General features: G+C 43.6%; 2 protein-coding genes across 6 annotated transcripts in view; one reads left to right on the forward strand and one right to left on the reverse strand.

The window, feature by feature from the left end:
• Positions 1–4378: 4378 nt before the first annotated feature.
• TMEM17 (transmembrane protein 17) lies at positions 4379–11644 on the reverse strand. The gene is made up of 4 exons (XM_035110443.2): positions 11449–11644; positions 10181–10284; positions 8018–8131; positions 4379–5785 (listed from the first exon to the last, which is right to left on the reverse strand). Exons 1-4 carry the CDS (start codon positions 11555–11557, stop codon positions 5432–5434), a joined length of 681 nt encoding a protein of 226 aa, XP_034966334.1. The 5' UTR covers positions 11558–11644; the 3' UTR covers positions 4379–5431.
• Positions 11645–62477: 50833 nt separating this feature from the next.
• The window catches only part of EHBP1 (EH domain binding protein 1), a 281357-nt gene continuing 271745 nt past the window's right edge, over positions 62478–72089 (forward strand). For 3 of the 5 annotated variants that reach the window (XM_035110447.2, XM_060272318.1, XM_060272319.1), the window contains exons 1-2: positions 62478–62817; positions 63925–64351. In XM_035110447.2, coding sequence (XP_034966338.2) covers positions 64248–64351 — 104 coding nt within the window. In that variant the 5' untranslated portion in view covers positions 62478–62817; positions 63925–64247. The remainder of the gene's footprint in view (positions 62818–63924; positions 64352–72089) is intronic. The other 2 variants (XM_035110449.2, XM_035110450.2) reach the window with 1 other exon arrangement.

The raw sequence follows: 72089 nt of genomic DNA on the forward strand, positions 1-72089 counted from the left end.
GAGCTGCATAGTTAGAGCCAGTGGTGGGGAAGGAAAGCCATAAAATACACATTTTACAGGCTTGTAACAGCATTTCTTAAACTGTGTTGCATTGTTGGATCACTATTCCATCATGATTTGTTGCCTTTACAGTCATATCTATCACGAAATAATATTGGGGAACACTGGGTATTAAGAGTGCTAACATAAATCATATACCCCAGTTTCCCAGTGGCCCTTCAAAGTACGCTTCACGCAGAGTTTATAGGAAAACAAAATACGCAAACAAACAAAAATACACCACCAAGAGTTTAAAGATTTTTCCCAACCTAGCATGAAACCCCTGACTAGCAGTATACCGTTTAAAGTATACAGAAGAAAAACAAACTGACTCGGAAGAGACTTTAAGCTAAGATAAAGATAAACGCTCTCTCTCCCAGCAACTTTACATACCCACATTCCAACCCTTCAAACCTCCCACCATACTCCCACACAACTACCACACAAAATGCTTTCCAACAGAGCCTTATATACATGGAGTAGAGCCCATGCCTGTGAGCAATTAAACAGAAATTACCGGCACCTGTTTTTCTTAAACAGACAGTATTGACATTAGACCAGCTCAAAAGCAACTTTGATTATTCAAGAAACCCAACAATATCACTGTAGAGCGGGTGTAAGGTTTTCAGAATCAAAACCTATCCTCAACTGTGTCCTTTATTCAACTATCCTTAAAGGTAAAGATGAAGGGATCCCTGACCATTAGGACCAGTCGTGACCGACTCTGGGGTTGCGCGCTCATCTTGCATTATTGGCTGAGGGAGCTGGTGTACAGCTTCCAGGTCATGTGGCCAGCATGACAAAGAAATTAGTTTGAGAACCCAAATTGTGTTACATCCAATTCTGAAAAGCTGAGAGTGGGACTTCCGGTTGATCCGCGCCATCTTCTCGGTTGGAGATCTGTTCAGCGGAGCGGACCTCGGCGCTGCAGAGGTGGGGGAAACCGCTCCAGCATAGCAGACCCCCTTAAAAAGCCCCAAATCAAGCATTTTGGGGACCTGACGTCCGGCAGGCGCCATTTGCGAGCTCCCCCCTCCCCAGATTGGCTCTGTTTTGAGCCCCTGAGAGCAAGGGGTGGAGCTGCGACGCATGGACAAACATCGCTAACTCTGACAGCGTGAGGCTGCATGAGTGGGAGACAGCAGCGGTCAATTTTCCCAAAGGAAAAAATCTTCAAAAGAATAAGCCATGAGTAATTTGATCTATTGGACTTTAATTTGCAAAACTTGGCCATGGGAAGAGATCTAAAAACGGGAGTCGATCTCTACCCACTGAGAGACCAGGAAGCAGTAACGTGCCCCGGAGCTGGAAAGAAAGTTGGAGAGGTTTTAAACCTCCAAGGAATGAACTTATACACACACCCCCAAGGCAGGGGGAAGGGGGGAAGATTCCTTCTTAATAATAAAAATCCCTGCAAAAGACGGAAATTGATGGGGGGAAACCCCTTCTTAACCCTGGAATTGGCACCCCAGGAGAATCAGCGAGGTGGTATTGTGATATCATAAAGGAATTGAATGTGTTTACAGTGGTACCTCGGTTTATGAACACAATTGGTTCTGGAAGTCTGTTCATAAACTGAAGCGTTCATAAACTGAAGCGAACTTTCCCATTGAAAGTAATGGAAAGTGAATTAATCCATTCCAGACGGTCCGCGGAGTAAGTGTTCATAAACTGAAGCAAACTTTCCCATTGAAAGTAATGGAAAGTGGATTAATCCGTTCCAGACGGGTCCGCGGAGTACTTAAACTGAAGCATTCATAAACTGAAGCATGGGTGTAATTGGTTCCGGAAGTCTGTTCATAAACTGAAGCGTTCAGAAACTGAAGCAAACTTTCCCATTGAAAGTAATGGAAAATGAATTAATCCGTTCCAGATGGGTCCGCGGCGTTCATAAACCGAAAATTCATAAACCGAGGTGTTCATAAACCGAGGTTCCACTGTATTGCTAAGAGGATGTGAACCGTTGCATTAAAGAGGAAAGTTTGACAGCTGACAATAAAAACTGCAACTGTTCTCTGATTGAATGGAAAGAGTCTTAAGTTGTGGAACATAAGGGCTATGGATTTTTTTTTAGCCAAGTTGGATATAATTTTGCCTTATAAGACTGACATTCCATTGTTCTTTGTCCTCTAATCTCTACTCTGCCCTTGAGGTGGAAAGAATGTCAACATCCGGAACATCTGTTTTCCAGCGGACAGTACTAAAATTACTGGGGGAACTTATAACTGGGCAGCAACAGATCAGCTTACATTTAGAAAGACACAATAAATCACTGGATGAGGTGGAACAGGAATTGGAAATAAAAGAAAGTACAGTGAATAAGAGAGAAAATGAACAACCAGTTCCTGATGACAAAGAGCAAGAATTTAAAGAAGAGGAAGAAGAAAGAGCCCAACAAGGAGAGAAGAATTATCAAGATGTATTTTGGAACTTTGATTTTTTGGAGATGGATGAACAAGAACGGGAAGTGATCTTATGGGAAACTAGGGAAAATATGATTTGGCAAGGGAGTGAGTTTTTGGGGATGGGGGAGCAGAAGGAGGGGAGGACAAAAATTTGGGCTGCAAAATTGGAGAGAGTGGGAGTGGGATGAAAAAGGAAATTGTAAATTTTTATAGGGCTGGATAAAAAAGGGTTTGAAATTTGGGCTACACTATGGAATTGCTGTATCGATTGGGGGAAAGAATCAGGGGGAGAGGAGGAGGTATAGGGAAAATAATAAGGTAGAAGTTATATGTGAAATTAAAGGAATGAGTAATTGTATGAAGTTTTTCTTGGGAAGATGAGGCGAGGGAAGGAAAAAATATAATTATGTGAAAAATAGTTAGAAATATGAGGATTGAGAAATATGTATAGGTTAGTGCAGCTGGCTGGTGCGGCGATTTGCAGCGACGAGAAGGGCGATTTGCATTGTCACGTGCCTGGCGGCTGCCAATAACCAACGCTAACCCGCCGGAAAGCAATATTTCTCCTCCTCTTTCCCAAAGCTCAGTGCAAACGAGCCTGGCGGCCGCCAATACACATCACTGACCCGCCGGAAAGCAATATTTGGCAAGTGTTTCTTCAGTCATAATTATAATATAGGGCGGCACAGAGTTAAATTTTTTAACTTTTTTAATGGTGGTGTGCCTCGTGATTTTTTTCATGGAACAAGTGTGCCGTGGCCCAAAAAAGGTTGAGAAACACTGGGTTAGTGTCAGGGGGACTCCCTACAGGGACCCTCCCCCAGTCATCCTGACCAGCACTTCACCCAGTGACAGCACGAGCAGCGGGTCAGGAGAAGGGAATGAGGAAGGGAGCGGCATGGAGAGGGAGCTCCAAGACGCATCAGAGCCCCTGCACTGACCCAGCTGGCCAGAGGAGGAAGGACAGCGCACCAAGGTGTCGAAGCCTCTGCCACGCTCCAGCCAAAGGACGGGAGAAGGAATGCAGCCTCTTCCAGCGCCCACGTTGGGTCACACACCCAGATGTAGGGCAAGGGGGTGGCATTTGGGGGTTCCCAGACTATTATGCTGGCGCAAAAACAGACAAGTGCCACTTACGAATGTTACTTACAAACGGAGCTCCGTCCGCCATCTTGGATGTGGTTTAGATAGGATTTTTTCTACTTATGAATTTTTAGATAGGGTTGCTTCAACTTACGAATTTTTTCTCCCAATGCATTCCTATGGGATTCAACTTACAATTTTTTTTCAACTTACGAGTGTGCATTCGGAACGCATTAAATTCTTAAGTAGAGGTACCACTGTAGTATTAAGTCTGAAAGTGTATACTTGATTCTGACAAAACTAAGCCTCTTAGAGCAAAAGCTTTCAAGGGGGCTGAGTTTGGTGAGAATCAAGTATTCTCTTCCAGACTTAATGCTAAATATGTTACTTGTGATAAATGAACCACCATTAGGCCTGGGCGATGCCTTCACCTTGTGGTATATCATGGGTGGGACTTGCCTTTGCCTGACTCTGCTGCCAGTGCCTGGCGTGCCAAGGGACCTACAAGCTACATTGGCCCCGGCCCTGCAAGGCACTGGGGTGAAATTGACTCAGCTCCCTGGCTTTTTAGAGTCTTCTACCCATGTACTATCTGAAAACAAAGGGGTGCATTAGTTGTAAGATGAGTTTTTTGTGTGTGCTTTCCTACCCTGCTCACCTAGCAGTTCAAAAGCACGCCAAAAAGTGCAAGTAGATAAATAGGTACCGCTCCAGCGGGAAAGTAAATGCATGTGCTGCTCTGGTTTGCCAGAAGCGGCTTAGTCATGCTGGCAACATGACCCGGAAAAACTGTCTGCAGACAAACGTTGGCTCCCTTGGCCACTAAAGCGAGATGAGCGCCGCTACCTCAGAGTCGTTCGCGACTGGACTTAACTGTTAAGGGTCCTTTACCTTTACGGTTTACCCATATACTATCTGAAACCAAAGGGGCACATTGGTTGCCAGGCGTGAAATATATTGGCATTATTTTCAGCTCTCCTACCCCACTAATATATTTATGGGTAAATTCTGAACAGAAGCTGGATCCAGTAGAATTGATGCAAGCCTTAAAATTCAAATAAAGTTGAGAGCGGAAGTGGGGAACAGCTTCAGTCTTCCTTCTGCAGTTTCAAGGGCTTGGCCACTACTGTTGTAGATTGTAAGGTAGTATCTGTGGATCTTGCACACTTTCATAGCTCTATCTTCCTATGTAATCATGGAACTATCTCAAAATGAAACTCTCCTTCAGATAAGTCCATCAGGCAATTCTGTTTTGGGTTATAGAAAGAAGGTCACAGAGAAGCAATACACATTGGAAGAGCTGTGGCTATCACTTGCAAAGTATCATTCAATGGGGAATGCTAGCTTGCCATAGCCAATTGCAGTAAAATATTTCAATAGAATATATTAACACCAATTTATTTTTACAAAATATTCCTTTGCAACAGTTATTGAAATATGTTATTGAAATATTAAGAACTCACATTTAAAAATTAAGCAAAGTATAAAAACACAAAGACCTTCAGAGGTCCAAAAGAACTGTGAATCTGAGGGCTACTGCTGATGTAACATTTTTCCTCCACTGAAAAATGTCTAAAGAGGAATGCATGCTAAAGTGTTACAGGGGAAGGAACATCCATGTGGATTACACAAGATAACATGGGCGAGATTGTGAGATTCTGCTCATGAATCATGTCTGCAAAATACATGCAGGTTTTACATTCCAGTGTCACATTTTTTCATGTGTTAGTATTTTTTATCACAACAGAATTGGCTCACAGTGAAGACACTGGTGGTAATGCTTTTCTTACAGGTTTCTTGTAGAAGAGTAGCTTTTTTGTTATCTGGAACAAGTTCAGATTCTCAGAAACCCAAATAATTAAGGCAACAGGAACCAAGGAAGATGGACAGGTGGCTGTTCTGCATCAAGACCTCACCGCAGATGTCCAACTAGAACTTGTTGAGCGAATTTCCTCCACACGTGGCCTCATATCCCATGGAGCATCCACTCTCATTTTATGCCAGCTTAGGTTATCAGAGCGGAAATGATTATCTAGCTGGTCAAACTCATGAAGACGGAAGCGAGTTGCCAGTTGGTTCACCATTCTTCTGAGGGCAATGAATGCAATAACAACCTGGAAGACAAGGAAGACTACAAAGATGATATTCACTGCTCGCTCCAAGGGTTGGATTTTCAGACCTCCATTTAAAAGCAGGAAGAGAATTAAGGGCAGTTGTAAAAGGAGACTCAGGAGCCAAAAGCCGGCTAGTTCAGGAACCTATTAAAGGCAAAGAAATAAGGGGGGGGGGTTTGTATCAATATACTAACCTCATGGCAGCATCACGACTCAGTAGTAGAAAATTTATTGGTCAGACTTTCTAACACCTGTGTCCAAAGTGTGAAGACAGAGAAACTACCGTAAGAGCCAGAGATTTCATTAAGCAGCTTTTCAACTTCTGCAGAATTTCTACTTCTATTGTTGTTGCTGCAGCTTTCAAGAGAACCCTGCCAACGAAGTGACTTTTCACTCAGACCCAACCCCACCAGACTTTTTACTCAGACATCTCAGCCAGATGTCCTTTCGCTGAGAGGGGGAACAGACTACAAACAGGACTGGGGACAGTTGGGGGAAGCGAGGGAGTGGATGTAAATTTCTAGCTTGTGTCTCTTCAACAGGAAACATTGCCCTTTAGCTACCCTGAACAGCAACAGAGGACAAATTGTATTGCTCACATTCTCATCTGTCTCACCCTAGGGAACAGGGTCACAATTGCAGCAGCAGGTTCTGACCTTACAAACCCACTAGCACCCCAATCCTAAACATGTAGGGCATAATCCAATCAGAGGTGTACATAGGCTTCCTTGAGTCCTTGGCAAGGAGCTGTATTGCCCTCATCTCCGCCATCGCTATGTGCCTCGCCCAGCTGCCCAGAGCAGCGGAAGAGCAGCTTGGAGAGCGTGCAGAAGGACAGACAGGCTCCTAGCCAGTCAGAATAGAGAGCTGTGGCTTTTGTGCCCCCCTGGGCCAGAGCCCTTGGCGGGGCCCAACCTAACCAACCCCTAGGTACGCCCCTTAATCCAATACAGATTTAAACACAGAAGCAAATAGCATGGTGGGGCAGAGCTGCTTACCTGAGCTCCTGGTAGGGTGGGGAGGGTGTTGTGGTGGAAACACACTGGATTGAATTGGTCACTGCATTTGCAGTGTTCTGACCTTGCCACTGTCTTGCTGCTCTCAATAAGCAGCAGTACCTCACCTGCATGGAGGTCAAGTAAGTGCCTCTGACCCACTATGCCAGGCATCCCCAAACTGCGGCCCTCCAGATGTTTTGGCCTACAACTCCCATGATCCCTAGCTAACAGGACCAGTGGTCGGGGAAGATGGGAATTTGTTTTCCAAAACATCTGGAGGGCCGAAGTTTGGGGATGCCTGCACTATGCTATCTGCTATTGCTTAAACACCTGAAATCAACATACTTAAGTATCTTGTATGTAACATTTCCCCCCCCCAGTGGCTAGGAAAACACACTCTGCACATACCCAGGAGCATTTCTTTCCTTTCTTACTAATCCATGCAACTGCAAGGCTAAAACCTTAATCAGATTGAGCATTGGATAGAATTTTAGAATGTTGGAATTGCAGACAGCATGTTAGACTGATCCACCATGTGCTTCTGTGCTTGTTTATTCATAAGAAAATCTCACTGTATTTAATGGGATTATTCCTAGGTAAATGTGCATAGGAAAAGTGCAGCTCCAAAGTATTAACCTTATTATTTGTTAGACAGATACATGTCAGTTCCATTTCCTTCCAGATCCACATTATGTCCCATGTAGTTTTCTTTACATTTCATTCCAGAATGGCATTTACTAGTACTAGCACTATGTGTTTTTTTAATACCACATTTCTGTAGTGTATTTCAAGTATTCAAAGTGCTTCACATAGCTTTTTTTCAACTCTTACAACAGCCCTGTGTGGTCAATAGCATTACTCTATGTTGCTTTCCCTGATCCATTAAGACTAGACCTGTTTTATGTGATTGAATACATCAATACCAATTTTATTTTTTAATGTGCTTTTATATTATTGCTTATTGGTTTTACAGTATGTTGCATTTTTGTTTTAACATTGTTCACCACTTAAGAGACTTTTAAAATATTCTGTTTATTAACACTTTAAAAATATTTCAGAAGAGGGTAGAAACTTAGGCTAGAGAGCAGTGGTTTGTTGAGACTATCTAATGAGCACCTAACTATTAACCAGGGGCTTCATGGCTTTCACACTTTGTCTTGGCCACTGTGCTACAGAAGCTCTTCCATACAAGTGTCTACAAAAAAACCATGTATGAGTTTAACCAGCATGTCTGTGTGGTATCTTATCTCCAGGACTGAGTCCAGCTACTAAATTTGTTGGGGGGAGGCTGTAACCTAAGAAAGGTTATTCAATATTAATAATCTATTAGTCTGAGATAACTGCTACTGAATTCCTCATGGGTGTGAGGCAAACTTACCTTCTCCTGCAAATTCCCCATGTATCCTAGGTACAAGCGGATCATTTCAATCAGAGAGGTTAATATTATGACTGTCACCAAGATGAACTTGTAGTAGTCTGGTAAGACTGGATACTAGAATTGAGAAATGATGAAAAATTAAATACAGACATACCTCGTTTTGTTGCGCTTCACATTACTGCACTTCACACATATTGTGTTTTATACAAATTGAAGGTTTGTGGCAACCCTTAATCAAACAAGTCTACTGGTGCTATTTTTCCAACAGCATGTGCTCACTTTGTGTCTCTGTGTCACATTAATTAAGGTATGTTTATTGCTTTTTTAGATATACTACTATCGCACACTTACCAAACTCCAGTATAGTGTGAATGTAATTTTTACACTGGGAAACCAAAAACTTTGTGTGACTCACTTTATTGCAATATTTGCTTTATGGCAGTAGTCTGGAACTGAACCCACAATATCTCTGAGGTATGCCTGTACTACCATTGGCCAATTGACTGTCATATTCTCGGAATCCATACTGTACTGAGAATCTATGTCAGGCGTCCCCAAACTGCGGCCCTCCAGATGTTTTTTTTAAAAAAAATATTTTATTAATTTTCCAATTAAAACCAATTATATCACATTCAATATTTCAAATTATACACATATATATATCAATCAAACCGAATGTTATGCCAAATCATCTAAAGAATTTTTTATTTGGGTTCCCATGCTTCAAGAAATTGGGAATTCCTCGCCACTGTCCACTGCCGTCTTTTTTCTAAAGTTCAAATCGTCCTCCAAGTTCATAATAATCCAGATCTTCCCCTTACAGTCACATAGATGTTTTCCACTTTCATCCGATTGTTTCCCAGCTGCTGAGATAAATATCAAACAAAGTTTCACAGATGTTCTTTCTCCTGTGTGAGTTAATCAGTCCAGCCTCCCCATAAATCTTCTTAATGGAGCTCCCTGTTGCGTCGAAGCAGCACGAAGCAGCGCCATCTTAAAAAGCTCAAATCACTTTCGTTTCCTCTCATAGCCATGAAGATTTACGATCATTATAGAATTTACAGCTTTTCCAGGCAGGAGACCCAAACATCAAACCATAAACTCTTGGTAAATTAATGGATCTCCTTGCCCTATAGCTGAACTTAGCTTCAGGTCGCTGCTCCAATTTAAAGTGCGTCACAGCTCATAAATCCTCCGAACGCGTCCAGAACTCCTTCCGTCCGACTAGGGGGGGGCTTTTCTCATCGGCAACTCCACATCTTTAAAAAATATGCTCAGTAACAACAGTTATAAAGTTCAACTCACACAGTCTTTTGCTTCTCTTTCACTCCAAACAAGCCAGGACATCGCGTCCGGGAAGGTACGAGGCAACGGCCCTCCAGATGTTTTGGCCTACAACTCCCATGACCCCTAGCTAAGAGGACCAGTGGTCAGGGATGATGGGAACTGTAGTCCAAAACATCTGGAGGGCCGAAGTTTGGGGACGCCTGATCTATGTTTTTCCCAAGAAACTTGCCTGCTTATGTTATAAACCTGCCTGCAAGTGTCGCTTGACCACAGCCATCTCATTAGGTTACAGCAGGGGAGGGAGAGAAGGAATGGAGAGCCATCTCTGCTGAGAAGTCAGGCCCTTCCCTCTCATCAACTGCCAGCTGACTGGCAGCAGTCATTACACTTCAGACTTTTCCCTTCTATATGTTGAAGGCTACAACACCAGGCTGCAGCAGAGGTGGAGAGGAAAGGGGTGGAGGGTCACTCCATCAAGGCAGCTGAGACCATTAACTGTTTTCTCCTCATCTCCTTGAACTTTTCCACTCTGGCTGGTCATTAGAAGAACTTATAACTAGGAACCTATAACAGAGTTTGCTTATTTCATTCTCCTTATCTATGTTTCCTTTGTGTGATTGTTCTTTGGATTGTAAACATTAAGACTGCCTTGTTTGCACTGATATGCAAGCTGTTTTGGGAGCTTTTTTGGCTGAAGAGGGGGATACAAAATTCTTTAAATAAATACCACTCATAACATTCTCAATCTTATTACAGAAGTACAGCTATTACAAGGTATGTAGATGCACAATTACTATTCTCTCTCTTGCAGAGTGTGTACAGAACAATAGCAAATGCAATAGGATTATAAGAGTACCAATTGTCTTCTGAACTCACCTTCAGCTGCAGCATCACTATACTGCTGACCCACCAAAATGGGAAAAAGCAGAGGTTGAAATAGAGGGACATCTGCAAGGGCAAACTGGAGACGATTTCATTATCTGGAGAGACAGAGAGGAAAGAACCCACCAGCCACTTCAGACTTTTCCCTTCTATATGTTGAAGGCTACAACTTTATGCACAGTTGGTAAAGTGGTAAAGTGTGTGTGTTTTATTTTCAGTTGCAAATGAATTAGATATAATTCATATATCTAATATATATATTAGATATAAAGGGACACGGGTGGTGCTGTGGTCTAAACCACTGAGCCTCTTGGGCTTGCCGATCGGATCCCCGCGATGGGGTGAGCTCCTGTTGCTCAGTCCCAGCTCCTAGCAGTTCAAAAGCACACCAAAAAGTGCAAGTAGATAAATAGGTACCGCTCGGGCAGGAAGGTAAACGGCGTTTTCATGCGCTACTCTGGTTCGTCAGAAGCGGTTTAGTCATGCTGGCCACATGACCCAGAAGCTGTCTGCGGACAGACGCCAGCTCCCTCGGCCATCAAAGCGAGATGAGCACCACAACCCCAGAGTTGTTCACAACTGGACCTAACGGTCAGGGGTCCCTTTACCTTTTTAGAGAAAAAATAATAGCAGCAACAATAACAGCTGCAGGTTGGAGTACAGTGCCATCACAACAAGTGAAAATGTAACAAAAGCAATCCCAGTTAAGGTTCATTGGATGAATAGTCAGATCAAAGTGTCATTCCACAACGTCCCCCGTGTTGCTGGTGGATGGAAGCCATGCATATCCAATAAAAGGAGGCCATGTATAAAAGCTTGTTTATCTTTCTTGTTGTAGTAAGGCCATTAGTTTATCCATAAGTATAGAGTTCCATATCTACGACAGGCAAGCTTCAAAGAGATTTATATTGAGTCCTCCAATACCTGGCAATTATTAATGTGGCAGCAGTTAAATGAATAATAAGGTACCGGTATTTATTAGGCATTCTTTGGGCTTCTTAAGGAAAATAAGACAATAGTGCTTCTTTATAGAAACACGGCCATCACCCACCCACCCAAACGGTCTGGGGGGAGCCCCTGATCTTGCATTCACTGCAATCATCACTGCAATCATCACTGCAACTGCAACAGCCCAGGATACTGCACTGAATCCCCGCCATCCAGCACCTTTCCATCTCAACTCCTGGCAGCCGTCCACGTGACGGCGGCGGCGGCGCCATCTTTGTAGCTGGCCCATTGCGGCGCCCTCGCCCGTCACTCACCCGGAACGTTCTCGGCGGCGCTGTTCCCGGGTCCGGTCCGGTTGTTGTCCGTGAAGACGGTCCGGCTGAAGGAGCCCAGCCCCCTCCTTACGGGCTCCGGCAGCGACATAAGTGCACGCCGGCGGCCTCTGCTCGTTGCTACGGCAACTAGACGCCGCCCGGCGCTCCGTGCGCAGCTGCGCCGCCTCCTCTTAAGAGGCACCCAAAGAGGTGCGCGGTAAACGGAGATCCGCGCAACTCGGCACTTCAGGTTCATCCACGCATTGGCCCAACCAGGTTGTGAGGTACGGAGGAATCGTGGAGTAAAATAAAAGGCACGCTTGTAACGATGCGCACCTCCCCCTAAAAAAAGCATTTGTTTTGACAGGGGAGTGGGGAAAAGGTTTGGGGCTACTTGGTGGAGGGGAAGAAGGTACGTAACATGAGAAGGCTGTTTTGCTTTCATTTAGTCTCCCGTAGCAAGAATGTGCATTTTGCAAACGCGGTGCTCCTCCTCCAGCCTCTTCATTCCGAGCAATGCTGTGCAGCTGGCAGAATCTGAACCCACATCTCCCTCCCTCCACATGTGATTTTGCAAACGATTTTGGGTTGCAGCTCTGGGAAAGCCAACTCGGGCATCTGAAGGAAACAACAAACTATACCTGGGTTATTCTTCATTTCGCGGAAAACCCGAAACTGGATGTTGAAAACATGAATGGGACGTTTACTTGAATTCAGCGGTAAAGAGCGGGTTTTCCTGGGGGAAAGCGCGGGGGGGGGGGGCAAACGGAAGTGCCGAACAGCAGGGATATCTAATCAGTACTTCGAGAGAGAAGATCCGGAATTAAACTGCGACAAGTGGTATTGAAAAACAGTATGGTGCTGGGCTGGTGCTCTCCGTACACTGTTCTAGCCAGTGCTTTTTGTCTAAAAAATGTTTAGGAGTAGTACTGTACTCTCATTTTGACTCAAGAAAACCACCATTTTATAGTTGAAATCGGGGGGGGGGGATACAGTAAATGGACAAAAGTACAAAGCTTCACAATATGTTTAGGGGTCTGCATCCCCCCAGTTCCAGCCAGACATCCTGACTGTAATGAGGTCCGCAGTACATGCCACTCAGGGGCTCACCCAAGACAATTTGGCCTTAAGGCGGTGGCGGGGGGGGGGGTCGCTTGTGTTATAAAAAACCTTCCAGTGGAGGCAACCCCAGAAAATATCCAGGCCTGCCTGCTCCGCACCCACCCTGTGAGGAGGAAAAAGTGTGAGGGAATCAGGCACAGATAACACGAGGGATTGTTGCAGTCTCCCAGGTCTTAGTTCAACACTTTTACCACTACACCCTGCAGTCTTTGTGATTTTGACATGAGCTTTTAAGAGTGTGTGGGACAATAATCTTAACACTAATCCTGTACACACTTTACAGGGAGTAAGTCCCACTGCACACTGGTGTTTACCTTTGAGTAGAGATGTATGAGACTGCACCATTCATTACTCAATAAAGTCAACTGTTTTTATTTCTCTTCATGCGTACACTTTGTAAGTACTGTAAAACAAAAGCCACTGAAAGGCTACCATGGTTTTAAATCAGAGGTACTGTAATCTTTATGTATCTGCAATGGTTCAGCTAAGCTGCCTGGTAGGTGCTGGCCAAACTCCTGTGGATTTTTTTGGCAACAACACAGAGCCATAAACTATATGCAGTATGCACTATAGTCAAGATCAAGTGTCAGCAGGTCTTAAGTGAACAAAGGTTCACTTAAGCTAAGCATAGCCAAGCCTGCGGTTTAGTGTCCTACCAGAATCACTGTTATGAGGCTACTTGATTTGCCTTTCTGGAGATGGCCAGCCCTATTACTGGACAAATCACAATTTTTTTCATAGTGTTCTGAACTTCCCTTACAATAAAAAGAACAGAAGGTGAGAGCTGAAGTTGGAGAGAGGAGCTGAAAAGCTTGTCCAGACCTACAGGTACTTGTCATAGAATGATAGAACTGTACAGTTGGAAGGGACCCTGAGAGTCATCTAGTGCAATGCAGGGATCTCAACTAAAGCATCCATGACAGATGGCCATCCAACCTCTGCTTAAAAACCTCTAAGCAAAGAAAGTCCACAACCTCCTGAGGGCGACTGTTGAACAGCTGTTACCGTCTTACTGTCCTAGCCTCTGGAGCAGGAGAAAACAAACTTGCTCCCTCTTCCATGTGACACCCCTTGGGATAGTTGAAGATGGCTCTCGTATCTCCTCTCCGTATCCTCTTTTGTAGGCAAAATGTACTAAACTCCCTCAACCTCATATGGCTTGGTATCCAGATCATCTCTTCTGCATACGTTCCAGCTTGTCAATATTCTTCTTAAATTGTGACACCTAGAACTGACCACAGTTGTCTGACCAAGGCAGAATACAGTGATACTATGACTTCTGTGTGTAGAAGGCTCTTTATTTGTATGTCATCAAGATATACAGCCCAGTCTAGTGTGAGAATCTGATCAGATATTGTATTGAATATACATTGTAAGCAACGTAAAACATTAGCAGGATTGTTATAAACTTGTGCAGTAAAGATAATTACAGTAAATGGGAATATAATGGGAAGTTAATAATTAGATACAAATTGGTTACGCCAGGCATCCCCAAAGTTTGGCCCTCCAGATGTTTTGGACTACAATTCCCATCTTCCCCAAACCAGTGGTCCTGTTAGCTAGGGATCATGGGAGTTGTAGGCCAAAACATCTGGAGGGCCACATTTTGGGGATGCCTGGGTTACGCAGTAGGAAAAAGATACAAAATAAGGAACTGCAGAAAGGAGGGGAGGGAAGTTGAAGAAAATGTGGATTGATTATGTAAAGATTGGTTTTTCTCTCTGTCAAAATACATGTATGGGGAAATGGGGGGGGATTAAGGCAGAATACAGCAGTACTATTAATTCCATGTGTAGCTGGCTCAGGATTTGTGTATCATGAAGATATACTGCCCAGTCCAGTGTGAGAATCTGATCAGAGAGACAGTAAATTGTGATATGTCTCAAATTTCATATCTTAAAAGAATGGATAAATGAATGTATTAGAAGAGGCTTCTACAATGTGGCATAAAAATAATGGTTCATTTTGTTAAGCAGAATGCTAACTATGGAGGAACACTGGAAAGCAAAAATCTTAGATGTTAAAAAGATGTGGGGGGAGAAATCTCCGCACCTGTTGAAATCCCCTCTTCTACCAAAATGTTCAGGTAGGGAAGCCATATCTTCCCAAACCTCTTGCCTCCATAGTTACCAAAGTCTGACAGACATAGCCAACCAACAATTATCATTGTTGTTCTAATGCTTGTAGTTAAAAATAAAAATAAGATGGCGCAATTAGCTTAACATCATACTCCCAGAATAATGTTAGGGAAGTTTTGCTAGGGAAGAATAATGTTAGGGAATGTTGGCTTACCGGACCCCTTGATAGCATAATCCTTAAAGCACTTTGCCCATGCTAAGAACTTGTGAAGAGAATGGGCGTAATGCCAGCACCGTGTTTTGAAGATCAGTTTGTTAGACAATCTTCTATTTATGTCACTAACACTTTAACACCCACTGAATGTTTTGTCTGGCTCAGAAGAATTAGTACTACTGATTTAGAGCCCCTGTGTGTGCTCTGATTTGTTACACATAATAGCTAAGTGTCACACAACACATGCTACTTATCATGGTGTTGGCAAGCTGAAGTTCTTAGTGAGCTCAATATTATTGATGGGTGGGAGCTTGTGCATAAGTGTATTTATTTCACTGTTACTATCTAGTTAATACAAGCTTCAAATGTAGCTCTGTTATAACTGTCCATCTAGAATCCCTCTTAAGCAGTTGATTATGTGCGTGCAGAATTTTTGATTTGCTGTGATTTTTTAGAAGGCTTTTAAAAACCACACTGAAAACCCCCACAAGGGTTTGCTGAGAGTTAACAATTTATGGTTGTTGAAAAATGCTTTCCATACTCAAAACAAAGAGCCATATCAGTGTAAAGCATTATTATTATAATAGTTATTATTATAATTCTAGGTCCATGCTGCTTCACAGGGATGAAAGATGCATAAGGCATTTTGACTGGAATTCAGAAGCAGCTCTCCTAGTGTTCCAGCTTTTCCTATGTTATGAATTATGCAGAATGCATTTTGGAAGCTAAGAGTTGAAGTATTGCATTTAACTGTCATTGTGTTGAGATTGCCTGGCAATATACATGGCTTTTAAAAGCCTGACTCCGAAATGACAAAACTGTGTATGATTAAAAACCATGAAACTGCAGGTGAAGCAGCACTGAATGACTCTTAGGGACAAAAAAGATATGCAATGCTAAATATGTCATTACCAAGCACATCAAAGTTTTAAACATTAAATAGCAGGTGCAAAGGCTTATTTTCCTCAGAACCGCAAAGAAGGGAATTGGCTTCCATGAACCTGATCCTAACCAATAGGGAAGAATTGGTTGATGAGGTGAAGTGGATGTTGGAAAGAAATTCCTACTCCCTCGTAAAAAGGTAAAGGACCCCTGGACGGTTAAGGCCAAGGCAACCAGCGTTTGTCCACAGCCAGCTTTCCAGGTCATGGGGCTAGCATGACTAAACCACTTCTGGCACAACAGGGCACCGTGACAGAAACCAGAGCGCACGGAAGCACTGTTTACCTTCAACAAGTCTCCATCCGTTGGCAGTAAAACAAACAAACAAAGGTTCCAAACAACTTAAAAAGAAAGGTACAGTACTTGTTTTCCTTAGGAAAAGGATCATGTAAAGATGCAGGCTGTAAAATCTTCCTTTTGGAGAGATTCAGTTCATTTGGTTTTTCTTGAAGCTGGGAGCCATTGGCTGTATGGGTCATTCGCTTTTTCCATGAAGCACAGAGAGAAAAAGACTTAGCGTGGTGGAGCAGAGCCTGTTGAGAGCCTGCTAAGCCACAGCCACATGTAAACTGAGTAGTGGGAATGTTGGGTTTCATGATGAGAAAGAAAACCCAAACGTAGTCAGACGTGCTCCATGGGTTACTGGAAAGCTGCAACTTTCAAAAAATATGGCTTTGACAACTTAAATTTGTCTAACTCTGTGTTGGATTATGGCAAGTATCTTCTTCTTTTTCTTTGACAATCACTTGTAGCCGAGTAAGATTGTCTTCCATGAACACGGTCTTAACAGTGAGTCCATAAGTGACTGGAGAACCTCCTCCTCTATGGCAAGTATACTTACCCTTCTGAAGCCTGTGCTTTACAGGCATGAATAAAGTATTCAGTCATTGTTTCAATTCACCTACTATGTGCATAAGCCCACCTGTGTATAACTTTAGGTTATTACCTGGGCGCCCATCTAGGCCATCATTCAGTGGTGTCCTAACATTAGAAGCAAATGGGCCAACTTGGACCAAAGACTACCTGACATAAAGGTAAAGGTAAAGGGCCCCCTAACCATTAGGTCCAGTTGCGGACGACTCTGGGGTTGCGGTGCTCATCTCGCGTTATTGGCCGAGGGGGCCAGCGTACAGCTTCCGGGTAATGTGGCCAGCATGACTAAGCCACTTCTGGTGAACCAGAGCAGCGCACGGAAACGCTGTTTACCTTCCCGCTTGGAGCGGTACCTATTTATCTACTTGCACTTTGACGTGCTTTTGAACTGCTAGGTTGGCAGGAGCTGGGACCGAGCAACGGGAGCTCATCCCGTTGCGGGGATTCGAACTGCCAACCTTCTGATCGGCAAGCCCTAGGCTCTGTGGTTTAACCCACAGCGCCACCCGCGTCCCCATACTACATAACATATGTAGACTTAAACTTGTGGACAGGCACAACACGAGTAGGAGCTATACATGTGTTCCATGCTATTCTAAAAATGAGCTCCGAGATCATTAATGAGAAAGCAATTGGTATAACTAGTGCAATGCTGCAATTTATTTTTATTGACCATGGAAACTCAGAAGCAGCATATCAATTGCAATTCTTGCACATGGTGAATTTGAGGAAAATCTCTTTCCTTTCTGACAGTGTGGAGTTAGCACTGTTTCTGGATTCCCTCACCCCTCCACTAGAACAGTTGACAGCTTATTGAGTTTCAAAAGTCTCTCTCCTACTCTTTGACCTTACGGCAGGATCTTGGCTGCCTTCATGACCTATTGAATGCTCAGATCCAGGACTTTCTTTATAGCATTTCTTTGGCCTACTAACTGTTACAGACCACAGCAGGAATCTAATGAGGAACACATACCAAATTCTTGGACAGAATGACCCATACCAAAAGGAAAAATGCTGTTAATATTTTTCTATATAACATCCAGATTGGGGGAAGGAGCAGGGAGGTTAGTGTGGTTTATTTCTTTTCTTTAAGCAGAAAAAAACCTATGGGAGGCAGCAGTTAGGAGAAAGTGGTTTCTGCAGCCACAGCGATGTGCTTCTCCAGTGGTTTGACTTCACCCTCAAAGAAACACCAAGAAGAAGACATCAAGGGATGTTTGTATGTAGATGGATTCTGATATTTTGTTCACAATTCCAATAACTTTATAATTGGCAGTTTAAACACCAACAAAGGAAGAGCAAAACCAAATAGAAGAATTAGGAAACCTTCCCAACATAAAAGAAATACCTCATTTCCATTTTCTCTTCTCATCCCCTACCCAAGTTTACTACTGCAGGGTACTTGCCAATCACTGAGAAAGTTTAAACCCAAATGGAATAGCACTTTATATTGTCAAGTTTCCAGTCACTGACTATGGGTGAACTGGGGCTCTCAGTGATACTACTATACACAACATCACGGAATGAACCTGTGGCTCTCCAGATGTTGGAAGAAAGCATGGCTCCTAGAGGAATAAGTTATAAATAGGATGATCCTAGGGTTGCCAAATCTCCAGCACCCCAAAGCCAGGACTCAAGGGGTGGCATGTAGAGATGCCATGGGTGGAGCCTCTTGATGTTATGGGGCTGCCAGCTCTCAAGACAATTAAGAACAAAAGCCTCGTTTCTTAACTTAAGGAATATTAGGAGATAAGAGAACATGATTGGCTGCAACATTGTCAATTAAATGAGGTTTTCAAAGAAGACAACAAGTCTTCCATTCTAATTTATTGTTAGAATGGGAGACTAAAGATTAAGAGGTCAAATCTGTAATGATCAAATGGGCACAAGATATAGGACATAATATACAAATGGAAGACTGGGAAAAACTATGGAAAGTTAATTTAAAAATTACTGGTTGTATATTCTTAAGAGAGAATTATTAGAAAATGATGTATCATTGGTATATTACACCTGCAAAAATGGCAAAAATGTATAAAACAAGCGCCAGTAAATGTTGGAAATGTAAAGAAAAGGAAGGTACGTTCTTTCATATGTGGTGAAACTGTAAAATAATTAAAAACTACTGGGAAATGATCTATAATGAAATGAAAATAATGTTTAAGATAACTTTTGTTAAGAGACCAGATGCTTTCTTACTAGGTATTTAAGGTCAAGATTTGCCAAAAGACAAGAAGAAATAATTTACGTATGCCACAACAGCGGCTAGGATTCTGCTAGCTAGCCCAAAGATGGAAAACTGATGAAATACCAACAAAAGAACAATGGCAAGAAAAACTGATGGAATACGCTGAAATGACCAAGTTAACTGAAAGACTTAAAGACAAGGACAATAGAGACTTTTAAAAAGACTGGGAACAATGTAAGGAAATGAATTCACTTGCAGGGTTTGACTAACACAACTAACAAAACTTATATAGAAAATATAAAGATGAGGTCAAAATGTTAAGAATACAATAATAATGTTTATTTTTATTTTTATTAAGGGATAAGATAACAAGCAGGAGTAATGAATGTATTATAAATCAGAAGGGGAAGTTGGGGGAAGTCGAGGAGGGGGGAACTGGGAAGTTATTTTGTGATTATGTTGTCAGCAGTGATTATGTAAAAAATTTGTAAAACCCAATAAATAAATATACATACATACATACATACATACATTTAAAGCCTCATTTCTTAAAAGTCTGCCTATCCCTGTTCCCCAACCTGTGGGTTACGACCTGTAAGTGGGTCATGGGCTTTCTTACATAAACCCAACATAATTGTTACTTTTAATCCTTAACTCAGGGGTTCCCAACAAAATTTTCTCGAGGACCCCTCATTGAGCCGCTATTGTGACAAGGACCCCCATTAATTCCCAATCCTAAAATTAAAAAGTGAGAGCCAAATTAAGAGTCTTTTTATATTTTATATTTATACGTTTTTTACAGTTACAACAGAGTACTCCATCAGTATACAGTTAGTTTTAATTTTCAGTTCTTAATGAGATGAACCACTTTTTAACCAACGGTCCATTTTTAACTACGCGAACTGTAGCTTCCACGAAAAACAACGCTTTGTTTACAAACACTACTGTTTTGCAAAGAGGCAGCACGCGCCAGGGAGGAGGGAGGGGAATGGAGAAGACAGGGTACCTGCGCAGTAGCGCACAAATGAAGCTGACGCGTGCAAAGCATCTTGGGGAGGTGAGCGTTAGTAGAATGCGCGCGCTGCCTCTTTGCAAAACAGTAGTGTTTGTAAAGCGCCACCTAACGGCATACAGCAGAACTACTGCCTCTATCTAATTCTAGTTTTGCGCTAGACTCTGCTCATGCAGGAAGCGGCCAAAACAAAAAATCTGTTATCATACAAAATATATTTAATATATTTTTTATTCTAATAGCATCTTGAGGACCCCTCTGGCATAGCTCGCGGACCCCTGGGGGTCCCCGGACCACCTGTTGGGAACCACTGCCTTAACTGGTATAATGAATACTTCTTGAAACTTTTTATTTTGTTGGAATCAAACACCAGAATGGCTGGAGTCTTAGATTTTAACAGCTCTCTGGAGGCTAGCAGTGCCTGGGCCTCAGAGGGACTCAGTGTATGAGTATCTTGTGAGGTTTGCCAGCAGCATTAGTTAACAGTTCAGCCAAGGCTGATTTAATGCTTGCTTAGTCAGAAATTTGTCCACTACTTTTCTGCTAAAGAAAACAGACCTTCCAAATATTTACCTCTGAGGACCCTATCACATGACAGTTCAATGAATAGATTTGGGATGCCTGTATTGTGGAAGCAAAACCTATGCAAAGAATAATGTGTTTTGGAATAATTGCCATACACCTAAATGGTGCATGACTAGACATGGTGGAAAGAGTCTGTCTGCACCATCTATAGGTTGATGGCTGTGTGTTGCCATTCAATCCTCAAACTCATAAATCAAACCAAGTGTCTGCCTCCAGCATTGGTTTAGCAGCACCTCTGACATTAATTTGTAAGGCGGGGGGAGGAGTATTCTTAAAACTCAGGAAGGGAAAGGTCTGGAATGTAGTGTGGAATGTGGTGTCAACAGATCAAATCTTTGAAAATAAAATGTATTTTCTGGGTCTCAGGGATAGCTACAGAGTAGTTCAACACCCAGTACAATAACCCCACCCAATGACTGAGAAAGTGCATTAGAAAACCCATAGAAAAGATAAAAGCATAATGACTTTCCAGTGAGAACATCTGCTGCTGCTACTACTATTGTTACTGTACACATATAATTTTCTTTTTCTCTAAGAGTTGTAACTAGGCCAAATTCACTCAAAATGTTTCCACCATTTTTAAAGCAATCATAGCACTGAATCCATTAGTACAGCAGGCATTTCCACTACTGGCACAACCCTAGCAGAGACAGTAAATTAACAATTTTGCACTCTATGTATCCTTAAAGTGCAGTCGTACCTTGGTTCTTGAACGTAATCCGTTCTGGAATCCATTCGATTCCCGAAACTGTTCGAAAACCAAGGGGCAGCTTCCGATTGGCTGCAGGAGCTTCCTGGACTCAAGCAGAAGACACGTCGGATGTTTGGCTTCCGAAAAACATTCGAAAACCGGAACACTTACTTCTGGGTTTTTGGCGTTTGGGAGCCAAAATGTACGAGTATCACAGTGTTTGAGAACCAAGGTATGACTGTATATGAAGTCAGTGGCAGAGCTAGCTGGTTGGGCACCCAGAGTGGCAAACATGCCGTGCACCTGGGGGTGGGGCGATCCGCCTGGGGGACGATTGGTGAAGCAGTGATCCGCCCAGGGGGAATTTTGTCACCCCCCTCAGGGATAATACCTGGGGTGGACCACCCCCACCGCCCCCCTTCCTACACCCCTGTATGAAGTTCTGTCTGCATGACCGGCTTTCTTGCAAGTTCCTGTTATGTGCAGAGAAAAGTGTGTGTGATATCACCATTATCTGTGTGTGGGAATTCATGTGATGCTAAGTCCATATTCCAGAACAATTCAGCACATTTGTAGCCCTCATACAACACAGCTCAGGGAACAGGGGTGGATATACTATGAAACTATTAAAGCTTAAGCTTCAGGGTCCCTAATCCTGGAGGAGCCCCGGAAGCAACTTTAGTCCACATTTACTTAAAATCTTTGGTCTAGTAGGTGCAATTTGAGTCACACAACTCAAGTTGATTAATCTCTGGTTGTATGTATTTCAACAATCCCAAAGTTTGAGAATCAACAGCACTGATGTTGTAAAGGTTGTTGTAAGCAACCTCACTGAAGAAGGTAACAGTGGTTACCCAGACCTTGTTGCTGGTTGTGAAGGGCCTCCCATAACAGTTCAAGTTTCAGGGCCCCCAAAATGTATTCCCACCACTGTAACAACCCTAGCAGAGACAGTAAAGTAGACGAAACTCCAGTTTTAGAGGAGTCAGGGGTGCCAACTTGAATAAAATCGGGGGGGGGGAGGTAAGCCTCACCCCGCAGAACTGATCACATGACAGGGCGCATCCGCCAACTTGGGGGGGGGGCTTCCCCCTCAAGTATTTTATTAGGGAGGCAGAAGGGACCTCAGCCCCTAGGGGGTGGCTCCTATGAGAGGAGCAGTAAGAAAACCTCATGTGTCCACACACACAGAGAGAGAGATCCACACAATGCAGATCTTGCAAGTGGGAGACTCAGCTTAGATTTTTAAAAAGCTAGTTTAGCCTTAAAAAAAACAAGCTCAGTTTTTCTACCTAGGTTAAAAGGGTTAGGCTATTTTTGTAGGTGAGAAAAGACTGAACTGAAAGTTTGAGCATTCAGTTCATCTTAAATCCTTAAATCTAGTTTAGCTCATCAAAGCTGGTAACTTGCACTTTCAATAGTGGGCTGTCATCAGTTAAAAAGCAAACTTTTTTCCTATTATTTAAAAAGTTTTTTAACAGGACTCTGAGGAAAACAGACCTTTTCCACAAGGAGTTAATACACAGCCCAGGAGACTTAACTGATACAAGCCCATCCCACTTTTCAAATTACAGTGGTACCTCCATTTATGAACTTAATTTGTTCCGGAAGCCAGTTCTTACACTGAAAATGTTCTTAAACCGAGGCGCGCTTTTCCCAATGAGGCTTCCAGCCACCGGTGCCCTTCCACTGGTCGGCTTCCATTCGTCTTCCAGGGCAAAGTTCGCTAGCTGGAACACCTACTTCCGGTTTTGCGGAGTGCGTTGCCCAAATAGTTCGTTAACAGGACTGTTCTTAGACTGAGGTACGGCTGTATTACTCTCCGGTGCTTTCTTTTCCTTCTTTCTTTTTAGAAAACAAGGTGTTGGTGCTCGCCATGAAATGGTTACAGTGTCACACTTTTAACATGGGTGGGGAAGGTGCCAGTATTGTCTGCCTTTGAGTACCCCCAGGGGAAAAAAACACTGCTACTCTCAGGAATTTGAGCCACACATCCTGACCTAACCTGCTCCATGAGCTGCAGGGAGCCTCAGCTCACTTCTGCCAGTTCCATGCCTAGAAAGCATGGGTCTGAGAGGTTTTCTGCTTGTCCCACCGCTTTCCCCAGGGAACCTGCTTTACTGCTTACTCAGAGCAAACGTCAGTCCATGGAAAGCCCCACTGATGTTTGCTCCGATTCAGCAGTAAAGAGCAGGTTTCCCAAGTGGAAGTGTGGATGAGCCCTAAGTGTCTCTGTCCCGGCTGACAATGCGTCAAGGTGAGTTAAGCAACTGAGTGGGCTCTGCTTTCTACATTTACTGTACAGTATATGCTTGTCAAGTTCCTCCAGGCTACTGTTGCAGTTTGTATGCTTGCAAATCACCATACTTGTACTCTTTTGTTTTCTGACTGTCTGAAATCATTCCAGAGCTCCAACTGGAATGTATTATTAAATACTCTTCTTCTCACAGCAAAACCACAAGAAAAGAATATTGAGTTGTCTAATTCAATGCCAATATATCTGTGAGCCTCAGCCAGGCTGTCTGAGTGAATTGGAATGATTTTTTCCACTTCTAATTTATCATCCAAAGCAGAAAGTCAAGGATCTTGCTGTGGGTGGAATGCATGAGTCTCACTTTGGGCATTAATTACATCAGAAACAGGAAACAGGAAGCATAACTCACACTCTGCAATCCAGTAACGAATGAAATGTGAAATATGGCATTGGCATGGCAGACTAAGAAGCCCTCTGCTTCTTTTTTAACTTAGTGCATGCACCCCTGATATGACACAAATGCTATGTCCAGACAGGGGCACTGTCTTGCAGATGTGTTGCTCAGAATTCATGAGGATCCTCCCATTTTTTTTCACTCAATATATTGATTGCTATTTGACATTTTGCTACCCACACAAAAAAATGCAGAGCTGTCAGAAAATATCCTGCATATGGGACTCTATCTTCTTTCCATCTCTGGGCTGGTAACATCCAAGCAGCAGTGGCTGTGTACATAAATAGTATTTTCTGATCCGTTGGTATTTCGGCACCTAGAATTCCTAGAAGAAAAGCTTTGGGGTTTTGGTGGTGTTGTTTTTTTGAAAAAGCTATTTTAAACTTTTTTTCAGTTTATTATATATCTCCCAGAATTCTTTGCAAGTCCACCACATATGATAAAATATTACATTTCCAGCATGTATTTGACCTTGTTTTATACATTTTACCTAATTTACTAGGAGTTAAGTACCAATGATACATCATTTTCATCTAATTTTCTTTCAAAGTATAACATGCTGTAAACTTCAAGTCCCAGTTCCATAACTCCTCCCATGCTGTAAGTTGTATATTATATCCAAAGTCCTTCGCCCAGTGTATCATAACTGATTTAACCTGTTCATCATTTGTATGCCATTCTAATCAGGGCCGGCTCTAGGTAGAGTCCCGGTGGCGCAGGGCGCCAGGGTGCGGGGCGAAGCCATGCTGCGCCCTGCGAGGGCGGGGGTGCCGGAGCGATCTCCGCCCCTCAGCGCCAGGGCACGCGACCTGCTCGAGACAGCCCTGATTCTAATATTAGTTTATACGTTTTATAGAGCAATTTAGTTTTGTTTTTAACAGCTCTTTTTCAAATGTCATTCATCAGATTTCATCAAACAAGCCTTTCTTTTTATCCATCTTAAATATATCATTAAGCTGATGGTATTGTAACCAATCAGTTAATAAAATAAAAAAATTCCTGCGGTAGCACCTTAAAGACCAACTAAGTTTTTATTTTGGTATGAGCTTTCTTATCTCATTATACAGCTTTCCTTAGCACCTTAGCCCTTGCTCCCCCCCCCCCCGCAAGACCAATTGCAGTCATTAACAGTCGTTAACAGTCATCAACAGGTTTACCACTCCTATCAGCCCATCACCCATTCCCATCACCCCCACCCCCCACCCTCTGAATATACATAAGGGTCTGGTGGCTTCTGTTTCACTGTATCTGATGAAGTGTGCATGCACACGAAAGCTCATACCAAAATAAAAACTTAGTTGGTCTTTAAGGTGCTACTGAAGGAATTTTTTTATTTTGTTTCGACTCAGACCAACACGGCTACCTACCTGTAATCAGTTAATAGTTCTCTTATATCCTCAAACCTCTTCGATTTTAGTTGATGTTCTACTTCCATTAATAATTCTTTATAAGTTGCTCAGTCATTTCTCATATTTAATTTTTTTAGAGATATTGCTTCCAGTGGGGAAAGCCACTGTGGTGTTTGTTATTCTATTTTTTTAAAAAATATATATTTCCCCCATACTTCATAAACCATTTTCCTTATTACATGGTTTAGGAAAGCTCTATGTACTTTAACCTTCTTGTACCACAAATATGCATGGCAACCATATCTGTTATAATGACCTTCAAGATCTAAAACATCAGAGTTTTTTTAGTGATATCCATTCCTTTAACCAGCATAGACAGGATTCTTCATAATATAGTCTTAAATACGGCAGGGAGAATCCACCTCTATCTTTAGAGTCTATCAGCAATTTATATTCTATTCTTGGCTTCTTCCCCTGCCAGATAAATGTGGTAGTATATTTTTGCCATTCTCTGAAGTGTCTTGCATTGCTGACCAAGGGTAGCATCTCCCCTCTTCTCACACATATGGGCATTCACATCATTTTTTCCAGGAGCATTTTTTTCTGAAGGATGGAAGCAAAACCTTGAAAAGATGGAACAGGCCAATTTCTTAGCAAAAAATAGGGGGGGGGGTTGTGTCTGTATCTTTTGCCTCTTATCACAGTTTCCAAAAATATATTTTATTTTAAATGAAAGCTGGAAATCTGGGGATTATGCTTCACTTTGCGGCACCAAACAAGGCATTTGGAGGCACCATGGGACTTTTGGGGGCCAGGTGGGTGGTCCCTGGTTTAAACAATACAATCACTGTGTCTTCAGGGTTTGTTTGTTTTTATTTCTCCACCTTGCATTTTCTTGCAAAGAAATTGTTTGTTTTTAGCAACACTTGACTAGGATTAATTATAAATATTTGTATTGTATTAAGTTGTAAACATTGCACAAATAACCCTTCCCCCCCCCCCTCAGCTTCAGCTGGACCTGCAAATAGCCCCTGTCCCAATGCATTGTACCAGTCAGCTGTTTGGCAAAGAGGCAGAAGTGTGAATGGAACTAAATTCAGTTTCCTACTGGATTTCATTGCAAGCAGCTGATCAGTGTGAATATGACCTGACTGTGGTGGTTGTGTATATGCAATTCTGGCTGGTGGACCAGACAAGAGAACATAAAACCTGTTGCCATGTGTTCCTCATCCAGTTTGAATAATGTGTGACTATGGACCCTAACTGGAACAGTGCAGGCAAAAGTCAAGGTTGAACACATTTACTCTGAGGGACGCTGCAAACACAGCAGGAGCTCTAGTTTAGGATTTAATTGGGGCCTTTTTGCAGTTTACTGCAATCTTACAAACATGCTTCATTAAAAACCCTGAAGAATAAAGTAATCACTGCCCACACTTCCTGTTCAGCGCCCTGAAACCTGGCAACTTTTGCATGCTGTTATACAAATATTTTCTCACAGGCTGTACAACATGGAAGCTTGTACTGTCTTAAAATTTATCTGAAAAGGTACTATCTGATCCAGTCTTTAAATAACTGTTCCCTAAGACTAGCATGGGACGCGGATGGCACTGTGGGTTAAACCACAGAGCCTAGGGCTTGCCGATCAGAAGGTCGGTGGTTTGAATCCCTGCGATGGGGTGAGCTCCCGTTGCTCCTGCCAACCTAGCAGTTTGAAAGCAAATCAAAAGTGCAAGTAGAAAAATAGGTACCGCTCCAGCGGGAAGGTAAACGGCGTTTCCATGCACTGCTCTGGTTCACTAGAAGTGGCTTAGTCATGCTGGCCACATGACCCGGAAAAACTGTCTGCGGACAAACATCAGCACCCTCGGCCAACAACGCGAGATGAGCGCCGCAACCCCAGAGTCGGTCATGACTGCACCTAATGGTCAGGGGTCCCTTTACCTTTACCTTTACCTTTACCTTTATGACTAGCATAGGATTCACCCAGTTTATATATATTATTTATTATATATATATATATAAATAATAAAGTGACTTTTGTCCAATCTGCAATACGAAGTGCACTTTTATATGATTAGCAAACTCATTCACTGACTGCTAATCATTTTTCATAAACGAAAGAGCACTACTCATGCATGAGAGGGAAGCATAGATCAGCGTTTCTCAACCGGTGTTCCGCGGCACACTACTGTGCCGCGAGACACTGGCTGCTGTGCCGCGACGAGAAGGGCGATTTGCATTGTCACGTCGCTGACCCGCCGGAAAGGACAATGCAAATCGCCCTTATCGTCTGCCCGCCTGGGGTCTGTGCGTGCCGTAATTTAAAAGAAACAACAGCAAGAGCTCAAGAATTTGAAAATTCCCGTGACGGCTGTGATTTGTTCTCGCGAGAGGTCAGCCTTCCCCCTCCCTCCTCCCACACCCCCCCCCCCCGCTCGCTTCCAGCCTGCCGGTGAGTGATTGCGGGTGGGGGGGAGGAAGAGGACGACGACGGAGAGGCTGCTGCTGCTGCGCAGACAGACACCGAGCGAGAGCGCACACGGCGACCAGCGACTGAGCAGGCCCGGCGCAGAGAGCCCGCCCGAGGAGGTGCGCACGTTCGCCGGCCTTCCCCAACCGCTGCGGCGGGTGCGACAGAGGGAGAGAGATGTCGCCTTTCTGACGGGAGGCTGAGTGGCGCGGCGGCGGAGGCGGCGACACCCGCCTGAGCAGCAGGTACCGCTTGCGAAGAAGGAGGCCGGCGAGTGGCTAGGCGGGAGGAGCGAGCGAGCGAGGGCGGGTAGGCAGGCGGGCGGCGGACCAGGCTTGTAGGCCCGGTTTTGGGCCGGGCGGCCTGAGGCGAGCCACCCCCAGGCTGCTTATGACGTGTCCCCGCTCGCTCCGCAGGCTCTGCGCCTGGTGGGTCCGCCTGGCTACCGCGCAGCAGTTCTTCAGTGGCATGCTTTACGCGTCTCCCCTCCAAACTAAACTAAATATAGGGCGGCACAGAGTTGGTGTGCCGCGGGATTTTTTTTCATAGAACAAGTGTGCCGTGGCCCAAAAAAGGTTGAGAAACACTGGCATAGATGCTTGCAGAAACCCCAAGGTCTGCTTTTGTGCAAAAACATTAAGGGGGCAGGGGACATCCTAAGGGGGGGAGTGTCAAAAAAGGCCCACCATGACTGAGCATGCTCAACAGCCACAGAACACTGAAGGGAGATAGAAAACCAGGGTAAAAGAAAATTGAATGGAGCTTCTGGGCTGCATCAATAGGAGTATAGCGTCTAGATCAAGGGAAGTAATAGTACCACTGTATTCTGCTCTGGTCAGACCTCACCTGGAGTACTGTGTCCAGTTCTGGGCACCACAGTTCAAGAAGGATACTGACAAGCTGGAACGTGTCCAGAAGAGGGCAACGAAAATGGTCAAAGGCCTGGAAACGATGCCTTATGAGGAACGGCTTAGGGAGCTGGGTATGTTTAGCCTGGAGAAGAGAAGGTTAAGGGGTGATATGATAGCCATGTCCAAATATATAAAAGGATGTCATATAGAGGAGGGAGAAAGGTTGTTTTCTGCTGCTCCAGAGAAGCGGACACGGAGCAATGGATTCAAGCTACAAGAAAGAAGCTTCCACCTAAACATTAGGAAGAACTTCCTGACAGTAAGAGCTGTTCGGCAGTGGAATTTGCTGCCAAGGAGTGTGTGGAGTCTCCTTCTTTGGAGGTCTTTGTGGTCTCTTCCAACTCTATGATTCTATGATTCCTGGAAAAGGACGTGGCTGGCTAGAATAAAGCTGGAAAGGAGCACACCACATTTCACCCCCGCTTGTATATATATTTTCTATGCATGTCTGCTGTTTTGTTGCTGCTGTTCTTTCTCTGCTTCCTTCCTTCCTTCTTTCTCTAATCTTTATCATTATAAACAATCCTTTAAAAGGCGGAGGGGGGATGGCACAGATGGGTGAGTCACCTGACAGTGGGATCATGGCCGCTTGTAGTCCAAATGTCCCAGTTGTAGCCCAGTGATTAGCAGAGAACTGGACTTGAAATATATTGGCAATAATTTTACATACAAAAATGATATTTGTTGATCATTATAAAAAGAGGTGCCCTTGCTGAAGTGTACCGGCTATGGGCTTCTTACAACAGAGGAGCGCTGATGCAGTAATTGCAACACTGGCTTCTTCATGTTCCAAATTTCAATTGAAAGCTCTGTCTGCACTTATTTAGAAAGGCAACTTAAGATAAGGCGTTTATCTCTGTGTCAAAAGCGCTCATTGTCCCTGATGAAGACCCAGAACATGTCAGCAAGAGGTTTAGGCCGCAGTGTCTGTTGGCCTTCATCTGGGCAAAATGTGGCACACTTCAAATCAGTTAAACAAGGCCAGCATTTTCTGTCAGCGGCTGAGTGAAAGAAGGGGAAAACCGCATTGTCTTGTCAGCTAGCATCCCCAACGCTCTGCTATCAGGTCATCATATCAAGATGCTGGTGCAATATGAAGTGTGTGTGTGAGAGAGGGGTGTGTGTGAATCTGTTACACTCTGCAACCAGCTGCCACATCAATTTTGTTTTGTTGACAGATGGAGAAGGCCCCAAAGCAATGAAGGATGTGTGGCTCATTCTTTCATAAACAATTAACGTACAGACAAATAAAAGGCAACAACCTACAAAAATGCAGGTGTTGTGGCTGGGGATCCAGCCTACATTTGTCTGAGGGCCTCTCCACACTTCCAGTTGTCATGAGCTTTTGAACAATTGTTCAGGACCATTACCACTGTTCTGAGAACCTTGTGATATATCTCAGTGCTGAAATGTGAAAACCTGGACTTTATTGCTGTATCAGAACAAATGCAGAGTCATGGGCAAATTACCTAGTACGGTAGTTCAGTTCTGGTAAGAACTGAATGTGGAAACTATTGAGGCATCTCTCTGTTAGCTGCGGCTGGCAAAATTCTTGCAAGGATCTTAGCAAACTGTCTCATAACAATATCCAAGGTGACCCTTCCTGAATTCCAAAATGGTTTTCAGCCCCTCTAGGTGCTACACTCAATATGCCAGCAAGTTTGGAAAACTCAGCAGTGGCCAGAGGATTGGAGAAGATCAGTCTACATCCCAATCCCAAAGAAGGGCAGTGCCAAAGAATACTCCAACTACCGCACAATTGCACTCATTTCACACGCTAGCAAGGTTATGCTTAAAATTCTACAAGGCAGGCATAAGCAGTATGTGGACCGAGAACTCCCAGAAGTGCAAGCTGGATTTCGAAGGGGCAGAGGAACCACAGACCAAATTGCAAACATGCGCTGGATTATGGAGAAAGCTAGAGAGTTCCAGAAAAACATTTACTTCTGCTTCATTGACTACGCAAAAGAATTTGACTGTGTCAACCACAGCAAACTATGGCAAGTTCTTAAAGAAATGGGAGTGCCTGATCATCTCATCTGTCTCCTGAGAAATCTCTATGTGGGACAAGAAGCTACAATTAGAACTGGATATGGAATAACTGATTGGTTCAAAATAGGGAAAGGAGTATGACAAGGCTGTATATTGTCTCCCTGCTTATTTAACTTATATGCACAATTCATCATGCAAAAGGCTGGACTGGATGAATCCCAAGCCAGAATTAAGATTGCCGGAAGAAATATCAAGAACCTCAGATATGCAGATGACACAACCTTGATTGCAGAAAGTGGGGAATAATAATAATAATAATAATAATAATAATAATAATAATAATAATTATTTATACCCCGCCCATCTGGCTGGGTTTCCCCAGCCACTCTGGGCGGCTTACAACAGAAAAATGAAATAAAATAATTAAACATTAAAAGCCTCCCAAAACAGGGCTGCCTTCAGATGTCTTCTAAAAATCTGGTAGCTGTTTTTCTCTTTGACATCTGATGGGAGGGTGTTCCACAGGGCAGGCGCCACCACCGAGAAGGCCCTCTGCTGGTTCCCTGCAACTTGGCTTCTCGCAATGAGGGAACCGTCAGAAGGCCCTCGGTACTGGACCTCAGTGTCCGGGCAGAACGATGGGGGTGGAGACGCTCCTTCAGGTATACTGGACCGAGGCCATTTAGGGAACAATTAAATAACTAATTAAAGAACCTTTTAATGAGGGGTGAAAGAGGAGAGCGCAAAATATGGTCTGAAGCTCAACATGAGAAAAACTAAGATCATGGCCACTGGTCCAATCACCTCCTGGCAAATAGAAGGGGAAGAAATGGAGGCAGTGAGAGATTTTACTTTCTTGGGTTCCATGATCACTGTAGATGGTGACAGCAGTCACAAAATTAAAAGACGCCTGCTTCTTGGGAGAAAAGCAATGACAAACCTAGACAGCATCTTAAAAAGCAGAGACATCACCTTGCTGACAAAGGTCCGTATAGTTAAAGCTATGGTTTTTCCAGTAGTGATGTATGGAAATGAGAGCTGGACCATAAAGAAGTATGATCGCCGAAGAATTGATGCTTTTGAATTATGGTGCTGGAGGAGACTCTTGAGAGTCCCATGGACTGCAAGAAGATCAAACCTATCCATTCTGAAGGAAATCAGCCCTGAGTGCTCACTGGAAGGACAGATCGTGAAGCTGAGGCTCCAATACTTTGGCCACCTCATGAGAAGAGAAGACTCCCTGGAAAAGACCCTGATGTTGGGAAAGATGGAGGGCACAAGGAGAAGGGGACAACAGAGGACAAGATGTTTGGACAGTGTTCTCAAAGCCACCAACATGAGTCTGACCAAACTGCAGGAGGCAGTGGAAGACAGGAGTGCCTGGCATGCTCTGGTCCATTGGGTCACGAAGAGTTGGACTCGACTAAATGACTAAACAGCAGGGGGACAGTGGACATGATTTTCACCGCTCGACAGCTTCAAGAAAAATGCAGAGAGCAAAACCAACCCCTGTATATGGTGTTTATTGACCTGACTAAGGCTTTCGACACTGTAAATCGTAATGCCCTGTGTATGTCCTTCTGAAAATTGGCTGCCCAGATAAATTTGTAAACATCATTTGGCTACTCCATGACAATATGACAGCAACAATCGCAGATAACAATGGCTCTCAAAGTGAACCATTCACAGTGGGATCAGGTGTTAAACAGGGTTGTGTTATTGCCCCAACTCTATTCATTATTTTCATTGCCATGATCCTACACTTTGTCGAAGGGAAACTCCCCACCGGAATAGAAATCATATATCGAACAGATGGAAAGCTCTTCAATCTTAACAGGCTGAAAGCAAAAAGTAAGGTTACCGTAATGTCTGTCATAGAGCTTCAGTATGCTGGTGACAAAGTAGTGTGTGCACGCTCAGAGGATGACCTCCAAACCATCCTAAATGTGCGATGCCACACATGCGCTGTACATAGCGGTTTGCTGCCAGTGCCGGGATCCTCTGCTCGCGGCTGCAGCCGCGAATGGAGGATCCTCCACATGCAGGTGCAGCAGAGCAATGGCTGCTCACACTATTGCAAGCCCCCGCAGGGTGCCTTCTTATCACACACCCCCGACATGGCACCCGGGGCGAACTGCTCCCCCCCCCCCGTTGCGATGCCACTTGCTAACATACGTTTGTTATTCATATTGCAAACTGATGTGAGTTAAATGTTTACCAGTTGCTTTTGCCTGCCCTGTTCTCATTGAAAACCACATGGACTCATGTTTGTGAGAATAAACACATGTGGAACAAGGCATGGTGGTGATGTAGCTACTTGGGAACTCAGTGGAAATATGATGGGCAGGAAAAGGGTTAAAGACCTGCCTGCTGCTCATTCTCCATTCTAAATCACTGTTGCCTGAAGTTGCTTTTCCACAGAAAAATAAACCATCAGGCTTTAAAAAAACATGCATTTGTGTATAAAAGGTAGTTATGGTCTTTCCAGGCATTGAAAGCAGGTTCTTATGTACAGTATTTAAAAATAAATAGCAAAAAAATTCCAGCCAATTAATTCTTTTCTCACTCCTATCTCAGTAAGTGAAGAATCCTGTCTCTGTGTTGCTGTTTACTGTAGATACAGTAATTAAATGTCAGGCTTCTCTTTTCCTGCTGCCTTAATGTACATCAACAGAACTGAACAGCTTGTTCAAGATGAAGCATCAGAAGAAACGGATAATCCTTTGCAACTGTTGCCAGTTTCCCCCACTGCACACAAGCAGGCCAGACAGATGACACTTTGTGTGAGAGTCAAATGGCCGTCCATTCAGTATTAAAATGATTACTATGCTGCAATTGGCAGATTTCATGACTTGGTAGAAGCAGTGGGAAGAAAAGGACTGCTTCATTGTTAGGGTAACCTCATCCACCACGGTGCTGTCCCATAACTGCCTTTGCCAAACTGGTGCCCTCCAGAAGTTTTGAACCTCAGCTCTCAAGCTAGCAGTTGCCACTGCTGCTGTTGCAAGTTGTAGTCTCCATCATCTGGGGCACTAGGTTGACAAAGGCTGCTGTAGAGTCTCAGCCCAAGAAAGGAGGTGCCAATCATAATGAAGAGCTGGTTTCTTTGAAGTTTTACCACACTCACTGTTCTCTCCTGTCTCCTCAACACCTAAGTGTAAATGTAAGTTCAACCCAATTATTCTTCTTCTTGCTCCCCAATCACCCAGGGCCACCTCTCTCCTCTTTTTAAAAAGCATCTCAACTATACAACGTGCACCCCAATTTCAGTGTACTTAGGCAGTTCTTTATAGGATCAGGTTGTTAGTTAAATCCTAAATAATTGGATGTAAACCAGCTTAGTTCAGCTTCTTTGGCTTAACTGGCTTGCTGTGGATTGGGATGTCAGTCAAATGTTTTTCATCAGGTGACTGCAATCAGTCAGTGGTGAATGCTACAAGAAGCCATTGAATGCCTTAGGTACAATTTAGCTATGATGGGTTTTATGAAGAGATTTTTTCTCACACTTGTGTTCAAATGCTGGGAGCAATTTCAGTGTTCCCTTTCAGAAACAACTTCAGGAACAAGTTCTGACTTTCTCCCTGATATTCACCAGTCCACAAGCAGGAGACTGGCATTTACCGTAGCTGTACCATTCCAGCTGCCCTTGAAATAACCTGAGAGTTTCATGTTCAGATCCCTGCTAGACAATAAAGCCCACTGGAAAACTGGCCTGCTATCATTTCTCAGCCAAACTATCATCATAGGGTTGTTGTTGAGGGAAACAGGAGAAGCATGCACTGCTTCCCTTCACAACAGATGCATATGCTTTCCGACAAACATTATCTGCTTTTTAAAATGCTCGGAAATCCACAGTTCTCAAAGTGTTAGATGGGCCTTTTCTTAGAACATGTGGGATTCCTGAAGGGACGGCATAGAGTTTGAGAGCAGTACGCACAGGATCATGGGGCAGGTGGAGCATTCTTCCTCCCAACATTGTAAGAAAATATAGTCATTAAATGTACGCCTTATCTTTTGGCCAAGTAGAGGCCATCAAGGCAACGTGCGGTTAAGTGAGTCTTTAACAATATTTTAAGATTGCAGTCTGGTTTCTCTCAGCTACAGTACTTGAGCAAACACAGCATGGTGAGGAAAACTATAATCTTGTGAAGCAAAGCAAAAGTATAACTGATATTCTAAAATTCTTTTGGCCAGGAATGAGGGACCAGATGTGGTCCATGATGGTTTGTCATCTGGTCTACCAGCTTCTCCTCCACCCTCAGCCAGGTGCCGAGGAAAGAGATTTCTTTTCTCTCTCTTTGTAGCTTGCAGTGTTTCAATGCTGGGCTCTGAGAAACTGAAGCCTCCCAGAGTGGCTGGGGCAACCCAGTCAGGTGGGTGGGGTGCAAATAATACAGTTATTATGAAATTATTATTATAAGCCTCACAGCATCTGGCATAGGCTAAGTGAGCTGCCAGTGGAGAAAGAGACTTTTACAAACTCCCCTCTTAAAAATATGGCAGCTAGTTAATGGGATTGAGGGATAACTACCGGTATATTACGTGATCTCTTGAGGATGTTCCCCAAGTTGTTCTCTAGTCCCTGGTATTCAGCTAGATAAAATGTAATATTCTGGTTTGATTGCATTGTGAATCACCATCCCCATGGTTATTCTTACCTCTCTGAAATTAAAATGTAAAGAACTGTGCCCATCAACCTAGCAAAGCAAAGCTGAAATTATAAGAAGTTGCTCAAGCTTTCTTAGTCCAGTTCAGAACAAAAACCTGTCAAACACTGATTTACCATGCTTTTTAAAGGTCTCCTGCCCATGCTTTAATTAAGTCTGCTCTGACTTAGCTTGTGAAATCCATCACCGTGTCAACATGGGGCTGCTTAAAATATATAATGTTTTACAAGGCTATATATGCCAAATGGGAAACATGGGGAAAGTGTTTGTTGCTGACAGAAAATTAGAAATCAAGTAATAAACAGCAAGGAGCAGGGAATAAGTTAGTGAGCCATCAAAAAGGAAACACAAGAGAAGGCATTGCAGCTGGGCAAGCAAGCCTGAGTCTCATGCTGATTAGTTAGAGGCCACAGCATCACCCTGCCTCTAAAAGCTTCCATTGTTTGGCCACCTGTAATGATGCCTAGAAAGTGCCTTGGAGGAAGCAGTCAGACTTGTCCAGAGGAATTAAGAAGAGCAACTGGTTTAAAATAACTCTTGCAGGGAATGCTTCTTAACAGCAGCAGCAGCAGCAGCAGCAGCAGCAGCAGCAAAATACAAAAAATAAATAAAAATAATTTAAAGTCAAATACAGTTCATGGTTCTTCCCCAACAGTACATGGATAACTTTTCAGTGAATTACTACTCTGCTTGTAACCTCAGCGGTCCTTCCTTCGACTTATCATACATACCTTGTCAATGTGTTCATGATTGTCTCCAAGAATTTGTATTTGGAAACATGGTTTACGTCAGACTTTGGCCAACCTGGTGCCCTCCAGATGTTTTGGACTCCAACTCTCACCAGCCCCGGCCAGCACAGCTATGCTGGTTGGGGGAGTAATTTAGTATGGTTCACATTTTAATTTGAATCCACCTAATTTTCAATATCAGAAACAATACATGAACGGAAATGCAGCTATTCTTCAAAATTATACTTCAAATTTTGCAGTATACTGTAGTTCTGCAACCAAATAACACATAAAAGGGGGGGGGGAACATGCATAAAAATAACTGAAAATAACATACAAAACTGCATTGTATGAAAGAGGGGCGTATTATTATTATTACCCTGCCCGTCTGGCTGGACTACCCTCCAGCATTTCTCTGAAGGAAATAGGGACATCCCATTCCATAATGATAAGTTTACTATTTACTGTATAACCCACACATCTTATTGGGTTGCCCCTGCATTCTGGAGAGCTTCCAGCGTATATAAAAACATAATAAAACATTCAACATTTTTTAAAAAACCTTCTCTATACAGGATTGCCTTTAGATGGCTCAAGGGTCAGATAACTCCATACCTGCCAACAATTCTCCCTCAAGTTGAAAACCATGGCCTGCCAATTCAGCTGTTTTTGGCCATGCCTGCATGTCACTTGAGAGCATGTGACACCAGCTGCAGGACAGTAAAGGCACAGCTGGCCACAGACTAGGAGGGCACAATAACTTGGAAGGTACAAATGGACCCCCAGTTCTTCCTTGGCAGTGAGGCTTCCATTCAGTGCTGTTTAAATTCAGCACCCAAAGTGAAGCCAATCCCTATTGAAGACTGTGGTGCTGGCATTTGGAGCTAAATTTGGCCAGTGCTGAATGCTAGGCCCACTGGTAAGGAATAATTGGAACCACACAGGTAAGACTTCTGATTCTTCCTTCCAACAGATCTTGCATTCAGTGTAGGGGGCCTTTCTATATGCAGTCATTGCAATAGCCTTGTTGGGTGAGGGATAAACACTAGGGTTGCCAGACTCAATAGAGGACAGGACTTCTGTGCCTTTAATGCCCTGCTCTCTTTTGAGTGTGGAAACCTTAAAGAGAAACCAGCAGACCCTTTGCTTGGAAATTAAACAAAGGGCCTGCTGGTTTCTCTTTAAGGTTTCCAGACTCAAAAGAAAGCAGGGGAATTAAAGGCACAGAAGTCCTGTCCACTATTGAGCCCTTGCTGCTGCTGCTGCTGCTGCTGGATTGACCCTCTGCAGCCCACCAGAGCCTAGTGGGTCCATGCTGTGCTCTCACCCACCCACTGCCCTTGGAAGGCACAACAGGCATACACCCAAAGGGCACACTCGTGCTGCCCTGTCAACTCTGCGATGCTTTACAATGTTGCAGGACTGCATTAGGAGGTCAAATACTGGGCTCCTGGAGTGATGGCAGATCTGTTGCTTTCATTCCATCCATGGTGCCAGACTTGCATACTTAAGAACATATCATACTAAGGCTGAAATCCTATGAACACTTACCTGCAAGTGAGATGAAAATGTCCCGTTAGCACATGTAGCTGCATGTTTCAAGAAAATAGATCCTTATGTTCAAGAGGTGTTCTTTGTAATAAACAATTCTCCAGAACTTTTGATATTTTAGATTGCAATATTTTGCTTGGCTGATTATAGAATACATGCAGCAAGAACCCAATATGAAACCTATGGCTTGGGAATGCTCACTTCATTTTGGCATTTGCCAATACAGTGGTACTTCGCAAGACGAATGCCTTGCGCAATGAAAAACTCGCAAGACGAAAGCGTTTTGCGATGTTTTTGGTGCTTCGCAAGACGACATTTTCTATGGCCGCGCTTTGCAAGACTAAGTTTTTCGGCGGTTTTTTGGGTTCTTTTGCCGCAGCAAACCACACTTTGCAAGACGAAATTACCTCAAGACAAAGTGACTCGCGGAACGAATTACTTTCGTCTTGCGAGGCACCACTGTATTGCATTTTTGTAACATCTTCTATGCAACTAAATAATCCCAGTATAGTGATAATCTCTGAGGGATTAAAGACCAGAAAGTCAAGGAGAATAATGCCATCTCAAACAAACATATCTTGTTTATTATTTTATTCTAAAGTAGAACAAAGCTTCATTTTGAGTCCCTCCCACATGTCTTCCATAATCAGCCAAGTAAAATATTGTGAACTAAAAATATCAAAAGATCTGGAGATTTATTTAAATTAACTGGGAAAATAGTGTTATAAAAATTATATGGGGGGGGGGGAGCAGGACACCATTATTAATGAACAGAGAGGGGTAACAGAATTTGACAGCTGCAACTACCCAGAATCCTGTTCAATGCCATCTTCCCCGTCTCCTCACCCCTCCCACTAGGACAGACCCTGCCTGAAGGAACGCTTAAGGATCTGCATATGCACACATGTCTCAATGTTAGCATAAGCTCACACATTTCCCTTCCCCACCTTCCCCTCCACCCCAGACTCCTTTAGATTATCACTACAGAACCTTTTGCCTTAAATTATGCTAGATTTTCTCTGTATTAGAATTGCTGTCTTATTCATGACGTATGCTAGGATCTCTCTGTATTAGAATTGCTGTTTTCTGTCTCAGAACCTTTATATATCAGGACTACTACCTTTTGCATAGAATTCCCTGTATTAGATATTTCTCCTGTAAAAGGAAATGCTGCATAACCCGTGCATGACCCCAGCCCACCTGAACCTTGCCCCATCGCCACCCTGATTCAAAAGACACACATGGACAAAGATGGATTAACTGGGACAGTTTCTTCAAACCTCCAGAAGTGTCACCTTTTACATAATCCCAGGGATCATCCTCGCGTGACCTGGGGGAAAACACCTGCCGGCCACCTCAACTCCCATCTAGACTGATCAAACAAAGGGAAACCCATCAACAAAGGGAGGAGAACAATTGACATTTCATCCATTTCATCATATGAAGAAATAGCTGTATCAACACCCAGTTAATCCCCTAAACACCCATTTTCCTTGTCTTTCCCGTCCCTCCCAGTCCAGGGGTTTTCACGTGGGGACAGGAGGGTATAAAAGGGAGATCCACCATTTCCCGGGGTCCTTGCTACATTCTTTGAGGCAGGGACCCTACAGCTGTAGTCTTTTCATTTATAAAGGATCAGTTTGTTTTTCCTGGCAGCATTGTGTGGTCTCTGTCATTTCCCGGCAGAGCTGAACTTTTGCAAATTTTGGAGCTTCCGACCAGCGTCTGTCCTTCCTAAAAGGGGCATTTTTACCATAACAATAGTGCTGAGAGTTTATTTTTCTTCAATATACAGAGTTCTTTCTCTCCCTGAATGATGGGTCACCCTCTGTACGCTTTAGGGGCTTTGCTGGCACCAAACAGCTCCTTTGCAGTCAGTGTCAGATGCAGCTCGGGTGGGGACAAAATGACTCATACAGACCTGCCTTCTGAATTCAAATGCAGATGCCATTCCAGTCCTTCCATTCATTGATGAGTAAGTGTCTGCAGCCTAGGGGCATTTCAAGACTACCTGTTTACTGAGTATTCATTCTGATTTGTTTGTAGGGAGGTTAGATGGCCCATTGCATCAAAGCAAGTGTTAGCCCACACTTTCCAGCCTATTTTCCCATCACTTTCCTTATTTCAAAAAGTCTGATCTTTGCACACGAACTCCCAGTCAACTATAATTGTTCAACCTGAATGTGAATTCCACCTAAAGCACTGCATCTGAAGCATGGGTTGTGTCGCTCCAAATAGATCATAAGCTGGAATCAAGGTTTGTTCATGGCTTATTGCCCAGGTTCAGACGATAAGCCAAACCACGTCTTAGCTCCTGTTAGCGTAGCAGCATTAAGAGTGGGGGAGGCATGAAACATCCATGATTTTCTCCCTATGCACCAGCGCATTGTGTGTTCACCTTTAAACCCTCGTAGGTGGCGCTGTGGGTTAAACCACTGAGCCTAGGGCTTGCTGATCAGAAGGTCGGCGGGGTGAGCTCCTGTTGCTTGGTCCCAGCTCCTGTTGCTTGGTCCCAGCTCCTGCCAACCTAGCAGTTCCCTTTACCTAAGCTTAACTAGCATTTAAAGTAGCATGTGAAATGGGCAATTCAGTGCTTGTAGGCATGATATCCGAGGAATGTAAGAAAAATACACAGCTGTCCTTTTTCTTCCCCTTACTCTGCATGAATGGTAGTTGTTATCTCAACATACATTATTCTCCTTGAAGAAGTGCATTTTGGTTTAAGATCTTTCTTCCTTTAAACTTAGAGTTCCATTTCCAGCATACTCTCAAGAATGTCAGAAGGCCCAGCATGCACTCACTCTATGCTAGATACCGTAATAGCATTCTGATCAACTTCACAAAGGCAAGAAATAAGACATTACAAAAATGGGGTTTTTTTGGGGCGGGGTGTTGCTTCAGAGTAAGAACACAATCATAAGAGTATATCCTGCCTGACCATGCTTTTTGACTGAAATTAGTTCCAAATGTTGTATGTTGTATCTGGGTTAGAAGTCAAGTACCCATGCCTGAGCATAAATGGACTTAAAAGACATATTAAAATGCAAATTTTGTATTGAACAATAGAAGAAGTTTAATTCCCCCTGCTTTGAGCTTTCCCTGCTTCAAAACTCTTGTCCTGGAGGGTTTTCCATTGAACTACGGTACTTCAGAGTATGAAGCATGCTGCTGTTTTATTAGAAAACAGGAAATTTTCTATTTCAGGTCTGCAGTAAAGCTGGTAACAAACCAACATACAATTTATTATTATTATTATTATTATTATTATTATTATTTCTTGTTTACTTACTTGCTTGCTTGCTTTGTATAAGGTATGTAGTAATACTCTGCTACTGCTCCTCTGTGTTTTTAGTGATGGTGATTATATTACAGTTAAAAAACAAACAAACCCAAGCCTCTGCAGTGAATCTGATTTCCCCCCCAAATATTTTAAATTAGAAGGACTCAGGGAATGTAGAATTTGACAAAATTAATCTTTCTTGTTGCATATTCATTATTAAATGGTTATTTAGTTGTATTTAAAATGTAAAAAGGATATATAATTGAACTAAAAATCTAAAAGACAAATGTCTGGAGCTTGCAGAACAGTTTCTGTCTGTCTTTCTTTGTTTCATGCAGTTCCTATGCAAAATTCACTACTTTTTTGAGGGGTTGCAAGTCAACAAGATCACATTTTATTCCTACATACAACACCAACACCAACAAATCTACTGTATAGGGCCAGTCCCATCCTCTATTGCCGTCCTGTTACTTGTCCCTTCTATCTGCATATATGGCATTCCTGCTGCTGCCCCCCCAGCAGCCCCCCAGCTGTTTCACAAGAGGCGCCAACTAAAATGGCCCTTGTATCTTTGTAGACTGATCACTTCGAAGTTAATGATGAAGCAAATAATACCGTTGTTTTAATATTTGTTTTCTCCTGAGCCACATTCACTGGAATGTGAACAAAGTGTTGCTGACATTTTTAAAAGTATTAATTTATTTTATATTTATAGCCTCACCTACCCTTAAACCTCAGAATAGAAAATAAAAATAAAGAAATCAGATCTCATAACACTCCATAAATTTCACATTTCACATTTTATGGTCCTGAAAGTTTATATTCTGTGCTATAATATCTTACTTCCTTTCTATCAGCCAAGACAGAAAATACACAGAGAACTCATTAATAAACCAGAGGTGTAATCATAACACTGTAAATACATTGCAGAACACTTTGTCAAGCCCCCAGAGTTTATTCTTAAATTACATACTTAACACACCCACCCAGAGAAATGCCTTAGGCTTCATTGTCCAAAGTACCATGGTGTATAAACAGTTAGAGCCTGAGGACCTTTCCAGACACCAGACTTTCCTAGAACAGGGGGTGGCAACCTAAGGCCCGTGGGCTGGATGCAGCCCAACAGCCTTCTCAATCCGGCCCGCAGATGGTCCTGGAATCAGCATGTTTTTACATGAGTAGAATGTGTCCTTTTATTTAAAATGCATCTCTGGGTTATTTGTGGGGCACAGGAATTCGTTCATTTCCCCCCCAAAAAATATAGTCCCCACACACACACATGGTCTGAGGGACGGTGGACCGGCCCACGGCTGAAAAAGGTTGCTGACCCCTGTTCCTAGAAGAACCAGGCAGCCATTCTCCAACCTTACCTTCAAGTGATTTTGTTTTTGCTAGTACTGCCATTGCTGATTTCTCAGCATCACAACTTAAAGTGCTGGTTTTTAGAAGCCAGTTTACTCCAGGAAGCACAGAAATATGTCTACCATTTTGCTCCTGGGATGGAGACTGCAGTAGTGCCATTGGCTTGTATTGAATGTTTTATGTCATGTCGTTGCCAAGTGTGTTCATTGTTCCTCCAACATGAAGGAGAACATATTGGAATGCCCAGACCTGCAAATGAGGGGTTTCTCTCAGTGTACTTGTTCCTTTCCTTTCCTTTTGCCATTATTTTCTGAGCTTTGTCTTCATCAAGGATAGTCTCATCTCTTTCCATTACGTGGGGACACGTTTTTTGCTTGAAAAAACTAGTGACAGTACAATGCCTCTAGCCACCTGCATTGTTGTAGCCAAGGACACAAGTTGCTTGTCTGAATTCTCATGAACTCCTGCAGGATACAGGTAAAAATAAAAATATTCTCCAGCTACATTCCAGTTCAGTATATTAACATGTCTTCAAAGTTAGGTGTATACAGTAGGTGCTTCCTCCTCCTCCTCCTCTCCCATTATTTCCCAACTTTCCCCCTCATCTGCCTCTGAGCTGTGACCTCCCTCAAACCCCTGTTGTAAATCTAAATTGTCTTCCTCCCCCCTGGAAGGGTCAAGCTGGGGAGGCTGTCTCCATCATTCCTCCTCTGCCCAGTCCCTGACAAGTATGAGGCTTTGGGCAGGTATGGTTTGCGACCAGGGAAAACACTTCGGATGTCTCACCAAATTCACACCATCCAATGTATGGCAATATGAGTACATCTAGCTGAGGCATTTTGGTGTTTCTCTGTATTGTTGATGAAAGGTATAGTGATTCTCACTTGACTCATATCTGGATTGCTGGCATTTTTGTGTGTTTATCCCACCATTGTAAAAGACAATAAGAAAGAGCATGGACACTAGACTGGGTTCAATTAGTCCTAATCTTTCTTTGTGGGCAAATCCAAATTACTGATCTCATTTTGCACTTAACCTATCCTTGTATGAGATTGGCTGATAACCTACTTCTTTTCTATTTTTGATATGGTTTATCTGTTTTAAGTGGATTTTATTTGGCAAAATTAACAGTTTAACTTGATATCAGTTGCCCTAAGGTTTTGGCTTGGCTAGAAAGTTAACTAAATAAATAAATAAATAACCAGCCCTATTTATCAAGATTGAAAGTCTTATATGTTTCAAAGCTATGTTCTTTGGCTAATTTATTCAGGTTTCTAAAATCACTGTTGTTTATTTGATTTCTTACCGACCCTTCACCAAAAGGACCCCAAAATCAGGTTACAACAATATAAAAATATAATATTAAAATCAGTTAAAACCATTTACAATCAAAAGAATAAGGTGGTTCTCTCTCCCTAACCACATCTGCAACAGCTGCTTTTTGTGCAATTAATTTAGGGTTGTATATCCATCTCCAACTCAAGGGAGTTGACACAGAAATACAGTCCTTGTTACACTTGCAAGCAAAATCTGCTTGCTTATCATAAAATGATAAGGATTCTTTAAATATATATTTTTAACAACTTTGTCACAAGTTTCCACAGAGCAACAGTAGGCACACCCTGCGAAAAGGTTTTGAGTGGCCAGCTACCGGTAAATCAGGTGAGGGAAGCTGATGGGTCTCAAACCCTTGGTGAGCGAGGGACTTCCCCTGCATATACAGACAGGCTCTTGTGGATTGAGTGGATGAGACCAGTAGTGGATCCAATGGTTTAAAAGGTGTTTTTTTGCACATGTTGTAGAGGGAAGTGAGAGGCAAATGAGGCTTGTCAACCTGAGAAGGTAGCCCATCTAGGAGAAGGAAGATTCTGATCCAAAACTTCCACTGCCTTGCAGGATATCTTTGGGAGAAGAAAAGGCTCAAGACGAATCCAGAGTGGAGTTCCTAAGACAGTTTGAGGGTGCCTTCTGGCAACTCCTGCAGCCAAGCTGGTGCCAAGTGCTTTCCTTTGGACCACATCAGTGAGGCCGAAAGGGAGGTCTTGTCTGGTCAGCCTAGAGGACCACCATACACACTGCCCAGGTTTGCGCCCCGGGCAGGTCACTTCAATGCCTCTAACACAACAGTTAAGACTTCACCATTGTCTCTCGAGACAGATGGATGCCAACAGCATGTCACAAGTTTCAGTGTCCTGGGAAATTATAACTTTGTCTAAGCCAAGACTGATGAGAAGTCATATTTTCTTTAAGATGTATTGAAATGCTGGACTTTATTGGTCTATCTGTTTCACTTATTTTTGTTAATTTCTGCTCTTGCAGGAATATTGACTTCCATGCCACTTTGGCACAGCGGATGATGATGAGTTTATACTTTCTAGCACTGTCTGGATGCACATTCTATTATTGTTCAGTAACTGTGACAGCAGGAAGTAAAAGATGTATAGACAGCCATTCTACAGGGAGGCAAGAAAGGACCAGCCAGCTGATGGGAATGGGCAGAAGTGAACCAGTGGTGGTTAGGCTGATTCAGACGGGGGAGTAGAAACAGCCTGAAAAACCCAAATGCCAAAATCACATTATTTCAGATGGTGAAATTCCAAGCACACTATAAAGATCTCCAAAGGAACCTCTCCAAGCCTAGGTAGGTGGGCAACAAACTGCATGTGGCAAATGGGATTCACATACGAAGAGAGAGATATTGCGACAGAAACAACACACACACGCACACACACACACAACTACTTTGAGGGCACTGTTAACAGGTCACTGAATATTCAAGCAGTGAGGAAGTAAAAAGTAAACACAACATCGAGTACCATAATTCAATTTTGTTAATCTATCATGTTTAGAATATACAATGTGTAGAGTTCTAGTTGCCCCACAGCAAAACATATATATTGTGTAACTAAAAAGGGTATGGAAAAGAGTATCAAAATTAATATGAACAAAGGTTGGAGGACTTTCCTTATAAGAAAAGATTAAAAAGTTTGGCCCTTCTTAGGTTACACACACACACACACACACACACACACACACACACACGACTTATAAATAAGTGCTTTTAAGAAAGTGGATAGAAAGATATTTCCCTCCTAGTAGTAAAAATTGGGGTCACTCAGAGACATTGACTAATACTTCACTCAAGCCATAGTAAGGGATCTGCTATCATAAGATAATAGCTAATTCAGATGGGATTCTTTAACAAAGATTTTTATAAAGAGTGCAAGTGGTTGGCCAAGGTGGTATTGGTAAAGCCAAGACATGATAAGGGAAAGGATAACTGGACATCTGTGCAGTGGTATTCTTTTAACATTCCTTCTTTGCACCCAAATGTTTAAAATGGATCCATATTTCTAGGGTTCTGTAAGTAAATACAGAATTAAAGGTGCCTGCTGTTCACATTTTCACTGGGCCCTTGAAACTTTGACAATTGCCCTATGCATTGCAGGCCCCCCCCCCCAAAAAAATACCGATCAATATTTTTATTCAATAGTGAGCACTTTATGTGCCACAAATGCTTAATATGATTGTCTGTTATAAAAATTTGATTTCTCATGGTACATTCATCTGTGAAAATCAAATTTATCTATTATTAATCTGCATTTTGATATGGATATATAGTTTTCTTTCTAAATATGTTTTAGACTAATCTTTTTGATCCTTTAATATGGGAGGCTGGCAATTTGTAATTTGGCTTTACATAAAAACGATCAATTGTCAGGCACATAGTGAATTGTCTTTGTCCTTCATTGTCACAGAGCATTATCTAATAAATTGAAGATAGCTGAACTAAGACTCTTCCTCCTTCTGCCGGTAAAAGCACATTATTGCTTTCTCAGTGCAGGATTTCTGTATCGCTTTCTTTTAGTCTTACTGAAGCTGGCATGCAATGAGCAATGCATAATGCTTTGTGGTTAGGATGCCTTTGTCTGATTTGATGGGTGAAATCCACAGTAATGCCTGCAATTAAAACAGTGAATGCCACCCACAGAAATACTTGTCTTTCCCATGGGGCTGAAACTTTGGTTGCTGCCTCTTTGGTGTATTATTTTCAGTATTCTGTTAACATTTTAATGTTAAACTGAACAACCCTTCAATTTCCAGTAGCTTTGTTATGGCCAGGAATGGTTGTAGACTTCATGTTTCTGTTGTTGCATCATGGAAACACCACAAATATAAAAATAACACTCAGGTAGATGTCAAGGGCTTTTAGTACCTGCAAAGTATCTGCAAAGGCCCACAGACAATGGCTGGCCCCTGGAGGCTCCTGGCCACTGCTACCTGTTTACATGTCTTCTCAGGAAGTAGTGAAAAGAGCAAAGCAGAGCACAAACACCCACAAGCTCTCTTTCTGGGAGATGGTGCTGAGGGAAGTGAAAGGGCAGTTAGGGAAGGAAGCCGCCTACTAAGAGCATCTTGCCCAAGGCTCACCCAAAACCTGGCACCAGCACTGAATCCCACATGCTCTCGGCCATTTCATACATTCACTGTGCCTGTCAATCCTTTTTCTGTAGTAGAGGGATGGGCACATACACCCCTACACATCCTGCACACACACATTACAACTTTATGCACATAAACCAAATTTGCGCATCTCTTCCCTTTTTTTTGGAATGGCAACTGTTTCATGTGATGAACCTGTAGTCAGACATACAATGTCCTTATGCTAAAAATCTGTTTATTGCTTACTAGGGGTGGGGGCTGCACTTGTGCATTTCTACCATGTGGGTATCACTCCAAAGTGTATGAAGTCTGAAGTCCACATATGTGACAAATGCACATCCAAAGAGCAAGAGGCAACAGTCAAATATTAGTAATCCTCAGGAAAATCATGCCAAGTGGAACTTGTACATCTTGAATCTGGTTACAGGTAGGTAGCCGTGTTGGTCTGAGTCGAAGCAAAATAAAAAAATTCCTTCAGTAGCACCTTAAAGACCAACTAAGTTTATATTTTGGTATGAGCTTTCGTGTGCATGCACACTTCTTCAGATACACTAGAAACAGAAGTGTCAGACCCTATATATATACAGAGGGTGGTGGGGGTGGGTGGGAATGGGAGATGGGCTGATGGGAGTGGTAAACCTGTAGATGGGTGTTAATGGCTGCTGATGGCTGCAATTAGTCCTGGGCTGAGGTGCTAAAGAAAGCTTGATCATGCATAATGAGATAAGAATCCGATATCTCTATTCATCCCAGGTGCTTCCATGGTTTTAAGCTTGGTAATGATTTCCAATTCAGCAACTTCCCTTTCCAGTCTGTTCCTGAAATTTCTCTGTAATAAAACAGCTGCTTTGAGATCTTGTATAGAATGTCCTGGGAGATTGAAGTGTTCTCCTACTGGTTTTTCAGTCTTATGGTTCCTGATGTCAGATTTATGTCCATTTATCCTTTGGCGTAGGGTTTGGCCTGTTTGTCCAATATAGAGAGCTGAAGGGCACCGTTGGCATTTGATGGCATACACAATGTTAGAAGATGAGCAATTAAATAGTCCTGAGATGGTATGTTGGATGTTGTTGGGGCCAGTAATGATGTTGTCCGGGTGTATGTGGCAGCAAAGTTGGCATCTGGGTTTATTGCAGGCTCTGGTACCAGTGTCCATGTTAAGTCTGGTGGTTGTATTATTGTGGGTGAGGAGTTGTTTAAGATTGGGTGGCTGTCTGTAGGCAATGAAAGGTCTTCCTCCCAGAGCTTGAGAAAGGGAGCTGTCATTGTCCTGGAGAGGCTGTAGATCTCTGATGATGCGTTGTACTGTTTTAACTTGGGAGCTGTATGTGATGACTAGTGGTGTTCTGTTATTTTCTTTTTTGGGTCTGTCTTGCAGCAGGTTCTCCCTAGGTATCAGTCTGCCTCTGTTGATCTGTTGTTTAACTTCATCAGGTGGATATTTTAGTTCTAAAAAGGTTTGCTGTAGATCTCTTAGGTGAGATTCTCTGTCTGTAGAGTTGGAACAGATACGGTTGTAACGTAGGGCCTGGCTGTATACGATGGATTGTTTGGTATGTTTGGGATGGTAGCTAGAAGCATGTAGATATGTTTGTCGGTCAGTTGGTTTTCTGTATAAGGTGGTGTCTATACGTCCATCCTGTATTTTTATAGTAGTGTCCAAAAAATGTATTTCTTGCATAGATTGGTTCATTGTTAGGTTGATGGTGGGGTGAAAGTCATTGAATGTCTGGTGGAAGGTTTCCAGGGTCTGTTGTCCATGTGTCCAGATAATAAAAATATCGTCAATGTATCGTAGGTACAAGAGAGGTTTGAGTGGGTAGGAGTCTAGGAAACGATGTTCTAAATCTGCCATGAAGATGTTGGCATACTGTGGGGCCATGCGGGTGCCCATGGCTGTGCCGCTGATCTGGAGGAACAGGTCATCACCAAATTTGAAGTGGTTGTGGGTAAGGACAAAGTGGCAGAGTTTGGTAGCAAAGTCCGCTGTGGTTTTATCTGAAATGGTGTTCCTTATGGCTTGTAAACCATCATTGTGTGGGATGTTGGTGTATAGAGATTCCACATCCATAGTGGCTAGTATAGTATTGTTAGGAAGATTGTTCAAAGATTGTATTTTCCTCAGAAAATCTGTGGTGTCACGTACGTAGCTGGGAGCACTGATAGCATATGGTTTCAGAACAGAGTCCATATAGCCGGAAACACCCACTGTAATGGTGCCAATACCTGAGATGATGGGGCGTCCTGGATTTCCTGGTTTGTGTATTTTAGGTAGAAGGTAGAAAGTTCCTGGTTGAGGTTCCACTGGTGTGTTTGTGAGGATCTGTTCTTGGATGTGTAGGGGTAGCTCCTTGACAATCTTGTTCAGTTCTTTTTTGTATGCTTGTGTGGGGTCTGAGTCCAATTTCATGTAAAAGGCAGTATTGGAAAGTTGTCTGTGGGCCTCTTGGATGTAATCAGTTTTGTTCATGATGACGACAGCTCCACCCTTGTCTGCCTCTTTAATTATGTCTGGGTTGTTCCTGAGATTTTCTATGGCTCTCCTTTCAGCATGGTTTAGATTTTGTTGTAAGTGATGGTGTTTTCTGGTCACATCTTGAATCTGTTAAGACTCCATAGCCTGTCTGAAGGGTACAACTGTATCTTCTGAGTACCTTAGTTCAGTTTGTGTTCTTGTTTTTCTCTCTGTGTGTTCCTTGTGCTGTTCTTTGTGTGCTTCCAGTACATGGGTGATTCCTCTTCTCGAATTTACGGGCTGTCCTCCTTCGTTTTTCTTCCCCATATCATTTTTGTGTTTTCTTTAAGTCATAATAAAAAAATCTAGGCAATATGTTAAACAGTATTCAATTAATACAAGAAAAACCATGAATTCTCTCCTCTGCCAACTCCCCCCCCCCAATTAATCTAAATGAGACGGTAATTCTAAACCCCACTTACCTGAGAGTAAGCATCATTGAATTCAATTGGACTTACTTCTGAGTAGACTATGTTGGCATCGCAGCCTAATAGTCTGGCACACAATTTGCAGTCTCAGAATCCCTCCTCCAACAATTAGAGTTGGGAACATTCTGATGTATTGAAGGATAAAAGGATAATGCAAGATGTTTGTCAAAGCAAACTGCATTTCATATCAAGAAATCCCTAAGTAGATTATTGATTGGGAGGTGAAACAGAATAAAGTGTGGACTACACAAGCTGTTGATGCAGTTTCTTACAAAATTACATGGAAAATCAGATGGTGAAGACATAATTTCAGCACCTTCACATTTCCAGTTTTAAAACTGGCCGTGTTAGATATCGAAAGATGCAGTCTAATGGGCTGTTTTCACGTGGTATATATTCAACAATATCACATTCAAAGTAGCTTTTGAATAGCAGTTGTTGTTTCTGGAATGGTGCCTGATTTCTCATCCCTCTTTGAGGGATACAACTGTATGAAGGCTTCTGGCTTTTTCAGCCCCACTTAGGAAATATGGGGCTATAAAATCTCAAATTCACATCATTAAAAGAAAAGCCTTGGAAGACATAAACAGCACAGGAATTCTGAAAGCCTAGTTGCTCTAGGGAAAAACAAGGAAAAGGTAATATTCCTGACAAGTAGCCTACATTGAATTACCACTAGCTGAACAATTCAGTAAGCAAAAGCATACATCTTTTTTTATAAAAACAACAACAAATTTTTACTGGTTTTATACAAATACAATAACCATTAAACACTTATCCAGCAGTATAACTAATAGTGTTTGTTTTATCCATTGTCTCTAGACATACACTTATACGTTCAACATTCAAACATATTACACTAGTACCTCCAGTTGCATACGGGATCTGTTCCAGAGGTCCAGTCGGATCCCAAGGTTTCCGCAACCTGAGGACCACTTCTGTACATGCTCGCACGGCAAAACCTGGTCAAATACTTCTGGGTTTGCCGCTTTCACATCCTGAAATTTACGTAACCAGAGGGTTTATGTCACCAGAGGTACTTGGCATAACCTCTCCACTGAGAATGTTGAGCAGGTTGCTATAAGAAGATCTTGATTTTGGTCATTAACATAGTTAAAGAAAGGGGTCCATGTTTCTTGGAAGGTGTCTCTATTCCTTATGCTTTTAATTGCCTTCCTGAGTCTGGTGAAACACTCATACATTGCTGTATTTTCCAGTATGTTCAGGGGTATTTCAGTCTGGTTCTTCCATTTCTGAGCTCTTGCTAATCGTGGCAAGGTCAGTAAGAAGCCTACTACCGTGTTTCTCCTAAAATAAGACACGTCTTATATTTATTTTTCCTCCAAAAAAACACACCATGGCTTATTTTCGGTGGATGTCTTATTTTTTCGAGCGGGAGCGGGGTGTGCAGTTTTGCTAAGCAACGGTAGAGATATCGCAAGGAGTTTGCTGCCTTAATTAGTTAGGTAGCGTATGCATAGTCAATAAGGCACTCAGGAGGCCAGGCATTTCTATTTTGAATCACAATGTGCAGAGTCGAAGAAAAAAAGGGCTATCAGAAAGAGCCAAGCACTTATAATTTCTTATAGTTCGGAATATGCAGAGTCAAAAATTAATCCTCAAGAAAAAAGACAGTCCGAAAGGCAATCCAAGCGCCAAGCCTCGATACTTTCTTACGATCCCGAATGTGCAGAGTTATAAAGTTATAAGAAAGTGGTAACAAAGAATCATCCGGTTATACTTTCCTCAGTTCCTCAGTCCTTCTTGCGCTCTCCATCCATTTTCTTCTCTCTCTCTCTTTCCCCCCCCCCACCCCCTTTGCTCTTCGTAAATTCCCTCTGGAGCTCAAACCGCTGGCAACGCCCGGATTTCAGGCTTCCTTGCCGGGTGGAGGGAGAGCTGCTCTCGGCGTCCCTGGTACCGCTCCTCCAACTTCAAACGTCGGTTTCCCGGGAACCGTCCGACGCCACAGCTCTTTCCCTCAGAGTTTGGGGAAACCCCCCCCCGAAACTTTTTAGGAGGTCAGCAAGCCTCTAGACCTCCTTTCCCCACCTCTGCAAGTGCGCGCCCCGTAGAGCTCTCGGAGCAAGAGGCGGCTGCACGGGAGCCGCTTCGGGGAGCGCAGCGCGAAGAGCCTAGTGAGAGGCAGCTGCAGCTGCAGGTGAAGCCCGGGATCTGCGTGGGCGACTGGGGGCGAACGCCCTGAGTGCTGCGGCGGTGGCGAAGAGGCGCCCGATCAGCTGAGAAGCGGGCTGATCGGGCGCCTCTTCGCTACCGCCGCAGCGCTCAGGGCGCTCGTCCCCAGTCGCCCACGCAGATCCCGGGCTTCACCTGCAGCCGCAGCTGCCTCTCACCAGGCTCTGCGGCTGCAGGTGAAGCCCGGAATCTGCGTGGGCGACTGGGGACGAGCGCCCTGTGCGCTGTGGCGGTAGCGAAGAGGCGCCCGATCAGCTGAGAAACGGGCTGATCGGGCGCCTCTTCGCCACCGCCGCAGCGCTCAGGGCGTTCGCCCCCAGTCGCCCACGCAGATCCCGGGCTTCACCTGCAGCCGCAGCTGCCTCTCACTAGGCTCTTCGCACTGCGCTGCGCTCCTCGAAGCGGCTCCCACCCCCGGCTTATTTTCGGGGGATGTCTTATATTTATTCTAGTAATTAAAAGCCTGACATGGCTTATTTTTGAGGACCGTCTTATTTTAGGAGAAACACGGTAGTTCACTGTGGCACTCATCTGGCTGGGTTTCCCCAGCCACTTTGGGCGGCTTCCAACAGAACATTAAAATACAATAATCGATTAAACATTAAAAGCTTCCCTAAACAGGGCTGCCTTCAGATGTCTTCTAAAAATCTCGTAGTTGTTTTTTCTCTTTGACATCTGGTGAGAGGGCGTTCCACAGAGCGGGTGCCACTACCGAGAAGGCCCTCTGCTTGGTTCCCTGTAACTTGGCTCCTCACAGCGAGGGAACCGCCAGAAGGCCCTCGACACTGGACCTCAGTGTTTTTTTACTAGGACTAAGGAGGGAGTTGGAGAAAAGGGTTGGCTGTAATTGTGGATATAATGGAGAATACTCTCTTCCAAAAGCTTTTAACATAAGGGCATTCCCACCAATCATGAATAAATGAACCAAGCTTTCCGCAGCCCTTCCAACATAAAGGGGAAAGGGGGGATTACTTTTTGCCAGCCTGACTGGCATCCAGTGCCATTGGAGAATGACCTTGAGTGAGGCCTCCTGTTAGTGAGTAGAGATGGGTTTGAGTAGGGGAGATGGTTTGAGTAGGGGTATCTACCCTCCCATTTGTGATTTTCAATTGTGTAGCCTAAATCTGATTCCCATACAGTTTGAAGGCCTCTAGCACCCCCTGCTTCATGATGTAATACATTGCTGTATATTTGGGAAGCAGCACCTTTCAATCATATGCTGGTCTGCTGCATAAGGATTCAAAGAAAGTAAGTGTGCGTAGGCCTTCTCCCCTGTGCTCAAAACTAAGTGCAAAAGAATGACCTGAGCTACGTGAAACCAGGTAGTATGAGTGCCTTTTGATAAGGTTGCCATATTTCAAAAAGTTAGCTTTTTTAGACAAACCTCAAAGTTAGTGAGTTGGGTTTCTTTTTTTACAAGAACGCCAAAAAACTCGCAATTTTTTGATCGGCCTACTTTTAAATTACCTTGCTGTTCCTCTTTGGAAATTGCTTTCCCTCTGGGAAGCAGGTCACAGATTGTGTAAATGCCAAACGTCCTCCCAATCAAAAGCATACTTCTTAAATCCACTGGTGCTACAGTTTGTATTAGCAGATCATAATGATACTCAAAACAAGACTGATGAGACCACACAGGAAGGGCACAGAAAAACAATAACCACAATAAAGGATTTAAATGGTTACCATCTGTATAAAGAGTACAGAAACATCAGGTAGAAAATGAAAAGATTAACAAGAAGGAAGAATACTGAGCAACTAAACAGAACAAAGCAATTTGAATGTGCAGCAGGCTTAAAACAGATTACAAAATAAGCTTAGAAAATGGTAAGTCTTAATGGTAGGTGGAGACAACTAGGTATATCGGAGGTCTCTGTGATAAAGTTATTTCTTCTCCCGATGGAAAGAATGATATACAGTGGTACCTCGGTTTAAGTACACAATTGGTTCCGGAAGTCTGTACATAACCTGAAGCGAACTTTCCCATTGAAAGTAATGGAAAGTGGATTAATCCGTTCCAGACGGTCCGTGGAGTACTTAAACTGAAGCGTACTTAACCTGAAGCGAACTTTCCTATTGAAAGTAATGGAAAGTGGATTAATCCATTCCAGACCGGTCCACGGAGTACTTAAACTGAAAATACTCAATCCGAAGCGTACTTAAACCGAGGTATGACTGTATACGGTATGCCTTTAGCAAACATTCCGCAAGTGTGGGTCAGTAGGCTTGGGGGAAACCACAAGTTTGCAGCAGTACAAAACAACTTTAGAGGGAAATCTCTACTGGTAAAGCTGTTAAGTTCAAATTAAATTTTCTTAACCACTACTTAAGAAACCACTACATTAAAATATCTAATAGAGGACAGGGAACCAGAGATTACCTTATTGTTGTTTAGTCATTTAGTCATGTCTGACTCTTTGTGACCCCATGGACCAGATCATGCCAGGCATTCCTGTCTTCCACTACCTCCCGCAGTTTGGTCAGACTCATGTTAGTAGCTTCGAGAACACTCTCCAATCATCTCGTCCTCTGTCGTCCCCTTCTCCTTGTGCCCTCAATCTTTCCCAACATCAGGGTCTTCTCCAGGGAGTCTTCTCTTCTCATGAGGTGGCCAAAGTATTGGAGCCTCAGCTTCAGGATCTGTCCTTCCAGTGAGCACTCAGGGCTGATTTCCTTCAGAATAGACAGGTTTGATCTTCTTGTAGTCAATGGGACTCTCAAGAGTCTCCTCCAGCACCATAATTCAAAAGCATCAATTCTTCGGCGATCAGCCTTCTTTATGGTCCAGCCTTTCTCCTGCTCCAATCCTCGCCTGGTCCTGGGAGACAGTGTAGCAGGAAATGTGGGGGCAGAAGGAGGAGATGTGGAAGCCCTTGACTCAACACCAGCCTGACCTTCATATCTCTCCCTCCTCCTGCAACTGTTCTATATTCTCTGATCGCGCAGCTTCTCCTGACTCTACCTTTCGTCTCACAGCTGCTACAGGTTCCCCCACCTTCTTCCAAGTCAGTCTCCAACCCCCAGTGGTATAGGGGTGCAAGGAGCTTCAGGCCCCTCAATATTTTGAAGCAGGGGTCCCACCTACCCCAGTATTGAGGGGGCTGACATCCTCCGCCATTGCTGGGTGCCATCCATTCACCCCAACCCCTGCCTAGGAGCCCAGGAGCCGGGAAGGGGCCTAGGACAAGCGAGCGCATAGATTGCTCTCTGTGCATCCTGACCCCGCCAAGCACATGCCATGGGAAGGAGGCCGAGTGTGGAGACTCTGCCACTGCCTCTCCGCCTGTCAGGGGTTGGACTGAGGAGAAATGGTGTGGACTGCCCCCCCTTCTCCTGAACCTTTCCGAGAACAGGAGGACAGTATAGATTTAGAACAGTGGTTTGCAGAAGGGCATAGTTCAGAGGCGGCAGAGGACAGAAGCTGGGATATATTGAGAGAGGAACAGCAGGAAGAAGAAGCATCAGGGGAGAGACAGCTGATAGACTTGGTGTCCTTGGAAAGCATTCCTGACACACACACCTCCAGGACTAGGTAGACACTGAGGGTAGTAGCACCGAGAGCTCAGAGGCAGAAAGCTCAGATTAGCCGACACAGGGGTGACGTAGAATAGGAGAGACGTAGTGGGGTGGGACTTTACTTGGAGCAACACTATTATTTAGGAAAGACTGCATTCCTTTGTCGCTCTCTGTATTGAATAAATTGCTTGGTAAGAACTTTTATCATTTTTCTGCTTCTTGGCTGCCACCGTGGGAGGGATCTGATTCTCTGAAGCCTGACACCACCTTTGCCATGGGGAGAAGGAGGCCGAGTGTAGAGCCCAGCTCCATGTTCCCCATTCCCCACCTGGCGTGTGAGCGCCGGCATCGCGGTGGCAGGGGTGGGACGCCAGCCTGATGTGCGTGTGCTTGTGTGCTGGGTGGGATGTGTCACATTACATCACATGCCGCATCGCATGATGTGCTCCCTCAATGTGGGGGGCAAGTTAGTGCTCCTACCACCTCTCCTTCTCCAGCCACCCCTCCTCAGTCCAACACACAGGCAGTCTGATAACTGATCATTAAAACAGTAAAAAAACACCCTAGCCATTCATAATATATATGTCTGCTTGTCTTTCCTACTAATGTTTCACACTTTCTTCTATTTATTTATAATATAATATAATAATATAATATAATATAATAATATAATATTTATAATAATAATAATATTGCCATATCATAAAACATCAGGGTGGTGTACAACTATAAAACATAAAACACAAACAATTATTAAAGTGAGCGGATCATCAGGTTAAGCAGGTTAAGCAGCCTGTTGGCACTGAAAACACTTCCAGAGACCCCTGGAAGTTAAAAGTGAAAATGCCTGCTGAATCTATGCTGGAAGAGGGTTCTGAAACACTATATTAATTTATCATTATTTTAAATGAAAATGTGACATATCAGATTAGCTTCTTTCACAATAATATTTTGAGATTTGGGGGCAAGAGCTCATCCGTATGTACCTCGTGACCTCAAAGTGGGGCAAAATCATTGTACATCAGAATTTATGGACTTCTGCAATTACACCCTGTGGAAAAGTGAAGATGAAAAACGAGGCTCATCTGAGTTCATCTCAACTTCAAAAAAAGAGAGTAATGAAGCAAATGAGAGGCACAAGACCAAGGCTATGACAACTTCCACTGTGTGATTGTGTTGTTCAGGAGTAATGGTGCTAGAGTATCATAAGTCACTGAGAAACAACAAATCGTAAGCATGTGTAGTTTGATATTCAAATATATTTAGTTCATTAACAAATTTGAATAAATATTTTAAAATGTCATGTACCTGTCAATCATCCCTGTGGCTTTGTATTTGCTGTTCTGAAACTAGGAACTTAAACTGTGAGTGGGTTAAGTTATTTGGGGAAGGGACAAACCTCAGTAGCAGAGCATCTGTTTTTCCGTACTTTGTTGTTCCTTGGAACACTGAGAAAAACTTTCAGTCTCTTCATATCAGTACAATTTTCAGTACTGTAGTCAAGTACAGTAGTGGCAGCTTCTCTGGATTAAGCCCCACTGTATTCTCTCCTCTCTTTAGTGTTCAAAGTCACTTCTCAGATGGTTTTGAATGAAAGATGTGTGTTGGGTAAAACAAACCCTAACGGCATGTTATATTTGCTAATACCAGAAGTGATGGAGGAGATAGTAGCTGCATGCTTATTAGAAGACATTTACAGCTAATGGGATCATTTATAAAATTTGTCAAATCACTCATCAATTTGTTTCAAATAAAACAAAAACAACAAAATGAATGATTTTTGTTTCATAAGAAACTTAGATGAGAAAATAATTTCATATGCGCTTATCTTCTGTAGGCCTCATGTAATGTGAACCTAAAAGCAAATAATGAAATGGAAAATGTTAATAAATAATGATGTTTTGAAACACAAGTTGCTGAACAGCCACTGGATCCTCTGCATTTATTCTGCCGGAGAGAGAAATGATGTCTGCGTGTGGGAAACAAAAATGTTTTTGCTAAATATATACATAGCACAGGGAGGATCGCTGCACTGTGTGTGTCTTTACTGTTCAAATTCTAAACATACTTCAGTGGAGAATTTTTCTTGCAATAACTTAGGACTGCAGTCTAGGTCAATACTTCTCTTAACTGTTTCTTCTGGAGGGAAAACAAAAGGCAATTCTTAGAAGTGTTTAAAAATATTCCTATGACAAAAAGATATATATATATATATAATTTTTATTAATTTTATACATACAAAAACATAACACACATATTCAAAAACAAAAACAAAAACAACTATCCCATCTCCTTTACCTCAATCAATTAAATTGAAATCATTTATCTATTTTTCGCTCTCTTCTTCTCTCCTCCCTAATGCCTTAACAACAAAAATTTCCCATAGATATTCAAATTCTTATACATCAGAATATTTCCCTACATATACTTTAAATTTCTTCCAATCTTCTTCCACCGTCTCCTCTGCTTGGTCCCGGAGTCTTCCTGTCAATTCCACGAGTTCCATAAAGTCCAACATCTTCATTTGCCATTCTTCTATAGTTGGTAATTCAGTTTTCTTCCAATATTTCGCAATTAAGATCCTTGCTGCCGTGGTAGCATACATTAAAAAAGTAAATTATTTTTTCCAATTAGAAAGTTCATGGTTAGTGTAAGAAAATCTCTCCACTTCGACACTAATCAAGAAAGTTTAGAGCAAGAGTCCTGTGGGAGAAATGTTTTTTTATGCAATAACAGCAATAACAGTTCTCCAGGTGTTGGTTCTGATGTAGCTTCATCCCTCAAGGTTTTCAGAAGTTCAACAAAACCCTTTAGGGTAAAAAAAAATCCCAATGGAACAACAGTATATTCCAAGATAAAACCTGAGGACCACTCTGCAAGTAGCAGCAGAAGCCAAACCAAAGCAATGTGAGTAGAATACGCCTGCAACTCTTGTTCATTTCATGGGCTTGTATAGTAGAAGCTCCCTAAAGACTGCACTGGGTTGGTGTCAGTTTCCAATGCAAAACATAAACTATCTTGGCAACTATCAGTATCTAGCACCTATCCAAAGGAAGGCAGAGATTTCCAATGTCACCACACAGTCTGAAATGCTGTTATCTGTGTTGCTCTCTCTCTCTCTCTCTCTCTCTCTCTCTCTCTCTCTCTCTCTCTCTCTCTCTCTCTCTCACTCTCTCTCTCTCTCTCTCTCTCGATATTCTGGTAGCTGTTGTGCTTTTGGAAATTAACCCTTAATACCGGAATTTATCCACTGTTGTGTTTCTTTTGATGCATGCTTTATTTTAAAAGATTTATAAATCACACACATTATTAAATATAAGAACAATGTTGCTTTGCTGTGTTAATATTGCTATACTGTTTTTATATGATTTGTAAACTACCTTGGGAGTGTTGGCTAAAATGTGGTGTGGAAGTCTCAACAAATTTGAATGGGCAGTACTGTGTTGTTGTTTTTTTAAAAAAAATGATTTTTATTGGATTTTCATAAAACACAAACATAAAAAACAAAAAAAATACAATATCACAACAAACACATACACACGGAATAAATATCAACAACCTCTGATATGGTGATGACACAACCTTGATGGCAGAAAGCGAGGAGGAATTAAAGAACCTTTTAATGAGGGTGAAAGAGGAGAGCGCAAAATATGGTCTGAAGCTCAACATCAAAAAAACTAAGATCATGGCCACTGGTCCCTTCACCTCCTGGCAAATAGAAGGGGAAGAAATGGAGGCAGTGAGAGATTTTACTTTCTTGGGCTTCTTGATCACTGCAGATGGTGACAGCAGTCCCGAAATTAAAGGACGCCTGCTTCCTGGGAGAAAAGCAATGACAAACCTAGACAACATCTTAAAAAGCAGAGACATCACCTTGCCGACAAAGGTCCGTATAGTTCAGTGATGGGCAACCTTTTGAGCTTGGGTTGAATGCAGGTCCAGTGATATCACTGGGCTAACTAGGTAGCCAACCTCAGATGGGTACAGAATGGATGTTTGAATGGCACAGCATTATAAAGATTAGTTTTTGTTATATCTTGGAAATTTCCAACAATATCTTTCTTTTATTCTTCAATGCAGCTTCTCAAAGCTCAAACTTGCCAAAACATACGTACACTCAACCATGCTGCAAAAGAGACCTGCTGGCTTGGCAGCTAATGCCAATTGAACCTGTGCCAGACCTGAAGAAACTGGTGGCCAAACCCACAAAGCGAGATTTTGATGTGCCTTTTAAGAGACTTGAAAGTGCTGCCATTGGCAGGAATATTCAAAACGACTTGTGCGCGGAAACATTTCATTTATTTATTTAATTTTGATACCGCCCTATACCTAAAAGTTTTTAAGGAAGCTAATTGGAAATGGCTGTATTACTTATTCTTGTAATCTGGAATAAATTTTGCGGTTTCAAGTTTTTGTGTTTCCTTAGAAGTTTTTGAAAACTGAAGTTAGCAAAATAAATAAATAAATACTGTAAATTCTGGTGTGTGTGTGTGTGTGTGCAAGTAGTTAGCCTTGTCTAGGGCGCAAAACAACCTGGCGCCATGAAATCCAAAGCGAAAACCCGGACAGAAAAGTTGTTGAGCTTTCAGGGAGGAGGCGGGTTTTCTTTTTTTGTAAAAGCTATTTCTCAGGAAAATGGGCAAAAAAACCTGCCACGGGCTGCCACACGTCCAGGGTTTCCTGGGCACACAGGCGATTCCCCGGGACATGTCAGTGGCCGCGGTATTCCTCAGGGCCGGCTCTAGGGGTAGTCTGGGTGGCGCGGGGCGCCAGGGCACCGGCCCGGTAGGGGGGCAGCGCGCTGCAGAGCCGCGCGGAAACCATGCTGCGCCTGCCCACCAGCCGCGGCTAGAAATGGAGCGAGGCGGGGGCACAGGAGTGATCTCTGCACCATGGCGCCCGGGCGCCCGACGTGCTTGAGACGGCCCTGGTATTCCTTACGTGTCGGGGAAATTCCAGGATTATGGCAGACCCCCTCCCCCAATAAATTCCCTGCTACGATGCCAATTATGGGCTCAAGGAACGATCCGTGTGGGGAACTCTCCCTTCTCCCTTCCCACAATTTCAGGCAAGAGCCACCCATGGCGCTGGGTGGGAAACTCACCCTCTCGGCCTTCCAGCCTGAAGATGCGGAAAGACGGTGTCCGTTCGGAGACTAATCCGGGGCTACCTCAGAGAGAGAGAGAGAGAGAGAGAAGGAGAAACTACTACCGGGAAACTTCTCCCTCCCTCACGCACGCCGAAGTCCGATCTCTCCCTCCGTGAAGCGCTTGACAGTGCCGTCTTCCACAGCCTGCTCTTGGGCGGCCAATCCCCAGCGCCCATGCGAAGCCGTCGGATCAACCAATCCAGCCATGGCAATGGGTGATTGGCTGATAGGAGTGGTAAACCTGTTGATGACTGTTAACGACTGTAATTGGTCTTGCAGGAAAAAGCAAGTGCTGAGGTGCTAAAGAAAGCTTGATCATGTATATTGAGATAAGAATCCAGTGTCCTTATTCAGACCAGGTCTCTCCATGGTTTTAAGCTTGGTAATAAGTTGCAATTCAGCAACTTCTCTTTCCAGTCTGTTTCTGAAATTTTTCTTTAATAAAACAGCTACTTTGAGATCTTGTATAGATTTTTTATTTTTATGACAGCTCTCTTTCTCAAGCTCTGGGAGGAAGACCTTTCATTGCCTACAGACAGCCACCCAATCTTAAACAACTCCTCACCCACAATAAGACAACCACCAGATTTAACATGGATACTGGTACCAGAGCCTCCAATAAACCCAGATGCCAACTTTGCTGCCACATACACCCAGACAACACCATTACTGGCCCCAACAACATCCAACATACCATCTCAGGACTATTTAATAGCTCATATTCTAACATTGTGTATGCAATCAAATGCCAACAGTGCCCTTCAGCTCTCTATATTGGACAAACAGGCCAAACCCTACGCCAAAGGATAAATGGACATAAATCTGAATTACAAGACAGAGAAACCAGTAGGAGAACACTTCAATCTCCCAGGACATTCTATACAAGATCTCAAAGTAGCTGTCTTACTACAAAAGAATTCCAGAAATAGACTGGAAAGAGAAGTTGCTGAATTGCAACTTATCACCAAGCTTAAAACCATGGAGAGACCTGGTTTGAACAGAGAAGTTGGATTTTAGTCTATCACCCATTTAGTTAGTCTATCACCCATTTCCACCACCCCTCCCCACCTTTTCTCTACATATAAGCGTCTGGGGACTTCTAATTCAGTGTATCTGAAGAAGTGTGCATGCACACGAAAGCTCATACCAAAATAAAAACTTAGTTGGTCTTTAAGGTGCTGCTGGAAGGAATTTTTTTATTTATGTACATGTTTGCTTGGTGCATTTATGAACATTTATTATATATCTAAGACCTTAAAATTCTTATAACAATTGTCAACGGTCTGGGATCTTTGGATGGAGGGCAGTATACCAATTTATTAAATCATCATCAAAATAATTTAAACAGCAGTCTACGCCAGCTTTGAAGCTTTTACTTTTGAGCAACCTATTGAAAGTGGAGGGCGAAGTGTGTGGGGTGGGGCATAAGAGCCAACTCCTAGGGACCGAGAGTTATTCGCCCCCCCCCCCAAAACATAATATTTGAGGAACCGGCCGTCCCTCCACAGTTGATGGGCATCGCCATTCAAACGGTGTGTGCCGTGTCGCGTGATCGATTATGCGGGCCAGGCCTCACCTACCCCGCCCCCTATTTTATTCAAGTTAGCCCCCCCTGTTGTGAGAGAGAGAGCTCCACAGGAGGCAGGATCCACAACACGACCACGTAGGACGAGTCGGGCGCCTCAGCCTCCTTCAGGGCAAACTTGGCTCCCATCCAGCGGCAGCTGCCTTCTTTCCCACAAAACCCCGGCGCGTGCAACTTTCCGCAGATGGGCGCCAGCGCCACCCAATGACCGGGCCGTTCGGTGTAAACAACCCCGCCCCGGCGGTGGCGGTGCGAGCCAATAGAAACGGCGACGCTGAGGCGAGTATGTATGTGGTGGCGGTGGAAGCCGAGCCCCTCCCTCCTTTTTCCTCCCTTTCCCAACCCCGCCTATTAACTTGCGAGGAGGGTTTCCCACCCGCGCGCCTTGCGGCCAATGATCGACGCGGCCCTGCGACCAATGCGCTCGCCGGCTTTGGGAGGGCTCCCGCCCGTTTTGCCAATGGCGTGCTCCGAGCGGCGCCTGTTCGGTTGCGCCTGCTGGGGCGAAAGTTGGTGTGAGGTGCGCACCTCTGGCAGCAGGAGGGTGGCGGCTGTGGAATGCGAGGAGCCGGAGCTGCTGCGGCTGCTTCGGGGTCCCGGAGGAGAAACAGCGCCGCCGCCGCCTCCCTTTCCCTGGCTGGGGCTTTTTTATTTCTCGGGTGGGGAAAGCGGACCCTTCCCTGCTTGGACCGAGGCGGGTCAGCAGCTGCCGGCGCGGTTGTCATGGGCAGCCCCAGCCCTGGCCGGTGTGTGTGACAGCCCCGACGGAGCCTCGCCTGGCTGGGACTGAGGGCTGCGCGGAAGCAGCGGGAAGAAGGTAAGAGCCAGAGGCGAAGGCGGCGAAGGCTCCCCCATCCCTGCGGCTTATTTCGTGCGTCTCCCCCTCGGCCGCCCACCCGCCAGCCCCTCGCCGCGAGGTCCGCGGAGGGTCCCTCAGCCTGGCCAAGGCGGTGCTGGGCGCCGGGGATGGAGAACGGGCAGCGGAGCCTTCTTCCGCGCAAGGCGAAAGTGTCGGGAGCGCCCCTCGAGCGAGGCGGGCAGACACAATGCAGGCGAGGAGTCTCGGAAAACGGAGAAATGTCTGAAGCAGGAGAGATCTCCCAGCGGCGAAAGAAGCGGCCTCTGCTCACCACACGCTCCCCTCGCCCCTCGCCGGCCTCCTTCCCATTTAGGCTCCTGCTGCTGCAGCTGCTGCTGCTGCTGCTGCGCTTTCCCTTTCCTCTTCCCCCTGTCCAGAATGCCCAACAAGAAGTAGTAAATAGCTGCACTTTCCGTAGCCCCTGCCTTGTTTTCGTGGCTGGAAAGTAGTGCCACAGATGGAAGGGGATCTGTTTGCTATTCGGTGGAGGAAAAGGATATCCCTGCCCTAAGCTGCTGAAGCTCAGGAAATGTCTTTTACCCTCTTGCACCCTGAATCTAAATGCCTGCTGCTGCTGCTGCTGCCACCGGCACCACCAGTATGCTCGTACTTTCCCAACATGCAGATTCCCCTGTAGAAAGGAGGTGAGGGAAGAAACAACTGTTACACCTTTTTTCCATCATCATGGAGACAAAGAACTTTGCAGCTCCCTCTGTGTGTACTATTGGCAGCACCTTGATATATAGCCTGGCTTCCAAGAGATGCTGGAGGGTGGCCCTTCTGATTTTTTGTATTTTGTTTGGGATGATGAGTGTGTTGATAAAATAACTGATTGGTTTGTTTCCAGACAGACTTGTGGCTTGCATTCCTGAAATTGCTTCTGCGTTTCTCTCCCTATCTCTGAGGGTTTGGTAAGGGGTGTGGGTCTCTCTCTCTCTCATGTGTACAGTGTTGCGGGTCCATGAATGCCATATGGAAAAACATAAGAAATTTCCCACAATTGTAACATTATCAGATACAGCACATACAGCCACTGCCTCACTTGAATTCTGTTTTGCTTTCCAGTCTGACAGCCTGAACCTCATTTGAGCCCAAGAAGAGGAATGACGACTCTCTGAGGAAACTTCCTTGCACTTGCATTTTCTCCTTGTCATGGTTCATGATTGCACTCACTCAACAATGTGCTGTTCACTTAAAAGAAGATTTACTCTGGGAAAGGGATATCCAGAACATGCATCCTGAGCATCCTTTCAACATCTTCTGTTTCAATTGTTTTTATTAGACTTACATGTAGCTTGCTTAGCGCAAACGAACTATTATACCTGCCTTGCTTAACCTGAGACTTTCTACATCTGTTGAGGCTTTGGCTTTTTTAGCTGCTTGTCATCATGGCTTCTGTATGGAAAAGACTGCAACGTGTTGGAAAACATGCATCCAAGTTCCAGTTTGTGGCCTCTTACCAGGAACTAATGGTTGAGTGCACTAAGAAATGGTAAGTAACATGTTCTGTTGGAATGAGCTGCTGTTACTTGAACAAGCTGTTGCCTCTTTGGATGATGATTACTGCGTCTCCAAAAGGGACAGAAGGCAGTTTGCAAATTTCCGTTTATAAATGCTTTGCTTTGCACTTAATCTGTCCCTGTAAAAATAATTACTGCTTGTTCACCAGGATTATATGGTCACATCAAGCATTTATTACGTAGATATGTGCAGGTTTGGACAGTTTTTCTGCAATTTTGTGACTTTTATTTGTCTTGTAACAAGTCCTAATGTTACCAAGGCAGGCTCTTGGTAGCCCCACAAACCTGATACAGTCAAACCTCGGTTCTCAAATGGCTTCGTTTTCGAACATTTCAGCTCCCAAATACCAAAAACCTGGAAGTAAATGCTCTGGTTTTAAAACGTTTTTCGCAACCAAATGTCCGATGTGGCTTCTGTTAGAGTACAAGAAGCTCTTGCAACCAATCGGAAGTCACACCTCGGTTGTCAAATGTTTCAAAAGTTGAACAGTCTTCCACAATGGATTGCGTTCAACAACTGAGGTTTGACTGTAGGTAGTTGATGGCAGAGGGATATGTAAAGGACTTAGCAGGGCTGACAATATTATTCATTTCTCTCTGCGTATGTCTGACTTTTGCTTTTGTCTGAAAATACTTTCTTTCAACTCTGGAATGGGAACAGCCAAGATTCAGCCTTGGGAATTATCTCAAGTTATTTGCTTAGTCAGACAAGAATTCTGTGTTGCAGTAACCCAATGGGACATAGTTTAAATTAGTCAGAACAGTCTAGCCAATCAGCTGTATGGGCCTGTCCCCGTTCCCCCCCCCCCATTCACTGCAAAGTATGCTTTAAAAACTGGTAGGCTTCTGCTTCTCTTCGCAGTAAAAAAGAATAAAGAAATACCGTATTTGCTTTAGCCAAATCACTAACTTAAAAGAATGCAGTCTCTTTGACAGAATTGCAATACCTGTGTTCACTATTCCGTTCTGCAATATCAGTTTAGATAGAGAATACTTGGCATTTCTCAGTAGCAGGTACTGCATACGCTGTGTGTGTATATGTTTTGGAATAAATAAATAAAACCTGTTTTCTAATTCTTGCTGTCACATTCACCATCTGTGCAGGGCACTCAAAGAATCATGAGGTTAATAGGAACTCACAAGGGTCATTTAGTCCAACCCCCTGCAATGCAGGAATCTCAGCAAAGCATCCCTGACAAATGGCTGTCTCACCTCTGCTTAAAAACCTCCAATGAAGGAGAGTCCATTAGCATCCATGGGAATCCATTTTGCTGTAAAACAGCTCTTAACACCTGAAAGTTCTTCCTAATGTTTAGTCCTTACTTGCAGTTTGAATCCATGGGGTTGGATCCTACCCTCTAGAGCGGCTCGCTTTTATTAGCCAGAATGGGCAAGGATCAAGGAGACAGGTGGTCAGTTTCACTCGTCCAAGCAGCCTGTCCACATCCTCGGAGGTGAGATGAGTGCCGCAACCCCAGTCGTTTGTGACTGGACTTAATGGTCAGGGGTCCTTCGGCCAGTAAAGTAGTAGTAGTAGTAGTAGTAGTAATAATAATAATATAATAATTAATAATAATAATATTTGAACCCCGCCCATCTGGCTGAGTCTCCCCAGCCACTCTGGGCGGCTCCCAATCGAATATTAAAACAATACAGCATTAAATATTAAAAAACTTCCCTAAACAGGGCTGCCTTCAGATTTTTTTAAAAATAGGATAGCTGCTTATTTCCTTGACATCTGTTGGAAGGGCATTCCACAAGGTGGGTGCCACTATCGAGAAGGCCCTCTGTCTGGTTCCCTGTAGCCTCACTTCTCACAATGAGGGTGCTGGATCTCAGTGTTCGGGCTGAATGATGGGGGTGGAGATGCTCCTTCAGGTATACTGGACCGAGGCCGTTTAGGGTTTAAAGGTCAACACCAACCGCCTCCAGGCACTCACACAGGACATTCACTGCTTTCACTGGTTCTGATTTGAAAGAGAGGTAGAGCTGGGTGTCATCTGCATACTGATGAACACCCAGCCCAAGCCCCCTGATGATGTCTACCAGTGGCTTCATATAGATATTAAAAAGCATGGGGGAGAGAATGGAACCCTGAGGCACCCCCCAAGTGAGAGCCCAGGGGTCTGAACACACATCCCCCACCCCCCACTTTCTGGTCACGGCCCAGGAGGAAGGAGCGGAACCACTGTATGACAGTGCCCCCAGCTCCCCTAGACGGTCCAGAAGGATGTTATGGTCAATGGTGTCAAAGGCTGCTGAGAGATCCAGCAGAACTAGGAAACAACTCTCACCTTTGTCCCTAGCTCGCCGGAGATCATTGACCAGTGCAACCAAGGCAGTTTCAGTCCCATGGTGAGGCCTGAATCCTGAAGGGATCCAAATGGTCCACATCCTCATCATGGGACTGAAACTGCCTTGGTCGCAGCCCGGACACTGAGATTCAATGCCGAGGGCCTTCTGGCGGTTCCCTCACTGCGAGAAGTAAGCTACAGGGAACCAGGCAGAGGGCCTTCTCGGTAGTGGCGCCCGCCCTGTGGAACACCCTTCCATCGGAGGTCAAGGAGATAAACAACTACCTGACATTTAGAAAACACCTAAAGGCAGCCCTGTTTAGGGAAGTTTTTAATCTGTGATATTTTAATGTATTTTGGTATTTGTTGGAAGCCGCCCAGAATGGTAGGGTATAAATAAAACAACAACAACAACAATCCTCCAAGCATGCTTGGAGTTGTTCAGCAACTGCCCACTCAATCACCTTGCCCAAGAATGGTAAATTTGAGACTGGGTGATAGTTGGCCATATTGCCCGGGTCTAAAGATGTTTTTTTAAGAAGCGGTTTAATGACCGCCTCTTTCAGCAGGTCTGGGAAGACTCCCTCACAGAGGAAAGCATTCATCACCCCACGGAGCCCATTGCCCAGCCCATCCCGGCTCGCTTTTATTAGCCAGAATGGGCAAGGATCAAGGAGACAGGTGGTCAGTTTCACTCGTCCAAGCAGCCTGTCCACATCCTCGGAGGTGAGATGAGTGCCGCAACCCCAGAGTCGTTTGTGACTGGACTTAATGGTCAGGGGTCCCTTTACCTTTATGCTCACACAATCAGCTAATCCCTGATCTAACTTGTGTACTCTGAGTCAGTGTCACTTTGGCTGTAGACACTCTCAGTGTCTGAAGTTATGTCTGAGAACAAAAATCTTTGTCATTTCTCATTCTGTCATACATCTTCATTTGATGTGCAGCCAAACTCATTACCAGAGGCAGGACAATGTTATTCATTTAATATATTTATGTGCTATATTACAGGTGAAACATACAAAGTGCTTTACAGGAAAACGAAACAAATATTAAAACATCAAATACAAGCTGCAAAGACAGAATTTAGGATCATGGATTATGATGTCTGCCCTGGGGGTCATATTTTAAGTGTCCTTTTATTAAGACTTGAAATCTTGATCCCTTCTCCCTGCAGTGCAAGATAGCCCTTAGGTAGCAGTGCTTATAGTGATTGTGGAGAGGACTAATTAAGCTATCTTGGGATGAGACGGCTCATTCTTGGGCAGTTCAGCAATCTGTGTGAGTTCATCTTTTTAGGATGAATGTTTGCAGGATTTTTGCCTGCATTATTGGCATTATTGTTACATACAGTGGTACCTTGACATCCGAACGATTCGACTTCCGAAGGTTTCGACTTCCGAAGTCGACAACCCCGGAAGTCTTTTCGCCCCGCACGCCCCGCGCCTGCGCAAAGCAGTGCGCGTGGTCGGCGCATGCGCAGAAGCAGCGCTTTGACAACTGAAGACTTCGACTTACGAAGACGGCTGCGGAACGTCTTCGTAAGTCGAGGTACCACTGTATTTAGAAAATGTGCCGCCTGATCACATGTGAATCTAAGCATGCCTAAGCCCATTCATTTCAAGAGGTTTTTGTATGCTTGACTCTGCATAGACTTGGACCTAACTCAAAGGATATCTTGAATTTCAACTGTTCTCTGTAAGGGGGACTAAGCAGTCTTGAAATACAGTCCACCTGTGTTAAAGCTATAAGCACTTTCTGTGCAAAACTGGATAACCATATTTTGGCAACAAAAGTGCCTTCTTTCTTTTTGGTGTCTTGATGCTTATTTTGGTATGTCAGTGAACAGTTTAGACCTTCTAAGTTAAATGCTATGTGTGTTGGTTTGTGGAAGGCAGGAAAATTGGCCCCAAAGCAACAAGATAGGATTAAAATGCTTTCCTGTCCTCTGCCTTTAAGAGCCACGTCTGCCATGATGTGGCAATTTAGGATCATGATTATAATGTCTGCCCTGGGGGTCATATTGTAAGTGTCCTTTTATTAAGACTCTAGCAAACATGATCTTATTTTAATGCACTGGCATTTGAACATTCCAACAAAACAATGCCATTTTTGTAGCAATAATAGACCATTCATATGGTAAACTGACCAACAATGAAGTATTAAAATACAGTAGGGAGGAAAGTGTGGTTGTAAGAAAAGATTGTTCATGAAAGTGGTGGAAGGGGTGGGAAGACTGGTTCAGATGTATTCCTCAAAGATCTGCATAAATTTTTCATTCTGCGCTACTTATGTATGGATGTGAAAATAATACTTAATTACTTTGTTCATTGAAGAACTCTTACATTTTCATTCATTTCAAATGAAGCTGCATCTAACTTTAGTTGTCCTTTTATATGTTCATCCAAATACTTCTCAAATGAAATGAGACTTGGCTGTGCAAAGTTAATGGGAAACTGCTTTTGCTCTACTTTTCTGCATCTTTATCGTTGGTTTTCCTCTAAAAATGGATTAGCTCATGGCAGAGCCTCATCTGCCCTGCATATAGTAAAGAGATTTTCTGTCTTCAGTTTTAGGGATTTCCATAATTCTTGACCCTAACAATGCTAACTATTAAAAATGGATAGTCCCTGACCCTGTTAGTTATGGTATGTCTAAAATTGTCAGCAGGTCATTATAGAAAATAGGATGTTAGGTCTGATTGAAATTCTGTCTTCTCTTCCCCCCACTCCTATCAGCCCCATCGTATAACCTACAAGTTCTTGTCAAAGTTAATGGGTATTGTTGCACCACATATCTTTATGGGCAAGCCTTCTATCTGTAGAAGGGGACACTGCAACTCTCAAAGCCATTGTACACTTTGATAGCTGTGAACATTCCAGCCTCTTAGGCACAAATCTTGACCCTGGGCAACTGCTGGTGGTCATGACTTGTCTGCATGTGGTCTTGGTAACCTGTGGAACTGGATGGTATTGTCCAATGTGCTTGAGGTTTTATAAACTCTGTGCTAGCCATCTGTTTGGAGTGTGTGTGTGCATTATTGTGTGCATCCTATTATTGCATGTGCAGATCTGTGGATTAGGAGAAATCATTATCTTGGTATGCAGTCCTCTTCGTCCCACCCTACTCTCTTCTCTGATATCATGACTTCCTACTTGCTCTAGAAATTGTCTGGAATTGTGGGGCTTTTGGGCTTTTTATGAACACCCAGTAATGCTACATGCTGCTAAAACTGTACCTAACTGTAAGCTTTGTCTTATAAGGGGCACGTTCTAGCAACTCCTGGAGAGAGAGAAGGTTTGCAAGGAGAAATATTAGGATTGGTTCATAGATTGGTGCTTGCTTTGCCTGCACTGGCTTCAAGTGTGGGATAGCGCTGTGAGTGTATGTGCATCTGGGCAAGAGTGATACACTGCTGCATTTCATTGTATGGCGTGACATTGGTCTTCTAGGCCATTGGTTTTCAACTGGTATGTTGTGGCACCCTGAGGTGACTTGAGAAACATTCAGGGGAGCTGGGGGGGGGGTGTTTTTCATTAACTTGCAGTCCATATCTTCCTGCATTATCTCTCTCTCTCTCTCTCTCTCTCTGAGGAACATTCAGGGGAGTCTGCAGCTTTAACTTGCACATTCCCCTGAATGGATTTATCTTCTTAAATCTCCATACACACAGTAACAAAAGTCCTCCTCAGCTTCAATAACTAACAGTTCCTTAGTTTTATACATAGGGCTTGAGGAATACAAGAAAATATCAAAGTAGCTTCATGGATGTGTATGTGCTCTATAAGGAGGGATTTAAAAATAACCCTGAAAGTGAGGAGTGTCTCTCCTTCTACATGCAACATCCCTTTTCTTCTCTACCTCTTCTCCCAGGCAACCCCCTCCTCCTTAACTGTCACCCAGCTTTATGGGGACAGACAGGATGTTGCAGGAAAGGACCATGTTTGCATGTGTTGTGTGTTTCTTGCTTTCTTTCCCCCGGCAATGACAAAATATTTCTGCTTCTGATCTTAATCTTTTTTTGCCCTCTGCACCCCCCCTACTATGTGCACACTAGAATCATAGAATCATAGAATCATAGAGTTGGAAGAGACCACAAGGGCCATCCAGTCCAACCCCCTGCCAAGCAGGAAACACCATCAAAGCATTCCTGACAGATGGCTGTCAAGCCTCTGCTTAAAGACCTCCAAAGAAGGAGACTCCACCACACTCCTTGGCAGCAAATTCCACTGCCGAACAGCTCTTACTGTCAGGAAGTTCTTCCTAATGTTTAGGTGGAATTTTCTTTCTTGTAGTTTGAATCCGTTGCTCCGTGTCCGCTTCTCTGGAGCAGCAGAAAACAACCATTCTCCCTCCTCTGTATGACATCCTTTTATATATTTGAACATGGTTATCATATACCCCTTAACCTTCTCTTCTCCAGGCTAAACATACCCAGCTCCCTAAGCCGTTCCTCATAAGGCATCGTTTCCAGGCCTTTGACCATTTTGGTTGCCCTCTTCTGGACACGTTCCAGCTTATCAGTATCCTTCTTGAACTGTGGTGCCCAGAACTGGACACAGTACTCCAGGTGAGGTCTGACCAGAGCAGAATACAGTGGTGCTATTACTTCCCTTGATCTAGATGCTATACTCCTATTGATGCAGCCCAGAATTGCATTGGCTTTTTTAGCTGCTGCATCACACTGCTGACTCATGTCAAGTTTGTGGTCTACCAAGACTCCTAGATCCTTTTCACATGTACTGCTCTCAAGCCAGGTGTCTCCCATCCTGTATTTGTGCCTTTCATTTTTTTTGCCCAAGTGTAGTACTTTACATTTCTCCTTGTTAAAATTCATCTTGTTTGCTTTGGCCCAGTTGTCTAATCTGTTAAGGTCATTCTGAAGTGTGATCCTGTCCTCTGGGGTGTTAGCCACCCCTCCCAATTTGGTGTCATCTGCAAACTTGCTCAGGATGCCCTCAAGCCCATCATCCAAGTCATTGATAAAGATGTTGAACAAGACTGGGCCCAAGACAGAACCCTGTGGCACCCCACTAGTCACTACTCTCCAGGATGAGGAGGAGCCATTGATGAGCACCCTTTGGGTTCGGTCAGTAAGCCAGTTACAAATCCACTGAATGGTAGCATTGTCTAGCCCACATTTTACCAGCTTCTTTACAAGAATATCATGGGGCACCTTGTCAAAGGCCTTGCTGAAATCAAGATAGGCTACATCCACAGCTTTCCCTTCATCTACCAGGCTTGTAATTCTGTCAAAAAATGAGATCAGATTAGTCTGACATGACTTATTTTTCAGGAACCCATGCTGACTTTTAGTGATCACAGAGTTTCTTTCTAGGTGCTCACAGACTGTTTGCTTAATGATCTGCTCTAGAATCTTTCCTGGTATTGATGTCAGGCTGACTGGGCGGTAATT

The sequence above is a fragment of the Zootoca vivipara genome, chromosome 3 (genome assembly GCF_963506605.1).
Source record: "Zootoca vivipara chromosome 3, rZooViv1.1, whole genome shotgun sequence".
In the NCBI taxonomy this organism is placed as follows: Eukaryota; Metazoa; Chordata; class Lepidosauria; order Squamata; family Lacertidae; genus Zootoca; species Zootoca vivipara.

Bases quoted from the DNA above. Each gene is read 5' to 3' on its own strand.
- TMEM17 (XM_035110443.2), bottom strand. From the start codon at position 11,557: ATGTCGCTGCCGGAGCCCGTAAGGAGGGGGCTGGGCTCCTTCAGCCGG. The intron at 10,285-11,448 runs GTGAGTGACGGG...CTGTCTCTCCAG, and splicing joins CGCCGCCGAGAACGTTCCGG to ATAATGAAATCGTCTCCAGT. The intron at 5,786-8,017 runs GTAAGTTTGCCT...TGCCTTTAATAG, and splicing joins TGGGGAATTTGCAGGAGAAG to GTTCCTGAACTAGCCGGCTT.